Source organism: Pelophylax lessonae (genome assembly GCF_965119305.1).
Source record: "Pelophylax lessonae genome assembly, chromosome: 7".
Lineage (NCBI taxonomy): Eukaryota > Metazoa > Chordata > Amphibia > Anura > Ranidae > Pelophylax > Pelophylax lessonae.
In genome coordinates this window covers 10,744,252-10,816,340 of record NC_138774.1, presented here as the reverse complement: position 1 = coordinate 10,816,340, position 72,089 = coordinate 10,744,252, and the positions used below count along the sequence as shown (strand labels likewise).

Below are 72,089 nucleotides of genomic sequence, written 5' to 3'. Positions count from 1 at the left end.
GCAGTCTAGCAATGGCGTTCTACTTTAATCCCCTTATTTTCTTCTTATCTTACTGCAAACTTTTCCTCCACCGGGAGATCTGAGACACTACTTAGAGCAGAAAGAGGAGCCGCACTCTTCTAATGAAAGTCGCGCTCTCCCGGGAGTTGGAGCCATTTCTGAACGCGCTTTGCTCTTGCTCCGAAAAACACACGGTGTAATTCAAACACTTTATTAAAAAGCAAACCCTGGGTGATATTTAATCACACTGTAAAGATTGTCCTGGCCCCTGTTTCCAGACCTACATATGAAGGAAAAAGTGCTTACCAGACTTTTAGCTTAGCGGAGAGTTGGCATGAAAAATGTCGCAGGGAGATAGTTTATGGTGATCACACTACTTTTATTGGCTTTTTTTTTTTTTTTGTTATTCTATGAAATGGTTTTATTGTATTTTTGTTGGTGTTATTAAAGTTTCCGCTTAGCAGTCTGAATTATTGCAAAAAACAAGCAGATAACACAAGACCGATTTACAAATATAAAAACAAATTGTCGGGAGCATTAAATGGAATTAAGCACTGTAATATGCCACTACTCCAAATATATCCTATAGAACACGATATACAAAGCTGCCAACCAGCTTCTAATGGACTCTACACTCGCCTGTTTAAGATACTATGTAAATTTGTGTAGCACCCTCCTAGGTAGGTGCTAGGTTGGTAAAAGCTTAGCAGCTCTATCTGCTTATCAGGGGAGCCTGATTGTTAGTTCTGCCTATTGCATGTGTCCAGGGTGTGATTCATCTGGGCTGAGGGAGTGTCCCCACTGTATCCAATGGGAGAACATGTTGGACAGTGGAGGAAACCCAGCCAGTGACACACAGGCTTTTGTGGCTGTCCCAGTGAGTTGGCACAACAGTGGTGCATTCTGGGATAGGTCATAAAAGCCGGGTGCACATGTGACAGGGTGTCTTTGGGTGGGAAGCCAGGTCCCAGGAGGAGAGTGACGGCTGTCTCTCCTCCTGTCAGCAAGGAAGGTGGTCACAGGCGGTCGGCCTAGTGGACTAAGTGTGTGATGCTGAGCCAGGATACTGACAAGTGGAGCTGAAGGCAGAGCAAACCAGGGAAAAACAGTGTCCATGAGTACCGGGAAGCTTGCCAGGGGTCTGCCCAGGAAGGTGACCACTCCATTTGAGAGTCAGTGGACAAGGGCTAGCATGCACGGGAAGTGACAAAGGGGGTGCCAGGTTAGAACCCTGAAGAGGAATTCATTCAGAAACATATCTTTTACTTCAGTGGCAAGGAGAAGCAGCGGCCTTGCCGCACACACTACAGTCAGTTGTCCTCAGAAATTGTGCATAGTTCAAGTTGGAGTATCCCACTCATCCCTTTTCCCATCCAAGTTCTAAAATAAAAAACCAAATCCCCTGGACTGTTCATTGTCTGAGCCAAATCTTAATGTTATAAGTTTTACAGACTGTTGCTATGGGTAACCAAGGGGAATCCACACTCAGCAGCTCCCTAGGGGGCAGTGCTACATTTGCATTCTTCATTCTGTCCAGAATACGAGAGATGGTGGTCCTCAGAGTTCCAGAAGACAGAAGGCAATCCAAAGAGGTAGAATGAGGACCCATGGTATGGTTCCAAGACTGAGACTAGGGGTGGCTGCCCTGGGCGCAATGGTTTTTTGCACGGATGGGGGCGCCTTGACCCCAAACCTTAAGGGGGGCGCAATTTGCCATCTTTGCCCTGGGCGCTGGATGACCTTGTCCCAGCACTGTAAGGTTCCAAGGGCCTCTAAGCAGGTTGCCTACAGGTGTATTAGATAGTGACTGGCCCAGGCTGAGAGGGTAAAGAGTTATTGTAAGCACAAATCCCACACCTTCAGACTACCCACCTGTGATATAAAAAAGGAGAAAGCTGAGGTCCAGCGTCTTTTTTCCAGCTCTTGGTCCACGCTTGGGACTAGAAACATAAAAGCACAATACACATTAGGAGGGGAACACTTGGGGGAATCAAAAATGGAGAAAGATCTGAGAGTCTTGGTTGATGATAGACTAGGCAATAGCATGCAATATCAAGTGGCAGCTGCCAAAGCCAGCAGAATATTAGCATGCATAAAGAAAGGGATGTATTCCAGAGATAAGACTATAATCCTTCCACTTTATAAAACTCTGGTCCGACCACATCTGGAGTATTCTGTCCAGTTCTGGTCACCAGTCCTCAGGAGGGATGTGTTGGAGCTGGAGAGAGTCCAGAGAAGGGCAACTAAACTAATTAGGGGATTGGAGGACCTTAATTATGAAGAGCGTCTGCAATCGCTTGATTTATTCTCCCTGGAGAAGAGACATGTGAGAGGGGACATGATAGCAATTTTTAAATGTCTCAATGGGGATCTCAGCTTAGAAAAAAAGCTGTTCAGTCGAAGGGATTGCATGAGGACTCGAGGACATACAATGTGATTAGAGGAGAAGCGTTTTAACCTCAGGCAACGTGGGGGGTTCTTTACTGTTAGGGCTACAAGATTGTGGAATTCTCTACCACAAGAGGTGGTTTCTGCAGGAAGTATGGTGGCTTTCAAAAGACTCTTAGACATACATCTCAAAGATCAGAACATTCAGGGGTATGTGAGATGATTACAGCCACACACACCTACACAGGTTGAACTGGATGGACTATTCTCTTTATTCAACCTCAACTACTATGTAACTATGTAACTATGGCTAGGCATTTATTTCTGGTGAGTTGCCAATTCCCTTGAGTGATCTGCACACTGGTGGAGGATTGTGAGGTGTTTCTTCAACGGTACACTGGGATACCTTTACCTTTGCCTTTGGAGTGTGTTACGACATCTATACTCACTCATCTCATGGACTGTTTTCCCAAAGCATCAATATATGATGGACTTTGTCATTTTTCCCATAATTATGTTTTATATGTACATTTGAACTTTAATATGCCGTTTATGACCAATTTCCGTTTGCGCTACTGATGTCCTATTTTGTTCTATGAGGACAAGTTGGTGATCCCCTTATTACTGCTTCTCTTTTTATAAGTAGCAGCAACTAGTATATATATTTTTTACATTAAATTTGGGTTTATCCTAAATTGAAGGTCATTATACTTCTGAGCGCAGGGGACCATTACAATTTTTAGTAGTTACATTGTGTGGTACGTTATTCTTATAGTTAGGGACATTATGCCTATACTGATCATGTTGGACTGTATTACGAAGTGTTTCAGTAAAGTTCCATCAACTGTTCTGAGCCTGGTCTGAAGTTATTCAAAAGGGTGTGTAGCACCCTCCTAGGTAGATGCTAGGAAAAAGCATCTATTGCTCCTTCTGCTTATCAGGGGAGCCTGATCTATTAGGTTGCCTGTTGCATGTCTCCAGTTGTGATTCACTGGGTCTGAGGGAGTGTCCCCACTGTATCCAATAAGGGAGCTTGTTGGACAGTGGAGGAAACCCAGCCAGTGACACATTAGCTTTTATGGGAGTCCCAGTGGGAGGGCATTCTTGCAATGCATCCTGGGATTGCTCATAAAAGCGGAGGGGACATGTGACAGGGCGTGTTTGGCGGGAAGCAGAGTCCCAGGAGGAGGCAGACGGCTGTCTCTCCTCCTGCTGTGTATGAGGAATGTGGTCTTAGGCAGTCGGCCTAGTGAACCAGGTGTGGAGCTGAGCTGCAGAGGATCCAGTGTAGCTGACGGTGGAGTTGCTGGCAGAGTCTCTCAGGAAAAACAGTGTCCGTGAGTACTCAGGGACTTGCCAAAGGGTCTGGTCCAGGAAGGGGGACCACTCCAGTGAAGTCAGGGGATCAGGGAGCTAGCTCACACGGTAGAGAATTACAGTAAAGGGGGTGCCGTGTAGAACCCTGAGGAATAAGGATAAAGGGGGTGCCTAGTTAGGCCCTGAAGAGCGATACTCCAAACAAACAATTCAACCAAGCGCTCACTCCAAAGGGGAAGACTGGCGTGCTGCTCTCCACAGGCAGGGAACTCCAAAACGGGTACATAAAAGAGAGGAAAAGGAGGCGCAAACACCTAGTGCATTACCCGTGGTAACTGTATAACATTTTTAATAAAATGCCAAATGCATACTCACAGACATGAAGAAATAAAATTGTGTTCAAAATTCCCGTCACACATGTACTGGAATATGTCCTTAAAGATACGACCGCTAATGCGTTTCGGGAGTCAAGCTCCCTTCTTCAGAGCTGCTTTTATTTTTTATATACCTGAAGAGCGATACACAGAGCAATACAAGTTCAGTAAACTTCTTCTTCACTGATAGTGACAAGGTGAAGCAGCGGCCTTGCCGCACTCAGTTGTATCTAAGGGTCCCAGCAAATTGTGCATAGTTGTTCAAGTTGGAGTATCCCACTCACTCCCTTCTCCTATCCAAGTTCTCAATAAAAACACAAAAACCAAAAACCCTAGACTGTTTCTTGACTGAGCCAAGCACTTTAAAGTCACTAAACTATTGTGCTGTTGCTATGGATAACCCACGGTAACCTGTCACCAGCAGCTCCCAAGGGAGTAGTGCTACAGGTGCATGCTGGTTCTGGCATATCAAAAGAAAAAGAACCTGGGTGTGTAAAGCACATGTGGGGTATGAAGCTCGGCTGCTACAACAACAAGTCTACTCAGCAAAGCTAGCAGAGAAGCAATGCAGTTACTATGGTTTACCAAGCTTTGCTCAATATACAAGCAACCAGTCATTAGGTGTGGTACATGGTAAAGGTGACGGGTTCTCCAGTAATGAGGGGGTCCTCCTCCTTAGCGGTTGGTTTCCAGGAGCAACCAGAACCGAACCTTCATTACAGAAGTCTATGACCAGGTCATGAGGTATGGGAAGTGAAGGACTTAACTAGTGCACTCATGAGTTGCACGCTATGACCACAGCGGGACCCCATTATGTTACTTTAAACAAGGTAAAAGAGGTACGCTGGACTGGTGGTGAGGGCACGAGCTCTGTGCTGTCTCTCCTAAAGCAACATACTTAAAGCTACAGTGTGTAGTGACACAGCACAGCACTTTTCAATGGAACTCTGTACTTTAACCACTTCAATTCTGGGCACTTTCACCCCCTTTCTGCCCATGTCAATTTTCAGCTTTCAGCGCTGTCACGCTTCAATTGTGCAGTCATGTAACACTGTACCCATATGACATTCATATCATTTTCTAGACAGATAGAGCTTCCTTTTGGTGGTATTTAATCACCACTGGCATTTTTATGTTGATGGGGACAAGAGCCTCTTCCTGGACAACCCTGGGCTGTGGTTGTCGGGGTCTGTGGTGGGGATCTTATCGGAATCTGGAAGCCCCCTTTAACAAGGGGGCCTCCAGATACCAGCCCCCCCCACCCCCCCTATGTGAATGGATATCCGGTACATCGTACCCCTACCCATTTACCAAAAAATGTACAAAAAATAAATACAAAAGCCAGTTTTTGACGCCTTCCCGTGTAATGAGCTGTTTGAGCTGTGACAGCTCCTTTTTAGGAATCTGATGTCACGAGCGCCCCATAATGCACTGCTCAGGTGCAGTGAATAAATTACTGATGTCACGTCAGAAGGGGCGGTGCCACCGGGTGGTGTCCACGCACCCTTCCTATAAAAGAGCTGTCACAGCTAAAGAAGCTTATTACACGGAAGGCGTGTGAAGAGGCCAATCGGTAATTTATTCACTGCACTAGCATTATGGGGGTGCTCATTGGTGGGCGAACCTTCCGCAGAGCGCCCCATTTGTTCACGTGTTCACCGAACACACAAACGCCCAATGTTCGAAGCTCATCCTTATAGTTATGTAGCATGGGGCTGTGTATTCTGCAATATTTACATTTTTGGTAAACTCATTCAATGAATCCAAGCTCTGCAAGTGGAGATAAAATGCGCTGCATTGATGCATTCACACAATTTCACACTAACTACCAGCAAGAATGAGTGCTTACATTTGAAGAGCACCTGTCATTTCAGATCCGCAGTGCCTGTTAGTGGGCATCCACTCACCAACTTACACAGTGGCGGCTGGTGCATTGGGGGGGGGGGGGGCGCAGGGGTGCCGCCCCCCATCCATGTGTAAGGCCCCCTAATCTACATGCAGGGCGCCGGACCATGGATTTTTTTTAAGCACGTGATTTGAGCCAGAGGCTCTAAAAAAGGGTGGGCTCAGGGCGCAGAGCACTGCTCCCTGAGCCCACCCAGTTGTGTGACAATAGTGAATGAATATTCGCTATTGTCACACGGATCCTCCTCCTGGCCAATCAGGAAGCGGGTCCTGAGAGCCGTTTCCTGATTAGCCAAAAGGCAAAGCCATGCCATTGTCCAAGGAGGAGGAGGGAGGACCCGAGGAGATGCAGGAGACTGAGGAGAAGCTGCTGCTGCCTGCCTGCCCTTCACGGTGGTGTGCCAGCGACGGGGTGGGGGGTATGGTGTGCGGGCTGGTGTGGTCCGGGGGGGGGGGGAGTATGGTGTGGTCCGCCTGACGCCACCCCCGGCACCATGGAGCACCAGCCGCCACTGGACTTACATCTGGTGAGGTTTAAGTCAACCATGGGGTTAAGGCATGCGGCCTTCCGTAATCTCAGGTGGGGAAAGCCCTTGTTTCCATGCAGGGTATAAGTTGGAACTCTCAAGCTGTCATGAGTCCAAATCCTAAATCCTTAGGGAGGCTCTCAGGTGGATGGTGTGCTTTTTGAATAGGGGAAGTTAAAAAAAAATCAAAAACCTTCCACTGTTCGGAAAGGTGTAGGTGCCCATTGGAGTGTGTGATAAGACTGCGGTGTGTCTAAGGATAGACCGGAGTCATGGTGTATGAGGAATGGCATAAATCTTTTCTCTATTCTGCGCCGCACTATTTTAACTGGTAATATTGTGGTCACGCAACACTGTACCAAAATTAAATTTACTGGGGGGGAGATGAATGTGATCAGCACAGGGAAAATCAGCACTGTCCAGACAGAGGGTCAGGGGTCCTGCAGCCTCATTGGACAGTCAGAGGAGAATGAAAACTCCTCCCACAAGCTTTAATCAGACACTGATAGAAGTCACAAGACTGCTATATACTGCTGATGAGAAATGGTATTTATCAGCTCATGTTTACTAGAATAATTGCATTTCCATGTTCTGTGTACTGTGGTAGACCAGATATAGTGACTGCAGGATCCTGGGGAGATCAGATATAGTGACTGCAGGCTCCTGGGGAGACCAGATATAGTGAATACAGAGTCCTGGGGAGATCAGATATAGTGACTGCAGGCTCCTGGGGAGAGCAGATATAGTGACTGCAGGATCCTGGGGAGAGCAGATATAGTGACTGCAGGCTCCTGGGGAGACCAGATATAGTGACTGCAGGCTCCTGGGGAGATCAGATATAGTGACTGCAGAGTCCTGGGGAGACCAGATATAGTGACTGCAGGCTCATGGGGAGATCAGATATAGTGTCTGCAGGCTCCTGGGGAGACCAGATATAGTGACTGCAGAGTCCTGGGGAGACCAGATATAGTGAATGCAGAGTCCTGGGACATCAGATATAGGGAATGCAGAGTCCTGGGTTTAGTAACACTCTATCACCTTCCTGCCCTGCCTATAGAAAAAATGACAGCTGGGTGGGGTTTTCATTGTTCTGACTGGACGTCATATGACATCCTTCAGAACAAGCCTCTCGTGGGTGTCCTGGGGGGGCACACCACATCTCCAATCACAGTAAATAGCCTATGACGTAGGCTCTTTACCATGTGTCCAATCACAGCTGATTACAGTCTAAATAAGAAGTGTCAGTTATTGGAATTCCTCTATTCGCGCTGACAGAGTATAAGTAGAGAAGAGCTGATAAGCTACTCTCCTGACAGGGGGGGGGGGGGGGTCTGTGCTGATAATCAGTGAATTGATTATTAGTGCAGTCCCATCAGTGATGCCCACCAGTGATGCCAATCAGTGCCCGTCAGTGATACCTGTCAGTGCAATCTATCAGTGCCCACAAGTGTGGCCCATCAGCGCTCATCAGTGTCACTTATCAGTGCCGCCTATCAGTGCCCAAAAGTGCCGCCTATCAGTGTCGTCTATCAGTGTCGCCTATCAGTGTCCATCAGTGCTGCATATCCTTATCACCTATTAGTGCCGCCTATCAGTGCCGCATATCAGTGCCAATTAGTGCTGCATATTAGTGCCTCCTTATCAGAGCCCATCAGTGCCACCTCATCAGTGCCGCCTCTTTAGTGCCCACCAGTGAAGCCTATCAGTGCTGCATATCAGTGCCAATTAGTGCCGTATATTAGTGCCTCCTTATCAGTGCCCGCCAGTGCCGCCTATCAGTGCTGCATATCAGTGTCCATCAGTGCCGCATATTAGTGCCTCCTAATCAGTGCCCATTAGTGCCACCTTATCAACACACATCAGTGAAGAAGAAAAATTACTTTACAAAATGTCATAACAGAAACTAAGAAAAACGTTTTCTTTTTCAAAATTTTATGGCTTTTTTCATTTGTTTAGCACAAAAATAAAAAAATCCAGCGGTGATTAAATATCACCAAAAGAAAGCTCTATCTGTTTAAAAGAAAATGATACAAATTTAATTTGGGTACAGTGTTGCACGACCGCGCAATTGTCATTCAAAGTGTGACAGCGCTGAAAGCTGAAAATTGGCCTGGGCAGGAAGGGGGTAAAAGTGCCCGGTAAGAAAGTGGTTAAGTGCGTGCCTAAAAAATGTTAATGTGTGCTGTTTTTTACTAAAACTTTCTTTGTTCCTTTTCCCTGCTTTGCACAGAAGAAGAAGAAACAGAGATCTTTCCCTCTGTACAGAGCTCTGTGTGTTTGTCAACACAGGGCTCTAAGTGTGATTGGACAAGGCCGATCAGCAGGTCTCAGCCATGAATCTTTGGCTCAAACCTGCTGACAAAATCCTGCTGTGTCCAACGGGGGGGGGGGGGGGGGGGTTGCACCCTGAATCTGGAATGTACGATGTCTGTTTATATATGTCGCCCACGGTCCACCGGCAGTGGTTAAAATGCCTGTATGCTATAGCAAGGTTATGGTCTGGAAAATAGGAAGCAAGAGGCCCCCTCTCATATTGTTTTCCCAGGAAGGCTGCAGGAGGCAAAAGAACAAAGGATAATTTGGAATGCATTCTACAGTATGTAGAGCGAGCTCCCAGAGGAACCAGTAATAGCAATATACAATATATTACCAAAAGTATTGATACGCCTGCCTTTACACGCACATACCCTTGAATGGCAACCCAGTCTTAGTCCGTAGGGTTCAATATTGAGTTGGCCCACCCTTTGCAGCTATAACAGCTTCAACTCTTCTGGGAAGGCTGTCCACAAGGTTTAGGAGTGTCTATGGGAATGTTTGACCATTCTTCCAGAAGCGCATTTGTGAGGTCAGGACGAGAAGGCCTGGCTCGCAGTCTCTGCTCTAATTCTTCCCAAAGGTGTTCTATTGGGTTGAGGTCAGGACTATGTGCAGGCCAATCATGTTCCTCCACCCCAAACCACCCCAGCCTGTACCACCATATCCCCCATCGTCCCCGTGCCTGTTTACTTACCTTGCTCGGCGGGACTGACAGGCAGTGGTGGCGGCAGCTTCCCACTCAGTCTCCATGTTCCCTCTCGGCGGCCGTCTCTTCCCTCCTTCTTGGCCTATAGGATGCCTTCTCCTTTCGGCCAATCAGGAAACAGATCTCAGGACCCGCTTCCTGATTGGCCAGGAAGGAGAATCAGTGTGGCAATAGCGAATATCGATTTGCTATTGTCACACAATTGGGTGGGCTCAGGGCGCACCCTTTTTTGAAGCCTATTAGAGCCTCTGGCTCTAATCACGTGCTTAAAAAAAAAAAACCCTCCTTGGAATCCATGCATCTGGCACCCTGCATTAGATTAGGGGGTCGAACGCATGGATGGGGGGACGGCACCCCTGCGCCCCCTATGAACGGGCCGCCACTGGTGTAAAGGCAGGCATCCCAATACTTTTGGTAATATATATATATATATATATATATATATAGTACAGACCAAAAGTTTGGACACACCTTTTCATTCAAAGAGTTTTCTTTAGTTTCATGACTATGAAAATTGTAGAGTCACACTTCAAGAGGTAGTCACCTGAAATGGTTTTCCAACAGTCTTGAAGGAGTTCCCAGAGATGCTTAGCACTTGTTGGCCCTTTTGCCTTCACTCTGCGGTCCAGCTCACCCCAAACCATCTGGATTGGGTTCAGGTCCGGTGACTGTGGAGGTCATCTGGCGCAGCACCCCCATCACTCTCCTTCTTGGTCAAATAGCCCTTACACAGCCTGGAGGTGTGTTTGGGGTCATTGTCCTGTTGAAAAATAAATGATGGCCCAACTAAACGCAAACCGGATGGAATAGCATGCCGCTGCAAGACGCTGTGGTAGCCATGCTGGTTCAGTATGCCTTCAATTTTGAATAAATCCCCAACAGTGTCACCAGCAAAGCACCCCCCCCCCCCACCATCATACCTCCTCCGCCATGCTTCACGATGGGAACCAGGCATGTAGAGTCCATCCGTTCACCTTTTCTGCGTCGCACAAAGACACGGTGGTTGGAACCAAAGATCTCAAATTTGGACTCATCAGACCAAAGCACAGATTTCCATTGGTCTAATGTCCATTCCTTGTGTTCTTTAGCCTAAACAAGTCTCTTCTGCTTGTTGTCTTTCTTTAGCAGTGGTTTCCTAGCAGATATTCTACCATGAAGGCCGGATTCACACAGTCTCCTCTAACAGTTGTTCTAGAGATGTGTCTGCTGCTAGAACTCCGTGTGCCGTTGACCTGGTCTCTAATCTGAGCGATTTCTGAGGCTGGTGACTCGGATGAACTTATCCTCCGCAGCAGAGGTGACTCTTGGTCTTCCTTTCCTGGGGCGGTCCGCATGTCAGCCAGTTTCTTTTATAGCGCTTGATGGTTTTTGTGACTGCACTTGGGGACACTTTCAACGTTTTCCCAATTTTTCGGACTGACTGACCTTCATTTCTTAAAGTATTGATGGCCACTCGTTTTCCTGTACTTAGCTGCTTTTTTCTTGCCATAATACAAATTTTAACAGTCTATTCAGTAGGACTATCAGCTGTGTATCCACCTGACTTCTGCACAACACAACTGATGGTCCCAACCCCATTTATAAGGCAAGAAATCACACTTATTAAACCTGACAGGGCACACCTGTGAAGTGAAAACCATTTCAGGTGACTTCCTCTTGAAGTGTGACACTACAATTTTTATAGTCATGAAAATAAAGAAAACTCTTTGAATGAGAAGGTGTGTCCAAACTTTTGGTCTGTACTGTATATATTTATATACTGTATATATATATATATATATATATATATATATATATATATATATATATATATATATATATATATATATATATATATATATATATATATATATACATATATATACATATATATATAAATAAAAATAAATACTGGTGTAAAGGCAAGCATCCCAATACTTTTGGTAATATATATATATATATATATATATATATATATATATATATATATATATATATACAGTATATATACATGTATATATATATATATATATATATATATATATATATACACATACACATACACATATACATATATATATGTATATATATATATATATATATATATATATATATATATATATATATATATATTTTTTTTTTTTGCATTAAAAGAGTGAAAAATTTTACCTTTGACAGAACTGAACCAGAATACACCCGCTCAGTAAAGCCGAGTAAATTCAATAAGAAGAATGTAACTCATTAGATTTTAATCTTTACAAAGCAAATGCCAATTCCTTTCTCACCGCTACGAGTAAACGTGATTTATTCAGGTGGCATTGCCCCGTCTGTTATTATGAAAATACTTTTTACATATTCTCCTCTGTGTCAGTGCGGTTATTTCAGTATATTCAGCGGCTGCAAAAAAAAAATGGATGTAAATGGAATAATTACATTGAGGGTCACCGGGAAAAAAAGCTGCATTGTGTGCAACTCTGTGCTTACAACAGGTAGAGCTGCGATATCACTTTCTTGGGTCCCGGAGGCGTCGTTGTCCTTGATAGGACTGAAAGAATGGGTACAATAGCAAATTATTCCACCAGCCAATACACCTGCTTCTGTGAGAGCGTTCTGCGTCTACTACTGGGCTCTACTAACGGTTATAAATGGAAAATGTTATATTAGTTGGGCTGGTCACAGCCATAGGATGGCCCAGGCCCACCGACTAATACTAAATAATGGTTTCATATTCTACGTGTATGTTTTTTTGTTTTTTTTAATATATTTTTATTAAAGTAAATCAGTTACAGTAAGGAAAAGATATGCAAAAATAAAGCAACTTTGTGTATCAAACAGAGAGTAAGAGAGAAAGGGAGGGATATGATCTCCATGTATAAATACATAAGGGGGGATATGATCTCCATGTATAAATACATAAGGGGGGATATGATCTCCATGTAAAAATACATAAGGTGGGATATGATCTCCATGTATAAATACATAAGGGGGATATGATCTCCATGTAAAAATACATAAGGGGGGATATGATCTCCATGTATAGATACATAAGGGGGGATATGATCTCCATGTATAAATACATAAGGGGGGGATATGATCTCCATGTATAAATACATAAGGGGGATATGATCTCCATGTAAAAATACATAAGGGGGGATATGATCTCCATGTATAAATACATAAGGGGGGATATGATCTCCATGTATAAATACATAAGGGGGATATGATCACCATGTATAGATACATAAGGGGGGATATGATCTCCATGTATAAATACATAAGGGGGGATATGATCACCATGTATAAATACATAAGGGGGATATGATCACCATGTATAAATACATAAGGGGGATATGATCTCCATGTATAAATACATAAGGGGGAGATATGATCTCCATGTATAAATACATAAGGGGGGATATGATCACCATGTATAAATACATAAGGGGGGGATATGATCTCCATGTATAAATACATAAGGGGGGATATGATCTCCATGTATAAATACATAAGGGGGATATGATCACCATGTATAGATACATAAGGGGGGATATGATCTCCATGTATAAATACATAAGGGGGATATGATCACCATGTATAAATACATAAGGGGGATATGATCTCCATGTATAAATACATAAGGGGGGATATGATCTCCATGTATAAATGCATAAGAGGGGATATGATCTCCATGTATAAATACATAAGGGGGGGGATATGATCTCCATGTATAAAGACATAAGGGGGGATGTGATCACCATGTATAAATACATAAGGGGGGATATGATTTCCATGTATAAACACATAAGGGGGGGGGGGGAGGATATGATCACCATGTATAAATCCATAAGTGGGGAAATGATCACCATGTATAAATGGGGGGGGGGGGGGTATGATCACCATGTATAAATGGGGGGGGGGTATGATCTCCATGTATAAATACATAAGGGGGGGATATGATCACCATGTATAAATACATAAGGGGGTGATATGATCTTTATGTATAAATACATAAGGGGGGATATGATCTCCATGTATAAAGACATAAGGGGGGATATGATCTCCATGTATAAATACCTAAGGGGGGCATATGATCACCATGTATAAATACATAACGGGGGGGTTATGATCTCCATGTATAAATACATAAGGGGGGATATGATCTCTATGTATAAATACATAAGGAGGGATATGATCTCCATGTATAAATATATCAGGGGGATATGATCTCCATGTATAAATACATAAGGGGGGGATATGATCTCCATGTATAAATATATAAGGGGGGATATGATCTCCATGTATAAATACATAAGGGGGGGTATGATCACCATGTATGATCCCCACCTCACTACCAGCTTTACCCCTTGAACCACGCAGTAGCATTGCACACGGTTGTGGGGTGCTTGCAGGGCAACCCCATCCACTTGAATGGATTGCTTTTGCCGAATAATAGCAACAAGGAGTGCAATGTCTGCCGGGGCCATGGCATGTGTACACCTCCAGCTGATGCCTCTGCAGCTAAAGGGGGTAGCGGTTGGGGGGAGGTAAAAGCCCACCTCAAATGCAGGGTTTTAATGTCCCCCAACCCGCATGTGTATGAGCCCTTAAAGAGACGGCGGGGGCCAGTGGGAGGGGTTAAGGACAGACAAGGTTCATACCAACTAAAATGCATTTTACCTTGTGTCTGGATTTAATGTTAGTATCAGACAGGACAGCATCTGCCCGGCCTCCAGTATTTATACCGGGAGGAGAGGCGCCATGTGCATTGGAAATGGTCTTTAAATCAATTGGACAACTCAAAGCAAATATAAAGATTTTACGTTGCAAAGCAAACCAGAAATTAATGTTCCTCCTGCGCTATTGTCACACCGCGATCCGTCCTCTTGCTTAACACGAGCGCGAGGAGCGGAATTGCCAAAGACGGCTTTGCTGAATATTTAACATTGCAGAGTAACAGGCAAAGAATTTCAATCAGACCTTTTTACCGGCAACACTCTGAGTTCTGCTCTGAAATTCTCTGCATCAATCCGTTCCAGGTCCCTGCTAATGCACCGCTGTCACATCATCCACATGCTGAACTAATAGCTGCCATTTCCCCCAAAAAAGATTTCCTCTGTATTGTGTGTGTTCATGTTCCTTCACACTGAGAAGCCTGCTATGGAAGATTCCTCTGAACCGCAATCTATGGGCCCCACCGCTGGCCCCACCAACCAAACCATCACACTCATTCTATTGGCCCCACCACTGGCACCATCAAACCAACCCTTACCTGTAATTAATGGGCCCCACTGCCAGCCCCACCAACTCAATTATCACCTGCAATTTATAGGCCCCACCAACCCAAACATCACCCCTAATCTATGGGCCCCACTCCCAGATCCACCAACCCAACCATTACCATAATCTATGGGGCCCACTCCCAGATACACCAACCCAACCATCACCGTAATCTATGGGCCCCCCCAATCCAACCATCACCATAATCTATGGGCCCCACTCCCAGATACACCAACTCAACCATCACCGTAATCTATGGGCCCCACCAACCCAACCATCACACGTATTTTATTGGTCCCCCCTAGGGCCTTTTTTTCTCACAAAATAGGTACAGGAACTCCTCCCTTCTGAGTCACCCTTTGTCTCTGCCCCCTACCTCTGAAAACCATCCCTTGGTTCCATCCCTTACCCACCTCCCTCTACCGCCCTGTGAGGGGACTAGCTCGGTGGCGGGTGTGGATGACCCCTTGGGGGGGTTAGTTACACAGGGAGATAGCCGAGAAGTGGTTGCAAACAACAGTTTGGTTTATTCATGCAATTTTCTTCACCAGACTGCAAGTGTCAAAAACATCCAAAATAAAATAAAACACAAAATAAATCCTTGCCACTGTGGGCGGCTACCTTCTCACACACAGGAACCTACCTAAGGAAGTCTGTCCCCAACCTACTGTTGGGCAGACTTGGCTGATCATACAGCAGACTATCAATAGTCCATTTATTATCTCTTCACATAGAGAATGTCCCTTTTCTCTTCACCCCGCAAATGTTCATTGGACTTTCCTTTCGCATAGAAAACATCCATTGGTTTTTCTCTTCACATAGAAATAGTTCATTTTCTCACCTTGAGAAGTCTTCACCCTTTTTACCCTCCTCAGCGCACATCGCTCCAGGAGGTCTTCCCCTCCCATGCTCACACAGCTTCAGGGGGCATTCCTTCTCCCATGCTCACACAGCGTCGGGAGGCACACATCTGACTGTCCTCCTCTCCCCAGCTCACACAGCGTCAGGAGGCAGCAATCAATAGACTTCCTTTGGACAAATTATAGAGGCCTTAACTTCCTCATTCCGAACAGCTGAAGGCCTTTCAACTTCCTTAAGCCGTCCTGGCTACCTTTTCAGCCGACACCCTATAGTAATTGGTGAACTGTCTAAACCAAGCAGAGATGTATCTCCTGTCTGTGACAACATCCACAGATTTACCTGACTTCCTGTCACACGCCCCTTTTAGAGAATACAGAACCAAGTATCATTTTGATCTACTAAATAATTTGTATAGAATTTGATAGATCCCCACCCCAGCAACAATAGTCCCCCAACACAACAACAGAACCCCCAAGCAACAATAGCCTCTCAGCAGCAACAACAGTTCTCTCAACAGCCAGTATTAATAAACCCTTCATCAGCCAGACGCAATAGACCTTTCCCTCAATAGTAGATTCCTCCCAGCAACAAATGACCCCCCCAGCAACATCCACCCACCCCAGCAACAATAGATCTCCACACAAAAAAATAGATCTCCACCAGCGAACAAAATATCCCCCATCAGGCAGCATCAATAGACCCTCCAGCACACCCCAGAACTCCTTTCCATAAAATACATTCAGTGCTGGAGAGGCTGGAATTATGTTTGCCCATGTTCCTGCTGAAAAAAAGCCCTGGTCCCACCACTGGCCCCACCAACCCAACCCTTACCTGTAATCAATGGGCCCCACTGCCAGCCCCACAAACCCAATCATCACCCACAATCTATAGGCCCCACCAACCCAAACATCACCCCTAATCTATGGGCTCCCCTCCAAGCTCCACCAAACCAACCATCACCGCAATCTATGGGCCCCACTGCCGGCCCCACCAACCCAGCCATCGCTCGCAATCTATGGGCCCCACTGCCGGCCCCACCAACTCAACCATCACTAACAATATATGGGTCCCACCAACCTAACCATCCCCCGCAATCTATGGGCCCTACCCCCGGTTCCACCAACCCAATCATCGCTTTTTTTTCAGGGGGGGGTGGTGTCAGTTTTTTTTATTTTATTTTATTGTTTAATATTTTTACAATTTGATTTCTAAATATTTATTTATTACAGTTCTTTCTGCTCACTCAGAAAAGGAAGGAGCCAGTAAATTACATATTTACAGGCTCCTTCCTCTGCTCTTTATCCTGACACATTCAGGATGAAGGAGGGGGGGGCAGAGGAGCACAAAGGGGGACAGGAGGAGCACAGAAGGGGACCAGAGGAGCACAGAGGGGGACCAGAGGAGCACCGAGGGGAGCCATGGGAGCACAGAGGGGAGCCATGGGAGCACAGAGGGGAGCCAGAAGAGCACAGAGGGGGACCAGGGGTTCACAGAGGGGGAGCTGGAGGAGCACAGTGGGGGAACCTGAAGTTCACAGAGGGGGAGTCGAAGAAGCACAGAGGGGGAGCTGGAGGAGCACAGAGGGGGACCGGAGGAGCATAGAGGGGGACCAGAGAAGCACAGAGGGGGACCAGAGAAGCACAGAGGAGGACCAAAGAAGCACAGAGGGGGAGCTGGTGGAGCACAGAGGGGGAGCTGGTGGAGCACAGAGGGGGAGCCGGAGGAGCACAAAGGGGGAGCCGGAGAAGCAAAGATGGGGACTAGAGGAGCAAATAGGGGGACCAAGGTAGCACGGAAGGGAGCCAAAGGAGCACAGAGGGGGACCAGAGGAGCACAGAGGGGTACCAGGGCAGCACAGAGGGGAAGCCAGAGGAGCACTGAGGGGGACCGGAGGAGCACTAAGGGGGAGCACAGATAAGCACAGAGAAGGACCAAGGGAACACAGAGGGGGACCGGAGGAGCACAGAGGGGGAGCTGGTGGAGCACAGAGAGGAAGCCGGAGGAGCACAGAGGGGGACCGGAGAAGCACAGATGGGGATTAGAGGAGCAAAGAGGGGGACCAAGGTAGCACGGAAGGGAGCCAAAGGAGCACAGAGGGGGACCAGAGGAGCACAAAGGGGTACCAGGGAGGGGGAGCCTGAGGAGCACAGATGGGGACCAGAGGAGGAAAGAGGGGGACCAAGGTAACCTGGAAGGGAGCCAAAGGAGCACAGAGGGGAGCTGGAGAAACACAGAGGACACAGAGAGCCAGAGGAGAACATGGTGAGCCGGAGGAGGACCTGGGCAGCCAGAGGAGGGCATTGGGTCCAGAGATTAGGGACGTTTGATGGGCATTTGGAGATGATCTGTGCAGCGGTAGGGGGGAGTCACAAGCACCGATCTCCCTGTGTGGCTTTCCATAAAGCAGCTGACAGCCGCGGGAGGGAGAGGAGGAGAAGCGGCTGTCAGCTGCTTCATTGAAAGCAACACAGGGAGATCGGTGTGACTCCCCCCACCGCCACATAGATCAGTGCCGGGGACAAAACTGGAGACAGACTTGGTGCAGGGACAGTGTCCTCAGTCCGGGGACTGTGCCTGGAAACTGGGGACGTCTAGGCTCCCTAATATAGTTGAGAAATCTATAGCAATACATTGGAAATTTCCAGAAGCATTCAGTTGTGTGTATCGAAGGAATGATCTGGTTGTGTTCTGTGGACGGATGATTGGAATGAAGTTCTCTGGATGGAGTATTAGAACGATCTCCCTGGATTTTGTTATTGGTTGTTGGAGAGTCCTGGCTCAGGGCAGACACACTCCGATCATTCCTGTCATATTGCCGGAAATCCCCCCGGAATGTGGAATTCTACCTTCGGATACATTTTCTTATTTCCTGAATGTGTTTAGTGGATCTTTCCTGACATGCGGAGATATCACGTAATATCTTACCTGCTCCAGTCCCGGAGATATTTCCTCTCAATAAATAAACACGAAGGCCGGGGGGGAATGATGTAAGCAGTATGAGATTTCTTTAACATTCCATGCTGGAAAATAATCATCTTCTGTTTACATCTATGCGTATCGGGGATGCACACAAAATTGCGCACTCTCCTGAAACACACAGAAAAGCGATGTTTTTTATCAAATGCGCAGCGGCATTACTACCAACCCCCACTCATTCACAAACGTGTTTTTGCACGCACCGAACCAGATGGTGCAGCAGCTTTATGGAAAAGAGTCAAGGTCATATTTTCAATGTTTCCTGTGCGTACGGCAACCCATTGAAATGAATGGACTGACCAATACATGACGCGTGGGAACGCGCAAAAAAAAGAAAAACATGCAGAAAATCCTCTTTCACATTATGCATTCACATTTTTTGAGCGATTTACATGTGGTTCTGTGTGGTGCAAATAGGGCAACCCTTTAACAAACAAAGAGCTGGGGGGGGGGGGGGGCACACCCTGGACATGCATTTCTAAAGCTGGTGCAGCTATGAACCAAGCAACATGCATATTTACAGAAAATAGCGCACACATGCAAAAGAAATTACTATCAAATATAAAGACAAAAAAATGGGGATTTGGTCCCACCATATGGCCATATAGTGCTCAAACCCACCACTACGTCAAAGTACCCCATTGTCAGTTTCACTTTCACTTAAATGGGCTGCCCCATGCATACTTGCCACGACAAAGAAACTCATGTACTACATTGAGTAGAAATGCGTTTTTTTCATGCGTGTTATGCCACGCGACAATCGTACCAAAATCGAACCCCATTAGGAATGAATGGCACCCAAATACACGTCACTTGTTTGTCCGATGCACGTTTGTCGCGCCAAAGAAGTTTATTTACCAAATTTTGTGCACTGGTCCAAATCATTTGATGGAGGGGGGATTATGGTGTGGGGTTGTTTTTCAGGGGTTGGGCTTGGCCCCTTAGTTCCAGTGAAGGGAACTCTTAAGGCGTCAGCATACCAAGACATTTTGGACAATTTCATGCTCCCAACTTTGTGGGAACAGTTTGGGGATGGCCCCTTCCTGTGCCAACATGACTGCGCAACAGTGCAGGCCAGTCAAGTTCCTCCACCCCAAACTCGCTCATCCATGTTTTTATGGACCTTGCTTTGTGCACTGGTGTGCAGTCATGTTGGAACAGGAAGGGGCCATCCCCAAACTCCTCCCACAAAGTTGGGAACATTAAATTTTCCAAAATGTCTTGGTATGCTGACGCCTTAAGAGTTCCCTTCACTGGAACTAAGGGGCCAAACCCAACCCTTATTTCAACCCAAAGGTGTTCTATCGGGTTGAGGTCAGGGCTCTGTGCAGGCCAGTCAAGTTCCTCCACCCCAAACTCACTCATCCATGTCTTTATGGACATTGCTTTGTGCACTGGTGCGCAGTCATGTTAGAACAGGAAGGGGCCATCCCCAAACTCTTCCCACAAAGTTGGAAGCATCAGATTGTCCAAAATGTCTTGGTATGCTGACGCCTTAAAAGTTCCCTTCACTGGAACTAAGGGGCCAAGCCCAACCCCTGAAAAACAACCCCACACCATAATCCCCCCTCCACCAAATGATTTGGACCAGTGCACAAAGCAAGGTCCATAAAGACATGTATGAACGAGTTTGAGGTCTAGGAATTCAACTTTCTTCCTGTTCCAACATGACTGCGCACCAGTGTACAAAGCAAGGTCCATAAAGACGTGGATGAGCGAGTTTGCGGTGGAGGAACTTGACTGGCCTGCACCGAGTCCTGACCTCAACCCGATAGAACACCTTTGGGATGAATTAGAGCGCAAACTTTAATCCAGGCCTTCTCATCCAACATCGGTGCCTGACCTTCCAAATGCACTTCTGGAAGAATGGTCAAACATTCCCATAGACACTCCTAAACCTTGTGGACGGCCTTCCCAGAAGAGTTGAAGCTGTTATAGCTGCAAAGGGTGGGCCAACTCAATATTGAACCCTACGGACTAAGACTGGGATGCCATTAAAGTTCATGTGTGTGTAAAGGCAGGTGTCCCAATACTTTTGGTAATATAGTGTATGTATAGCGCTGCGTAAATTGTTGGCTCTATATAAGTATACTTGTAAAAAATAAATAAATAAAAAAAAAAAAAAAAGAAATAAAGGGATTTAATAAAAAAAAAAAAAAAAAAAATGATTTCAAAATGTCATTTTCATGCTGATGGATGGAACCATGGAAGGCAACATAGAAGCAGATTAAAATTCAGTTTTAACCACTTCAGCACTGGAAGGTTTATCCCCCTTCATGACCAGACCATTTCTTGCGATTCGGCACTGCATTACTTTACCTGACATTTGCGCATTTGTGCGACGCGGTACACAAAAAAAAATTGATGCCCTTTGTTTCCCACAAATAGAGCTTTCTTTGGTGGCATTTGATCACCTCTGCGATTTTTATTTTTTGCGCTATAAACAAAAAAATATATATATATTTTTTTTACTTTCTGCTATAAAACATAAAAAACAAACAAAAAAATGTAAAAAAAAAAAAAAAAAATCGAATTTCTTCATAAATTTAGGGCAATATATATTCTGTATCTCTCTGAACCATAACGTGCCAGGCCTTTTTGTCCCTTTAGTCGTGTCCTTCAGAAGCTTGCCTAACTTCATGTTCATTGATTCAATGATGCTATCTAGCCATCTTGTTTTCTGTCCTCTTCTCCTTTTTCCTTCCATGTTTACCAGGATCAGGGTCTTCTCCAATGAGTCTTCTCTTCGCATTAGGTGGCCAAAGAATTTGAGCTTCATCTTCAGGATCTGTCCTTCCAGTGAATATTCAGGGTTGATTTCCTTCAGGATTGACTGGTTTGATCGTCTTGCCATCCAAGGGACTTTCAAGAGTTTTCTCCAACACCAGAGTTCAAAAGCATAAACTCTTTGGCGTTCAGCCTTCCTTATGGTCCAACTTTCACAGCCATAGGTTACTACTGGGAATACCATTGCTTTGGCTATACGGCACTTTGTCGGGAGGGTGATGTCTCTGCTTTTTATAGTGATTTTCCTGATGAAGCCAACTGATCGGTGAAATGCATTGAGGTCTGGCAACCATTGACGTCCCTTTCAGTCTCCTAGTGGAACGCACGCCGGCCAGCTGACCGAATGGTCTAGTCATTCTATGTGGTGTAGAACAAAATGCTACTCGAACATGTGCCGGTCAAGGCACTTTTGATGTAAGCTGCCAACTATTGTGTTAGGACTAACATATTTAATAAACAGGGTTTCACTATTATTCAATTTTTTTACCTTTTTGTGCATATGTCACTTGCCACTGGAGAGGTAATTGGGGAGTGGAGTGAATGGTAACATTGTGAGAAGATCCGTTCGGACCAGATACGTAACTAGAACCTTCAGGGCCCCGGTGCAAGAAACCATGAAGGGCCCCCCCCCCCCGACCCCTGGCCGTGGCCCTTCCGTTCAAGCCTGGGGCTCTTCCCACTGATCCTGGGGCCCTTTACTCTCGTTGCGGGGCCCTTTTTTACAGTTCCGCAGCGGGACCCTTTCACAAGTTCTGCAGTCCGCCCCCTTCCTGCAATCTTGGGGCCTCCCCACAGTGGTGGAATGCCAGGGCTTGGTTGCAAGTGTGAGCTTTGCGATCCTGGAAGTTCATCCACTGGTGTCAGTAATTTTTTGGTATTTTAATTGTATTATTTTTTATAATTTTATTTTGTTTTTTTTACAATGTCACTGACTATGACTCTGTCCATTCAGAAAAGGAAGGAGCTGGTAAATTACATATTTACCAACCCCTTCCTTGTTCTCTATTGTGACACATGCAGTGCAGCAGCCGGCAGGAGAGGGGAGGGAGCACAGTGGGGGGGGGGGGGGGGGGGCAGTGCAGTGGAGGGGGAGGGAGCACAGCGGAGAGGGGAGGGAGCACAGTGGGGGGGGACCAGGGGAGCACACAGGGGCCCAGAGACAGCAGAACACAAGTGAACTGGATAGGAGGAGTGGCGAGGGGGGGGGGCAGCATACAGAGGAACCAATCACCTCCATTTTCATCTGCAGCTACAGGAGGAAAAAGGAGGACAGTGATTTCTCTACATACTGCCCCTCCTATTCAGGTGTACAGGGGAGCCGCACAGGCCCCCTGGAGCATGGGGCCCGGTTGCAACCCCTGCAACCCCTGTAGTTACACCCATGGTACGGACAGCTGGAATGACCTCATATTGAATAAGGCCTTATGGTCCTTTTGGACCTGGGAAGTTTGGTGAGCATATTTACTTGACACTTCACGTGGTGGAGCACACATATGTTATTCAACACGCATGTGTGAAGGTGGTGGGGATCACTGAGTGGAAACTACTACTCATTGAATATGTACTGTATTTCATACAACTTGGACTGAATTATTATACATTTGATGTATTCATGGGTTTACCTTCCCCCCCCTCCCCTCCCTCCTCCCCCCTTACCCTTTCCCCTCTCCCCCCCCCTTTCTCCCTCTTTTCCCTTTCCCCCCTTCTTTTTCTCTATCCATGTTTTCTTTTCGTCTCCAATCTTCTCTTTTCCTCAGTGATTATCCAAATTCTGATGGATAATAATTTCAAAAACTTCCTGCTATCATTTAATGCCAATGCACTATGATAAACGTCTCCCATGCTCGCCGGTGAGAGGTTGTCTGGTGGCTCAGCCGGATGGGCTTGATCCATGGTGACTATTGTTTTCAGGTGAGGTCACCCCTCCCAATTAATTATTATGTATGTATATTGATGTGTTTCAAACATTTATTTGATTGATATTAATTATACTCTTTTATCATTACTAGAACATGCGTATTTTCTAAATCCTCCTGAAGAATCGGTCTACACCGTGAAACATGTTGAGGAATATACGCCTGGATTTTTGTACTTTTTGTTGGGATGACTAGTCTTGATGTGTATATGTATTTTTGTATTTTCGCTGTGATTTTAATAGGTTTTGAATTAAATTTGTAAAAATAATTTTTCTACATGTTCTATAAATTCTATTGTACCCTAAAAACCCAACCCAACACTTCCTGTCCCTTTCCCCTACTCCTTTTGGACCTCCCTGGGGAGGATTGGTCTTTGTTCCCTGTTCCCTATATTAGTCTATTCATATTGGATGTTGGTACCTTTTAATATTAGCATATCTCAGGCTGAATTATTTAATATATTCATAAACGATCTAGAGGATGGGATTACCAGCACAATCTCGGTATTTGCAGACGATACTAAGCTAAGCAGGCCAATATCTTCCATACATGACGTTAGTGCAGGGACAAGGTCATCTAGAGCCCAGGGCGAAAATGTCAAATTGCCCCCCCCCCCCCCACAAGATGTATGGCCATTATGTGTCAGAAAATATACCCCACCCCATACAAATCAAACACTAATCTGCATTCTTACCCCTAAGCATAAATTCCTCCCAGAACAAATCTGGGCCCCTACTGAAAATCCCTCCTTCCCAAATCTTTGCCCCCCCCCCCAGCTAAAATCCTCTCTCCCCATATGCTCCTAGCACAAATTCCCCCTCCCCCCAAAAATTGTCCCCCTCTTAGCACAAACCCCTCAAATGTCCTCTCTGAGCACAATTCCTCCCCCCCACTCCAAATCCCCCCTCAGCAAACATTCCCCTCCCCCAATTCCAAACCCTGTTCCCCCCTCTCAACACAAATCCCCCCAAATCACCACTCCTACCCCACACCTCCCCAAATTTCCCCTCTTAGGACCATTATTACCCTCAGTTTCCTCCTCCTAACACAAATCCCCCCCCCAGGGCAACCGCCCCTCCTGTCCACCCCTTGTCCCGGCCCTGCATGACATAGTAACTAGTGATGAGCCGAACACCCCCCTGTTTGGTTCGCACCAGAACATCTCGAACAGGGGAAATGTTCTAGCTAACATGCGAACTCCATTAAAGTCTATGGGACACAAACATGAGAAATCAAAAGTCCTAATTTTAAAGGCTTAAATGCAAGTTATTGGCCCAAAAAAGTGTATGGGAACCTGGGTAATTTTTTTTTAAACAATAGTTTTTACAGGAGCAGTGATTTTAATAATGCTTAAAGTGAAACAATAAAAATGAAAATTTCCTTTAAATATCGTGCCGGGGGGGGGGGGGGGGCCTTAATGTGCCCGTAAAGTAGGACATTTGTACAATGAATGTAGCCTGCTGCAGCAATACTGACATTTCTAAGGGAAAAAAATGTCATTCAAACTTGCTCGTGGCTGTAATGTATTGTCGGCTCCTGGCAATACAGATAAAAAAATGTAAAAAAACAGGGTGGGGTGGGGTCCCCCCCAGTCCATACCTGTCCCCTCGGGATTCTAGAGATAGAAGTTAGTTAGGCAGGGAGAATGTGTTCAGCCTAAGCAGGCTTGACGGTTGCATAGGTGGTAGAATACCAGACTTGCAATTGAGAGGGTTGTGGGTTCGAATCCCTTAGCCAGTGGGTCATTTATAAGTGGAATTCCTTTAGGGAAAGTGTAGTGAGTTTAACAGCTGCCCCTGAATCATGATTGGCTTTGGCCAATCATGGCACAGATGATTTGATTGCCCAAAGCATTGAGGGCAGAGTCCATCCTTTTGGCCAATCACATATTGCACTACCAGTGCGCAGTGCATTATGGATGCGGGAACTCAAAGTTCCCATGAAGAAGCCCGTTTGTTCGCCATTTGGTGAACGGGCTGTGTTCGAGTCAAACTTAGGTTCGACTCGAACACGAAGCCCATTCCTAGTGGTAGCCTTTACAAGCAGACCTGAACAAAATAATGGGGTGGGCAACTACATGGCAGATGAGGTTTAATGTTGACAATGTAAGGTAATGCACTTGGGTGTCAGAAATACGAACGCAAGTTACTCGCTAGGGGGAGAACCTCTGGGTGAATCTAAGATGGAAAAGGACTTGGGGGTCCTAGTCGACAACAGGCTTGGCAGTGGCATGCAATGCCAAGCTTCTGCAAGCAAAGCCAACAGAATACTGGGATGTATAAAAAAGGGGATTCACTCCAGAAATAAAGAGATTATTCTCCCACTCTACAAGACTCTGGTCCAGCCACATCTGGAGTATTCCGTCCAGTTCTGGGCACCAGTCCTTAGGAAGGATGTGCTGGAACTGGAGAGAATCCAGAGCAAGCCAACAAAGATAATTTGGGGAATGGAGGACATCAGCTATGAGGAAAGACTACAAGCATTGAACGTATTCCCTCTCGAGAAGAGACGATTGAGAGGGGATATGATATCAATGTATAAATACCGTACTGGTGACCCTAGCATAAGGAACAAACTTTTCAGAGAAAGGGAATTCAATAAGACTTGGGGCTAATCACTAAAACTAGAAGAAAAGTGGTTTAAAAGAAAAGTCCAAGTGATCAATAGTGGAAAAGACATCCATAAAGGAAAGGGAGCTCCCAATGTGCCCTTATAAAAGAGTGCACTCCTCCTGTCATAGAGAATCAGTGTGTCCCAACCATGGATGGATGCAGGGAACCCGCCGGTATTTCCCAGTACAGTCAATGAGTGCAAAAATTCTCACTCACCAGATGATGTTGATCCTCCTTACTCTGCGATAATAGGATCAAACTGGCTGGTCTGGTCTCTATGACCCAAACGGCATGTCCCCGGTCCTTCCTCCTCTGCCTTTCAGAAGATCCAGGTTCCAGGGGGTGGGCATGCAGGAAAATAAAAAAAAATGGAGAGCGACCGCCAATTCGTGTGATAACATCAGGTAGTTTATTTAACCAGTTCTGGAAGAATTTACCCCCTTAATGACCGGCCTTTTTTGCGATTCGGCACTGCATTACTTTATTGGAAAATTGCGCGGTCGTGCGACGCTGTACCCAAATAAAATTGATGTCCTTTTTTCCCACAAATAGAGCTTTCTTTTGGTGGTATTTAATCACCTCTGCAATTTTATTTTTTGCACTATAAACAAAAAAAGAGTGACAATTCTGAAGGAAAAAAATAATATTTTTCACTTTCTGCTATATAACATTCCCTAAAAAAATGTAAAAACCAACATTTTTCATCCCTTTAGGACAATTTGTAATTTGCTACATATTTTTGGTAAAAAAAAAAAAAAAAATCCCAATAGGCGTATTTTTATTGGTTTGCGCAAAAGTTATTGCGTCTACTAACTAGGGGAAAGAGTTATGTCATTTTTTTTTTTTACTAGTAATGGCAGCGATCTGCGATTTTTAGCGGGACTGTGACATTGTGGCGGACAGATCGGATCCCTAACTGACATTTTTGACACTTTTGGGGGGGACCAGTGACATTACTACAGTAATCAGTGCTAAAAATATGCACTGTTACTGTAATAATGACACTGGGAGTGAAGGGGTTAACCCAGGGGCGAACAAAGGGTTAATTGTGAGCCTAGGGGGTGTTTTCTAACTGTGAGGGGAGGGACTTGTGAAATGACCATAGAGACCTGTGATTCTATATAGAAGGATCACAGGCGCTCTGTAATCATTTCAGAGAGAACAACGGTCTGCTGTGTTTCTGACCATACTTTTCTCTCAGTGGGGAGCGATTATGGATGGCTGGTGGCAATTGGTGCCGCCGGTCCCGTGCATTGGCATCTCCGCTGCCTAGTGGGGGCAAGAGCGCGCCATCTGCGGCGTGCGCTCGCCCCCAGGAGCGTTCCTGCGAACCGGCATACCCCTACGTCATTTCAAACAGCTGAGCCAGCCTGCCGCATTAAAACTACTGCGGGTGGTCGGCAAGTGGTTTGTTAAAAAATCCCATCAGGACCATAAAAACTTGTCCAATAATACATATTGTGGAAAAAAAACCTCTCCCGTGGTGGCTGAACGCACTGCACACAAGCCAGACCCCCTAGACCCGCCAGAGGCCAGCGTGCGTTCCACCTACCTGTTGGTATGTTGCGGCGTGCGTCTCAGCTTAACGCGTTTCGTCATTAAACATGACGTCTTCAGAAACTGTTTACAGTAGTATACCTACAGCACCTTACTTTATTTTTTGCACTCTTTTTATAGTGTTGTCTAGGTTTGCCATTGCTTTCCTCCCAAGAAGCAAGCGTCTCTTAATTTAATGGCTACAGTCACCACCTGCCGTGATCTTGAAGCCTAGGAAGATAAAATCTGTCACTGTTTCCATTTCTTCTCCTTCTATTTGCTAAGGAGTGATGGGATTGGTTGCCATGATTTATATTTATATTTAGTTTTATACTGGGTTTACAACTACTTTAACCACTTAAGGACCGGTCCTTATTCTGACACTTGTTGTTTACAGGTCAAAATCATTTTTTTTTGCTAGAAAATTACTTAGAACCCCCAAACATTATAGATCTATCTATCTATCTATCTATCTATCTATCTATCTATCTATCTATCTATCTATCTATCTATCTATCTATCTATCTATCTATCTATCTATCTATCTATCTATCTATCTATCTATCTATCTATCTATCTATCTATTTTTTTATTAGAGACCCTAGAGAATAAAATGGAGATCATTGCAATATTTTTTTATCATACCACATTTGTGCAGCGATCTTAGAAACACATTTTTTTGGGAAAAAAATACACTTTTTTGAATTGAAAAATAAGAAAAAAATTAAGTTAGCCCATTTTTTTTCTATGATGTGAAAGATAATGTTACGCTAAGTAAACAGATACCCAACATGTCATGCTTCAAAATTGCGCCCCGCTCATGGAATGGCGACAAACATTGGTACCTAAAAATCCCCATAGGCGATATTTTAAAAATTTCTACACGTTATCGGTTTAGAGTTACAGAGGAGGTCTAGGGTTCAAGTTATTGCTCTCGCTGTAACGATCGTGACAATACCTCACATATGTGGTTTGAACACCGTTTACATATGTGGGCGCGATTTGCGCATGCTTTCGCTTCTGAGCGCGAGCTAATGAGGACCAGGCACTTTAATTTTTTTTTTTTCCAATTTATTTTATCTTTTATTTTTGCACTGTCCTTTTAAAAAAAAAATGTTTTTTGATCATTTTTATTCCTATTACAAGGAATGAAAACATCCCTTGTAATAGAAATAAGTAGGACAGGACCTCTTCAATGTGAGATCTGGGGGTCAAAAAGACCTCACATCTCACATCTACACTAAAAAAGCAAAAAAAAATTTCATTTTTTTTCATGTGAAAAAAAAAAAAAAAAATAGGCCCTTTAAGGTCGTTGGGAGGAAGTGACGGTCCTCCAAGGCCATAGAGCGGAATGGAGGCCATCTTGCCCTCACTGGACTTCCTGCCTAAGAGGAGAGCGGACCGAATCATTTTCCCCGTGGTACCGATGGGAAAACGACTGGGAAGCGGTGGGGGCACCTCTCCTGCCGCCCATAAAGGTGATCCCGCAGTGAATCTGCTGCTGGGATCACCTTTATGTTAAAGCAGACCGCCCGCCGTTTAAAAAAATACCGGGGTTATGGCTGCTATATGCTGCCATAACCCTGGTAATTAATGTCAAAGTACCGACGTAAATACACGGTGGGCGATCCAGAAGTGGTTAACCACTTTAACCTCCCTGGCGGTATGATTATGTCTGGAATTACATACCAAAAGCGGTACAATTCTTTTCATGGAAATTTGGCGTTATGTATTATAGGCCTGTAATTCTTAGTAATTACTGACTTAAACCTGACCAAAACAAGACTCTAGTAGACATCCCAGATGTGATAAATTTGAAACACAAACGCATGAATTATAATCTAATCAATAATATTATTTTATTATTTAATATATAATATATATAATAAAATTATATTATTGATTAGATTATAATTCATGCATTATATATTATATATAGATATATGTGTGTGTGTGTGTATATATATATATATATATATATATATAATATATAACGCATGAATTATAATTGAATCAATGATATAATTTTATTATATATATTATATATTAAATAATAAAATAATATTATTGATTAGATTATAATTCATGCGTTTGTGTTTCAAATTTATCACATCTGGGATGTCTACTAGAGTATATATATGTGTGTGTGCATATTATATATATATATATATATATATATATATATATATATATATATATATATATATGCATATATATATATATATATATATGCATATATATAATATAATATAAAGTGTGTTTTGTGTTTTGAGCAACGTTTTTTTTTTTTTGAATTTCCCTCCCTAGTTCCGCTCCCATGCAGCATTGCTGCTGCAGGGAACGGAACTAGGAAGTGATCGTACCGACGGAGGGACGGAGGAGCGGCGGGACTCTCGGCTGGCAGTCGCAGCAATGAGAGATCATCGCTGGATCGCCAGGAGAAGGTAAGAGAACACCGCTGCGCTCTCTGCAATCCACCCCGAGCGTGACTCGGGGTTACCGCTCCTGATATGAAAAATCAACCCCGAGTCACGCTCGGGATTACCGCTAAGGTGGTTAAGACTGGAAGGATTTTCCCCCTTAATGACCCTATTTTGCACTGCACTGCGTTAATTTAACGGACAATTGCGCGGTCATGTGGCGCTGTACCCAAATAAAACTGATGTCCTTTTTTTCCCACAAATAGAGATTTCTTTTGGTGGTATTTCATCACCTCTGCAATTTTTATCAAAAAAAAGAACGACAATTTTGAAAAAAAAACAAACAATATTTTTCACATTCTGCTATATGACATTCTCAAAAATAAAATAAATAAATCAAAAATGTTTAACACTTTAGGCCAATTTGTTTTCTGCTACATATTTTTGGTAAAAAAAAAATTGCAATAAGCGTATTTTGATTGGTTTGCGCAAAAGTTATCGTGTCTACAAACTACGGGAAAGATTTATGTCATTGTTATTGTTTTTTTTACTAGTAATGGCGGTGATCTGCGATATTTAGCAGAACTGTGACATTGCGGCAGACAGATCGGACCCCTAACTGACATTTTCAACACTTTTGGGGGTACCAGTGACATTACTACAGTAATCAGTGCTAAAAATATGCACTGTTACTGTAATAAATGACACTGGCAGGGATTGGGTCTACCTAGGGGTGATCAAAGGGTTAATTGTGAGCCTAGGGGGTGCTATCTAACTGTGGGGGAGAGGAACTTGAGAACTTTTTGGTAAAAAAAATCGCAATAAGCGTATTTTGATTGGTTTGAGCAAATGTCATCGCGTCTTCTAACTACGGGAAAGATTTCTGTCATTTTTGTTGTTATTTTTTTATTTTTTTTACTAGTAATGGCAGTGATCTGCGATTTTATGCGGGACTGTGACATTGCGGCGGACAGATCGGACCCCTAACTGACATTTTTGACACTTTTGGGGGGACCAATGACATTACTACAGTAATCAGTGCTATACATATGCACTGTTACTGTAATAATGACACTGGTAGGGAAGGGGTTAACACTGTGGGTGCTCAAGGGGTTAAATGTGACCCTAGGGGAGTGATTCTAACTGTAAGGGGGCGGGGCTTGTGAAATGATCATAAAGACCTGTGTTCCTATATAGAAGAATCACAGGCTCTCTGTGATCATTCCAGAGAGAAGAACGGTCAGATGTGTTTACAACAACTGACCGTTCTTCTCTCTCAGCGGGGAGCGATCGCGGGTGGCCCGGCGGAAATCAGAGCCACCTGCCCCGTGCATCGGACTCCCCGCTGCCGAGTGAAAGTAAGAGCGGGACTGTGCCGCCAGGCGGTGTGCGCTCGCCCCCTAGCTGCAGGCGCGCGACCGACGTATACCTACGTCGGTACACGCAGGAGGGGCTGCCACGGGCGGTCTTTAACCCGTTAAGGCCGTTGGGAGGAAGTGACGTATGACGTCACTCCGGTCCTCCAAGGCCATAGAGTGGAGTGGGGGCCATCTTGCCCTCACTGGATTTTCTGCCTAAGAGGAGAATCGTTTTCCCTGCTATCGGTGGTACCGATGGGAAAACGACTGGGAGGCAGTGTGGGGGGGGGGGGGCACCTCGCCTGCCACCCATAAAGGTGATCCCGTGGTGAATCCGCTGCTGGGATCACCTTTATGTTAAAGCGGACTGCCCGCCGTTTAAAAAAATACCGAGGTTATGGCTGCTATCTGCTGCCATAACTTCGGTATTTAATGCCAAAGTACCTACGTAAATGCACGGTGGGCGGTCGGGAAGAGGATAAATGATACATTTACTGTAAGGTAAAATCTTTGTAGCGTTTTGTAATGGCAGCCGGGAAGGTCCTGCTTGGCCTTCTTGCATACAAACAAAAAAAAAATGTTCTTTTTCGGGAACTTCACAAAGCCGAACCGCCTTGCGTTGTTCTGGCGCATTGTCTTAATCACAGATCATGCTGTAAACCGGCGTCCTTTATAAATGTTGGCCGATCTTCTTCCACGCCGAAACAGGCTGTAATATGAAAAGCTGCGTCCGTCTTGGCAGAGGAACGCTCCGACAGATGCTGCAAGGGGCTTGCCAGGTAAATTGTGTGAGCTCCATCTGAGCCGGTCACCGGGCGGCTCGGCGGACGGAGGTGTAATATTCTGAGCGTATCGCGTGCTACAAAGAGAGCCCAATCATATGCCAAGATTCATCTCTGTGTGCGCCGGCCGCCTAACAGGAAAGGTTCACCTAACATTAAACAGCACAAAAGGATTAAAACAGAACCTCGGGCAAACAGCTAAACATAAAGCTGAAATATGTTTCTGGACATTGTTTCACCTGCCAAAAGAATCTGTAATTCTCTCCAGATGCTCATATGAACGTGGTACCCCCTGCCACACAATGCAGCCAGGTTCCTGGCCTTCAGGACAGTTAAGGGGGACCCAGCATCAGATATATTTGTTGATATTTACTGCAATATTCTCAAACTTTACCACGCTCGGACCACATCACTCCCCTGACAATGCCTTTATCAAGGGCTATCTTTGTTCAGGCATTACCAAGGGCCAACATCTACTTCCTGGACTGAGAAGCTAGCCCAGAGATGACACAATCATGCGAATCCTGGAAACAAAGTAACATTGATATAAACTTTGTTCAGACAGGAGATAAAGAGATACAAAATATAATCGTTTATAAATATTGATCAGACAGGAGATAGAGAGAGATACAAAGTAACATTGTTAATAAATATTGTTCAGAAAGAAGTTAAATAGATATAAAATAATATTGTTTATAAACATTGTCTAGACAGGAGATAAAGAGAGACAGAGTAACATTGTTTATAAACACTGTTCAGGCAGGAGATAGAGAGACACAAAATAAAATTATATATAAACATTTTTCAGGCAGGAGTTAAAGAGATACAAAATAGAATTGTTTATAAACATTGTTCAGACAGGATATAAAGAGATACAAAGTAACATTGTTTATAAACATTGTCCAGACAGGAGATAGAGAGATACAAAGTAACATTGTTTATAAACATTGTCCAGACAGGAGATAGAGAGATAAAAAGTAACATTGTTTTTAAACATTGTTCAGACAGGAAATAGAAAGATACAAAGTAACATTGTTGATAAACATTGTTCAGAAAGAAGTTAAAGAGATACAAATTAACATTGTTTATAAACATTGTTCAGGCAGGAGATAAAGAGATACACCATAGAATGGTTTATAAACATTGTTCAGACAGGATATAGAGAGATAAAAAGTAACATTGTTTATAAATATTGTTCAGACAGGAAATAGAGAAATATAAAGTAACATTGTTTATAAACATTGTCCAGACAGGAGATAGAGAGATACAAAGTAACATTGTTTATACATATTTATCAGACAGGAGATAGAGAAATACAAAGTAACATTGTTAATAAACATTGTTCAGAAATAAGTTAAAGAGATACAAAATAACATTGGGGCAGGAGATAAAGAGATACAAAATAGAAATGTTTATAAACATTGTTCAGACAGGAAATAAAGAGATACAAATTAACATTGTTTTTAAATATTGCTCAGACAGGAAATAGAGAAATATAAAGTATCATTGTTTATAAACATTGTTCAGACAGGAGATAAAGAGATACAAAGGAAAAAAAAGGGATAGAGAGAAATGCTGACATCCAGCCAGATCCTCCAATGTTTGGAAGGGACTTTTTAGGGGAAATAAAACAGAAAGTATCTATCATTCAAAAGGGCCAATAGACATATGTATAAAATGCTTCTAAACGCAAACACTGCTAAACGCACATGAACGTGGCATGTAAACGTGGCAAAAACTGCTGTTTTTAACTGTCTGTTACTAGTTGTGGTCAATACTAAAAGACGTCACCCCCTGGTAAGGACAGTCGGTGTGGTGTGCCTGAACCGACGTAAGGGGGGTAGCCTGTAAATAAAGAGGGCACCCCCAAGGGAAAGAGGTAGAGAAAAAAGGGTGAAGGAGGGTGGGGTGACGATCCGAGGCAGCAGGCCGGTCAAGGGGAGGGGCGGCGCTATAAAGCCCGCTAGCTCCTCCCACAAATACCGGCCTGCGGCCGCACACTTGTGGTCAATACTAAAAGACGTCACCCCCTGGTAAGGACAGTCGGTGTGGTGTGCCTGAACCGACGTAAGGGGGGTAGCCTGTAAATAAAGAGGGCAAAAGAGTAAGCAAAACAACACACTTTATTCAAAATATCTAGGACACAAGCTTGCGAAAAGCCAATCTCAATTCCTTCTCTGGGTGCGGTATATACACTTGGAAGGCGTCCGACTCCCACCTACCAAGCCTTTTAATGATATGGCCTGGCGTATTATTCCCTGAAGCAGCCGTAGCCGCTCCTATCCGGAAGGAATGGCCAGAGTGCGCTGCCGGGTCCCACCCCAGTCTGATGCAGAGAGAGCGTATGTAAAAAATGAATTTGGACGTAGTGAGGGGAACGTCCAGGAGCGCAAAGAGCGGTGCATGGCTGGGACTGCTCAGGGTCTGAGCCACAAAAACATCCAACACTCTGACCGGGCACCAAAGATTCCCAGACGGGTAAAACGGGATGGTAACGGGGTGGCCCACCTGCCTGGTCTTGGTGCTCTGCAGAGTCAAAACATAATGATCCCCCCATTTGACGAGATCTCGCTTGAGGAGACACAACCGCCCCTCAGCTGCGGAAGCTACCGAAAACTCCCCGGGTCTGAGAAAACCGTAGAAAGCCAGATACATTGCCGCTTTGACCACAGCATTCGTGTATGGCTCAAAAGGCGACGTGTCCAGTAAGTTGGAGAGGGCCCTGAATTTCTCTCCATCTATCGGCAGCCGCCTGATGGGGGAATGGTGATCCAACCTGCCAATGCCCTTCAGGAGGCTCTTCAGAGGATACGCCCGGAGGAAAGGCAAGGAGTTTGGATGGTGCGTCAGAATGTGGTGTTGAACACCCGCCAGATATAGTTTAATAGTACTGACAGATAGCTTGAGTTGGAGGTGGCAAAAAGCAGCGAAGGCGACCATGGTCTGCACTGACTGGTCATCCAACCCAAACTCCACTAAAAACCTTTGGAAGATGGCCAAGGCTCGGTCATAAGCCTTCCTGGTGTTGGATGACAGAGCCATACGGGCCAACTCCCGTCCATGCGCCATGATGCGGGCTAGTCCAGGAGCAGATCCTTGAACTCTGGGGTCCGCGTGGGACATCTGTCGGCCGTCGGGTGGAGAGTGAAGAAAACCTGCAATTTGGAGCGGGAAAGAGCGTCAGCGGCTAAGTTGGTATGACCCGGAATGTGCTCACAGAAAAGAAAAAACTGGTAAGTGGCAGCTACCAAGGTCAGCCTGCGGACCAGCCTCATAATAGTCAGGGACGATGAACGGCCTTTGTTGATGATATCACAAGCAGCCATGTTATCACTGAAACATTTGACTGCCTTCCCTGACCAGTACCTACCCCAGGTGACAGCAGCTGCCACAATAGGGTATAATTCGAACAGCGCTGAGGTCTCCCGGAAAGCAGGTAAGGCTAGAGACTCAGCCGGCCAACTATCCCTGAACCATGAGTCCCCGAAGATGGCTGCGAACCCGGTACTGGCGGCCGCATCCGTCCAAAACACAGGGGACTGGGCAGAGATGGGCGGGATGAACATGGAGATACCGTTCCAGCTTTCCAGGAACTCAACCCACATGCTTAGGTCCGCCCTGGCAGGGGGATCCAGGTGGGAGATGACACCCTCCGGAAGACCTGGCAACAGCCGCAGCAACCGAGAGATAAAGGACCTGCCCTGGGGGATGATACGCATGGCAAAATTTAATGACCCGATCAAGGACTGCAACTCCTTCCTGGAGAAAGTCCCTAGTTCCAGGAACCTGCCTACCACCCCACGAATACGTTCAAGTTTGTCCACAGGGAGGCTGGACTGCATGGAGACAGAATCCAGGGTAATCCCCAAGAAATCCAGCCTGGTGACCGGGCCGACCGTTTTGCCTGGTGACAGGGGAACCCCTAAGGTGGAAAATAAGGCCAAGGTACTATTTAGACTGACCGGCGTGCAGTTGCTATCCTCGACCAACAAAAAATCATCAAGGTAGTGCAACACCGAGGGGCACCTGGAGACATTCAGAAGGAGCCAGCAGAGCGTCTCAGCAAAGGTATCAAAAATCTTGGGGCTGCTTTTAGACCCAAAAGTCAGCCTGGAAGCGAAATAATATTTCTCCCTCCACTTAACACCGTGGATGTGCCATAAGGAGGGGTGAATAGGCAGCAGCTTGAAGGCATTGGCAATATCCGTTTTACTGAGCCAGGCAGCCCTGCCAGCCCCTAAAATGGCCTGGATGGCATTGTCCACGGTAGCATAGTGGAGTGAGAACTCGGCCGAAGGAATAAGGGAATTAAGGCTGGGGTTGGTGGAAGAATGAGGAGCCGACATGTCGATAATCAAGCGTTTTTTATTGGTGAATTTGCTTGTGGCAATACCGATCGGGTTGGTACGCCAAGAGGAGAAGGGGGGGGCCGGGAAGGGGCCTAACATGAACCCCTCCTGCACTTCCTTCTCAAGTAGAAGATCTACCGACTCCGGGTCCTCCGTGGCCGACAGTAAATTGGGACATTCCAGAGTCCCCGTGGGAAGAGACACCAGCCCCGTGTGGAACCCACCCAAGAACCCCTGAATCAGATACTCCACCAGGTGTGGAGACGGATGAGCCTGCAGGTAAAACTCCAGCACCTCGACCTTGACCCCGGTTAGTCATTGCTTAGGGTACATCTTGGATGGACACATGGATTTCGTGTGAGCCCTGAAACAGATGGAGCAGACATGGAGCAGCCTGCAAGCACTGAAGCTGCACGCCCCCCCATTGAAATTATTGCAAACCTGGGCTTTACCTAAGAACACTATGGGACGACCCAGCTTATCCCTAAGGCCACGCTGCTCTGACCTGCCAGCACCCCCCCCTGGGACCCCGGCCGGGGAGGATACAGCCTCCATGGGGCAAAGGCTGGCAGAATGTGAAGTGGAGGAGCATGTGGCACAGGAGGGAGGTGCCAAGCCTGCGAAGTGCCTGCAGAAGAGCTCGGTATCCAGTAGACTCCAATCCACACGAACATTGAATTGAGCCAAGGCTGCCGCCGCCTTGGCCGAGACCGACTTATGAAAGTCGAAGAAGGTAAAACCCCCGTATTTGTGCCCTAAATCCACTATCTTATGCAAGTAAAGATCTAACTCTTCCCGTCGCTGCGGGTAAACGGAACACAAAACGTCCCTGTAGATGCCGAAGGCCAGGACAAACTCGGGGATAGTGAGCTTCTTATTAAGCCTGGGGTCCCTGGCCTTCATGACTACGGACAAATCACCGTAATTGTAGACCTTACTTTCGACCATGTCCTGGGAGGCAATGAGGAGAGCCACTAGGTTGACATCCTTCCCCTCCAAGATATCCTTGCGGAGAGCCGCGGGGACCAAGTGGGCCGGGGTGATAATAGGAGAAACCGTGGAAGAAGGCAAGATGGGAACTGGGGGCCTACCCTGATCACTAGCGGGAACTGGGGTCGGGACCGGCAAGGAAGGAGGGGGACCCCCTTGAGCCGGACTGGCGTCCTCCAGCTTAGTCAGTCTATTGCCGATGGACTGTAGGGAAGATAGGATGGAGTCCAGGGTTCCTTGTATGGCAGACGAACAGCCCTGAGAGCTGGTGCCCAGTCCCGGATCTTCTGGATGTTCCATCATCAATCTGAACAGCTCCGCTTTCCTTGCAGTGGCCGGGAACGAGATACCCTTCTGGCGTAGGACCGCTAAGATCTTCGGAATAGTCCAAGACCCGTAAGAGCCCAGCGGAGAAGGAACCCGACGACCCCTGGGGGTACCGGACCTGACAGGGGTGCCGATCCTGGCTGGCGTGGAGGGGGAGGAAAATCCATCTTCCAGGGTGGCTCCTTGAGGCCCGCTGTAGAAGGAAACAGAAAAAGTAGAACGCCCAAGACCGATTAACGACCGAAACGTATAGGAGAACCACTGGCTGGCTAGCTAGAGCCCAGAGGCGAAAAACTTAACTACCCCGTGACAGGTGAGGCCCTGCTAGATGCCAAGCGGCCGGAGAGAGGCTCTACCTATGATTTGGGCGAGGGGCGTGAGCCACTGACGTGGTGGCGGGAAAGATGGCCTCTCGGTGACAGTAAAAGAATCAAAAACGTGTGGCCGTGACAGGTGAGGCCCTAACTATAAACCCCATGAGAAGGGTGGAGCGAGGCGCTAGCTTTGGTTTGGCCCGTGGGGCGAAATAATCTCCGACGAGATTGGGGGGTTGGCCTCGCGGGACCGGCTATGAAGGGGGGGGGGGGGCTAGGGCCAGCACCTGAAACCCTAACAGCCAGTAGACTAGCCCTACCAGGGAGGAGGGGGCAATACATGACAGAACAACACAGCTGGAGAGCCACAACAGAGTAACGAGAAGGACAGACGACATGAAGAGCGGTAAGTGCACAGAGGTGATGAAGCCGTGACGGAGCACAGGAACCCAAAAACAACCGCAGGTGAATAACATGAGGAGTATACGGGCCTGAAGTGTACAAAAAAGGGGGTGGCCACCGGGCAGCCAGACAAGGTGACTAAGAGTGTGGGGCCAAGTGACAGACCAGGTTTAAGTGTCTACGGGCGATGCCTAGAGAAGCGTCTGTGAAAATTAAATAAGCTGAGCCGTGAGGTACATGAAGGAACCTGAACCTGAAGTAGTACCTGGTGCCGGCAACGAAAGACATGGAGAGAACCTGAAGGGAAAAAGGCAAACGGTCAAAAAAAAGGGGGGGGGGTGCGTGACCCCCCACTAGAGATACATACCTGAACCCGGAATGGAAAAACCACATATACCCACAAAGCAAAGAGACCCCCCCCCACCAACCCTTAGGTACCAAAACCCCCCCCGCCCCCTCCCTCTGAAAAGGCCGGGCGACCCCCCCCCCAACCAAGGCAGCCATGGACAAGCAGGGACAAGCAGGGGAACAAGGGATGATGTACCCAACCTGACAGAGGCCGATAAGAGCAGGAGAACATAAAACAGGTAGCCGTGGCCTAGAAAGGCAGGCAGTGTGTGCAAGAGCCTGTGTACGGGGGTAGCCGTGGCCTTTCTGGAAGGCAGGCAGTGTGTGCAAGAGCCTGTGTACGGGGGTAGCCGTGGCCTTTCTGGAAGGCAGGCAGTGTGTGCATGAGCCTGTGTACAGGGGTAGCCGTGGCCTCCTGGAAGGCAGGCAGTGTGTGCAGGACTGAGTGTGAAAAAATAGCCGTGGCCCACAGAGGCAGGCAGTGTGTGCAGGAAGATGCCTCCTCCCCCCCTCCCCCCCCCATGATGGCAAGTACCTGATCCCCTACTGAACAGCAGGAGAAGCAGCGGCGAAGCTGGTAGACACGGCAGAGAGGCTGGGCTGGATGGCAGCGGAGGGTGAGACACAGCACCGTCAGAGGTTGCTCAGGAACAGCCGAGATCCGCGCCACACGCAGCGCTTCCTGGTACAGCACCCGACCGGACGTCCGGTCCACGAGGAGGCGGTATTCGGCCGACGTCAGGTGATCACCCAGAACACCTGACCAAGCCGAGTGACGATCCGAGGCAGCAGGCCGGTCAAGGGGAGGGGCGGCGCTATAAAGCCCGCTAGCTCCTCCCACAAATACCGGCCTGCGGCCGCACACTTGTCAAGTTCCAGCATTCAGGAGAGGTTTTCAAATGTCCCGTGTACATGAAGCCAAAGAAATAAAAAGTAACGTTGTTTATACACATTGTTCAGAAAGAAGATAGAGAGACACAAAGTAACATTGGTAATAAACATTGATCAGACAGGAGATAGAGAGATACAAAGTAACATTGTTAATAAACATTCATCAGGCAGGAGATAGAGAGATACAAAGTAACATTGTTTATAAACATTGATCAGACAGGAGATAGAGAGATACAAAGTAACATTGTTTATAAACATTCATCAGACAAGAGATAGAGAGATACAAAGTAACATTGTTAATAAACATTGATCAGACAGGAGATAGAGAGATACAAAGTAACATTGTTAATAAACATTCATCAGGCAGGAGATAGAGAGATACAAAGTAACATTGTTTATAAACATTCATCAGGCAGGAGATAGAGAGATACAAAGTAACATTGTTAATAAACATTCATCAGGCAGGAGATAGAGAGATACAAAGTAACATTGTTAATAAACATTGATCAGACAGGAGATAAAGAGAAACAAAGTAACATTGTTTATAAACATTGATCATACAGGATATAGAGAGATACAAAGTAACATTATTTATAAACATTCATCATACACGGAATACAGACATACAAAGTAACATTGTTTATAAACATTGTTCAGACAGGAGATAGAGAGATACAAAGTAACATTGCTTATAAACATTGTTCAGACAGAAGATAGAGAGATACAAAGTAACATTGCTTATAAACATTGTTCAGACAGAAGATAGAGAGATACAAAGTAACATTGTTTATAAACATTGCTCATACACGGAATACAGACATACAAAGGAACCTTGTTTATAAACATTGATCAGGCAGGAGATAGAGAGATACAAAGTAACATTGTTTATAAACATTGATCAGACAGGAGATAGAGAGATACAAAGTAACATTGTTTATAAACATTGATCAGACAGGAGATAGAGAGATACAAAGTAAAAATTTTTATAAACATTGATCAGGCAGGAGATAGAGAGATACAAAGTAACATTGTTAATAAACATTGATCGGACAGGAGATGTTTTATATCCGGAACCCGCTGATTGGCTGAATGGGTGACAGGAGAGAGCCCTGTGTAGGTAAACAACACAGAGCTCTCTACAGAAAACAGTGATGTGTCCTTGTACTTTGACTAGCCTGAGCGGTGTTATCTCTGCTGACATGCTTTCCCTACTGACAGACCGCCGTTCTGCTTGTGTCCCGAACAAACGGTGGGTCCCGGTGGACAACAAGTCTGCCGGACCGGCTGATTGGCCCCTTACTGTGTTCAGTCACTGTGGGAGCGGGTCGCTGGCGGTGCATGTGAAGCGATGTACAGGTAGGTCGTTTCGCAGTAACGGGCTGACCCCCCGCAGTGTATGTATGGCGGCTGGTCGCCAAGTGGTTGTCTGGAGTTACGCTTTAACCAATAAAAGAAGCCGAGGTTGTGAATTGCCTGAGGATAAGCCATGAAAATGTCCAATTTAGTACATTTAGATATATAGATTGGACACTTTTTTTTTTATATCTAGCAGAAGCAAATTCTCCCTGTTCCAATATCCACTTCGCCTCGTTGTATCCACTTCCTAAAATGAGTTCTCTAAACAATTCAAATTTATTGATATATGTGCAAGCTTTGCATATTCTCAGCAATTTGGAGGAATGTGTCAAAGTAAATAGTCTCCGTTTAAGATGAATTAACATCAGTTTGTGGCGGAGAATTGTGTCACTTTGAGACTCGTGTCATCTATCATTCACCCAATGTCACCGGCGTCAGAGCCCCGAAATAACAAAACTCCATATTGCTGATTATTTTTAATTTTTTTTTTCTATATCTTTTTTTCTTTGCTCTTTTTTTTTTCCTTGTAGAAGCAATTTGCATGTTCAGAAATTGGCTTATAAATTACATGCAATTCTTTTTCTTTTACTATATTATGCACACTATAATCAAAATGACAGAAGGAAGACTCCAAAATGCACACGGGGGGGGGGGGGGGGGGGGGGATAACCAACCTTCCCCGAGCTTCTGTGTCTCCTTCCCAGTAATATGTAATTTAATATTGTTCATACTGGATGTCCTAGATACAATTGTCCTAAACAGGGACTATTATTTCAATTTTGTTTTTGGTTGGACTGCAGTTAGCTCAGGCTGATTGTATAGATTTTCACCTGGTTTTTCCCTAAGCTTAACCACTTTACCACCGGAGGATTTTGCTGTCTTACGTCCAGGCCACTTTTTGCGATTCGGCGCTGTGCGACTTTAACTGACAATTGCGCGGTCGTGCGATGTTGTACCCAAACGAAATTGATGTCCTTTTTTCCCCACAAACAGAGCTTTCTTTTGGTGGTATTTGATCACCTGTGCAATTTTTACTTTTTGCACTATAAACAAAAAAAGAGCGTAAATTTTGAAAAAATAACAATATTTTTCACATTTTTTATATGAAATTCCCCCCAAAAAAATGTAAAAATCAAAATTTTTTTACATTTTTTGTCAATTTGTTTACTGCTACATATGTTTGGTAAAAAAAATCACAATAAGCGTATTTTGATTGGTTTGCGCAAAAGTTATTGCGTTTACTAACTAAGGGAACGATTTCTGTCATTTTTGGTGTTTTTTTTTTAACGAGTAATGGCGGCGATCTGCGATTTTTTTTTTTTGCGGGACTGCGCCATTGCGGCGGACAGATCGGACCCCTGACTGACATTTTTGACACTTTTGGGGGTACCAGTGACATTACTGCAGTAATCAGTGCTATAAATATGCACTGTTACTGTAAAAATGACACTGGCAGGGAAGGGGTTAACTTTATTAGAGATCCAGGGGTTAAGTGTGTCCCTAGGGGCGTGCTTCTAACTGTCAAGGGGCGTGGCTAGTGATGTAACCACAGAGACATACGATCCTACATAGCAGGATTGTATGATCTCTGCAGTTACACCAGGGAGAATGACAGACGGCTTTGTTTACATCAGCCGCCTGCCTTTCTCTCTCTCCAGGAGATCGTGAGTGGCCGGCGGACATCGGAGCCGCTGGTCCCTCGCGCGGGGATGTCAGAGAACAAGCGGCTCGTGGGCGAGTGACGTACCCCTACGTCACTTTGCCCAGGAGGGACTGAACGCCGCAGTATATGTACTTGTGGCGGTCGGCAAGTGGTTAAGGGCCCTTTCCCACATACGGTCCGTTTGTCCGTTTTTCATCCATCCGTTGACTATCCGTTGGATAAAAAAACGGACATCAATGCATCTCTATGTAAAAACGGATGACAAGGGATGATCATCCGTTAACATCCGTTTTCATCCGCTTCCGTCAATGTCCGTTTTCTGGAACGGATGAATGCCCTATTTTTTATCCGTCAAAAAAAACGGATCGGATGAAAAACGGATGTAAACGGACACACAGTCCGTTTTTCATCCGTTTTTGCATTGGTAGTGGATGTTAAAAAAAAACTAATGAAAAATGGATGAAAAAATTGATGAAAAACGGATGAAAACGGACGAAAAATTTATGAAAAATGGATGAAAACCGGATGAAAAATGGATGAAAACAAACAAAAAACGGATGAAAAAACGGATGAAAAATGGATGAAAAACTGAGAAAAAATGGATGAAAAACGGATGGAAAACTGATACATTTTGACGTGACTGAACTGATGAACTGAACGGACCGTATGTGTGAAAGGAGCCTAAAGCAGAGTTCCGGCCTGAAAAAAAAAATGTAGATAAAAATACCCCCGGGACAGTCAGGGCTAGTGCATTTCAGCAACGATTGCCTCTGAACTGTCCCTGGGTTCACTTACATTTTAGAAGAAATACTTACCTTGCAAATGTCTTATCTAGCGCTGCCATCTCAGGTGTGGGCAGCTGAAGCCAGAGCGTCCTCTTCGGTGTCCTCTTCGGTGACGTCAGAGTCTCAGAATGCCCTGCACCGGCCCTGCTCGTCACTTCTGGGGAAGGCGTGTCATCCCTGCACAGCTTCTGGGCATGCCCAGAAGCTGTTTAGCAGGGAATGACAACGGATGATCAAACCGGGAAACAGGCCATGGCCAGCAGCCAGCAGGACCCACAGGTCAGTGGCCAGTAGGACCCAAAGGTCCGCAGCCAGCTCCCAGCAGGACCCACAGCCTGTAGGTCCTGCTGGGAGCTTGCCATAGACCTGTGGGTTCTGCTGGTCACTGACCTGTGGGTCCTGCTGGTCACTGACCTGTGGGTCCTGCTGGACGCTGGCCTTGGCCTGTTTCTGCTGGGAGCTGGCAATGGCTTGTGGGCCACAGACCAGCAGGACCCACAGTGTTAAGGACTGGGTGGGCACTGGGGTGGGGTAAATAGGTTGTATAGGGGGAAATAGATGGGGTGATCATGTGGGGGTCAGCTGGGGGTGTCAGGGTCTCTCACCTCAGTAAAGGTAGCTGCTTGCTCAGCTGCAGGTCCTTGCATGGCCTCCTCCAGTCCTGGGGGGGGGGGGGGGTGATGCTCCTTTCCTGGGGTCAAGTAAAGTTGCAACCAGCACCCAGCCCAACAGGCTGAACCAGTCACATACATCCCGACTCTCTGGGGTGGCCCTGTCTCTGCCTTCCTCCAAGATCTGGGAGTTGTAGTTTCCTGGCTGCACTGCTCTCCACCCACCGGGAGCTTGAGTGTGCGTGGAATACAACTCCCAGAATGTGGAATACAACTCCCAGAATGCAACAGTCAGCTTGCCGTGGCAGTCCCCCTGGCCCGACTTCCTCTGAATCCACAGTTTTAAATATAAATTATGGCAGCCTGGGGGGACAATTGCCACCCTAGCCCAGCCTGCCCCTGAGCCCTGGGGAGAAATGCTAGCCCCCCCCCCCCCCCGCCCCTGAAGGTGCTATCCTGCCTTTGGGGTGTCAGAGTTGTGCTACACATTCATAGAATTACACAATTGTGTTTAGTACACTCTGTCCTTCGGCCCCACCCTTACTTACTGGAAATTCCCATCCGTCAAAATGACAGCCGATAGTTTACAGCTGATAGTCAGCAGCTCTCTGCTCAGGGAGCTGTTAGAACTGATGTTCGATGTTCAATCACTCAGTTCTCAGTGCAGAGGCGCTGGGGGAATGATGCAGCATCCACCTAGGTAAGTATGATTGGGGGAAAAAAAAACATACATAATTTTTTAGGTTTGGAGACTGACTAGGCCACTCATGACCTTAATGTGCTTCTTCTTGAGCCACTCCTTTGTTGCCTTGGGGGTATGTTTTGGGTCATTGGCGTGCGGGAAGACCCATCCACGACCCACCTTCAGTGAGGAAAGAAGTTTGAGGAAAGAAGGTTCTCATCCAAGATTTTAAAATCCATGGCCCCGTCCATTGGTTTCTCTATGCAGCAAAGTCAGCTTGTACCTTTAGCAGAGAAAAAATGCCCCAAAGCATAATGTTTCCACCTCTGTGCTTGACTGTAGGGATGGTGTTCTTAGGGGCATAGTCAGCATTTTTTCTTCCTCCAAACACGGCACATTAAGGCACTTGTACAGGCCCATCTGCAGTTTTCCAATGAATATGTCTTGTGTTGGAGCTGGAGAGAGTCCAGAGAAGGGCAACTAAACTAATTGGGGGATTGGACTTGCTCTCCCTAGTATCAGGGACTATTTACGGGCGGTCTCACTAACTCGTGTGGCTGACTGGAAGTACTCCATTGGTTCTAAATTGTGGGTACAGCTGGAATACGATCTATGTGACAGAGACTTGTCTGCAGTACCATGGATTCCAAAATCCGCCAGGGCCCTCTCCCCGAACACCTCTCCCCTGACCCTATCAACCTTGTCTGTCTGGGATTCCATGCATACAAAGTTTTCCTGGAACTACAACTCTCCTTTAATGCCTCTGCTGAATCACAACCACTTCATGCCTGGCAAGCTGGATGCTGGATTTAAAAATTGGTCTCCTAAGACTCCCCTCCTGTTGTCCCACGTAACTCACTCCAATACTGTGAAGCCACTTAGCCACATCTTGGGCTCCAGCCCCGCAACGGATATGGACCATTGGAGACACAGACAGTTATCCAGGTTCATAGCTGCTCTTCCACGTCCGCTGCGTGACTCCAAGGATTTGAACCCAATTGAGGAAATATTGTCCCCTCGGGACCCCCCCCCTTCACTCCACCTCGCAGTTTTACAAGGCACTTATCTCATTGCAAAGCCAACCTTACCCGGATTTCTTACACAAGTGGGAACTTGATATTGGATCTCAAATTTCCGATAGCCGGAAGGACAAAATTCTTGCATTGGCTCACGTTTCCTCTCTCTCCACCAAGGTGGCGGAATCCAACTACAAGTTATTGTCCCGTTGGTACTATACCCCGCGGAAAATGCACATTATTTCTCCGCCCATCTCCCCGTTATGTTGGAGGGGATGCGGAGATATTGCATCGCACGCACACATCTGGTGGCACTGTTCAATAATACAACCATTCTGGATGGAAGTCCTTCGGCTTATACATGTGATCACGGAAGTTACCATCCCATCAGATCCTTGGGTTGTCCTGCTGCATGGAACTAACATACCGCTCTCTAAGTACAAAAGATCAATGATCCCTCATATGCTTAATGCAGCCAAAGCCCTGATCCCCGCCCTCTGGGGCTCACCGACCATCCCCACGATACGTCACTGGCTACGGAAAATTGATATGACATATCAATTAGAGGAACTTACTTTCATAGCCCGTGACAAACTTGACCGCTTTCACTCTACATGGCAACCTTGGTCCTCTTTTAAAAGCACTTCTTCCTATGTGGCCCTACTCACTGAAGACACCCCCCTTGGTTTATTACCTTCTAATGTAATCCTATCTGATTAAAAGTTTTTATTAATTGGTACATAAGTCACCCGTGGCCTATTCTCCCACCCTCTCCTACCCCCTTTTTCCTCCCTGCTGCCCTCTTCTCCTCTTTCTCTTTCTCTTCTACTTTTTACTATCCCTTCACTTTCTTATAGGCTCTCTCTGACATTGGTTTTATGATGCAAGATGTTCTGCTATCAGTATGTTTTCTCAGCCTTTTCATGACTGGGCGTGCTTGACGCGCTCTTAGATGTTTATGTATTCATTGATATTGTTTCATGGCTACTTGCCGTATTTAATGTCGGACTGTGTGGTCTATGTTCTGTTTTTCTTTGTCTTCTTGAAACATTTTTTTCAATAAACAGAAATTAAACAAAAAATTGGGGGATTGGAGGACCTTAATTATGAAGAGCGTCTGCAATCACTTGATTTATTCTCCCTGGAGAAGAGACGCCTGAGAGGGGACATGATAGCAATTTATAAATACCTCAATGGTGATCTCAGCATAGAAAAAAAGCTATTCAGTCAAAGGATTGCATGAGGACACGAGGGCGATTAGAGGAGAAGCTTTTTAACCTCAGGCAACGTGGGGGGTTCTTTACTGTTAGGGCTACAGGATTGTGGAATTCTCTACCACAAGAGGTGGTTTCTGCGGGAAGTATGGTGGCTTTCAAAAGACTCTAAGACGTACATCTCAAGGATCAGAACATTCAGGGGTTTGTGAGATGATTACGGCCACACACACCTACACAGGTTGAACTGGATGGACTATTGTCTTTATTCAACCTCAACTACTATGTAACTATGTAAATATCTAAATAATTCAGAGGGAGAAAGTGCTGTGGTCAGATGAGACCAAAATTGAGCAAATTTGGCATTAACTCGACTCACCGTGGTTGGAGGAAGAAAATGCTGACTTACCTACAAGATGGAGGATTTGCTGACATCCTTTGTTAGGGGTGAGATCAGCACCTTTGGGTCGGGGTAAGGGGCACTGTTGCCAGACTCAGCTTGTGATGCTGGTAAAATACAGGAATGTAATGAGGGCACAGTTTGCTAAAGAGGAACCCCCCCCCCCCACATGGTAACCCTGCACCCAGGGAATGTTCCCCAAAAGTTATAATACATTATATTTCCCTTTAAATGTAATAATAATTATAATAACATAGAGGAATCTGATATTTTTCTACAGTTGACCAAAAATTAGGATGAGATATTTGCTTTCCTCCCTTACCCACAGACCATCATCAGGGACCACTTTGTGGAATTTAATGAAAAGCTTTTTGTTCCGCTGGGATACTATGGAAAGTTTTGAAAATGATGCTATATGCAGGCAAATGGCTGACAGATTCTATGTTCTTTAACCAGCTATATAATTAACCACATTCAGGTCTTGCCAAGCGAAGAGATAAAAATAATAGTAATAAATTAGCTATTTTTGTTCTTCGCTTATTATCCTCTTTTTAGTACAAATGGTTGACCACTGTTTTGAATAGGAATAGCAGTAATGTAATTATTACTGCTACAAGGTCACCAGGGCCAGCTACATTACAACGTATTTTACTGGTGGACATTAGAGTGTGGTTTGTTGAACTAGTATCTTTTCTGTTTTCAAATCTCGTACTTTTTCGGTATCTCAAGTTTACAGTGGGAATCCAGCTTATAGTTGAAGTGCTAACCTTTAGTAGGGCCACTGAATAAAAAGTTCCCCTGTAGTAGTGTGCCCCTTTATCCAGATGCAGGTGCAAGTCCCTTTAACTCGATTCCCCACAATCCTCTGGGCTCCCAGCATCCCCTGAGTTCCAGGACACGCCCAGGGAGTAAAAATGCCAGCTCCGCCCAGATTCCTGTGCTTAGAGAGATCCTGCCTGATGGGACAGCAGTGACTGGGCAAGTGAGCTGTCCCCAGGTGCTGGGTCCTTATCTGCCAAGTCTGGTGTGCGGGCCACCAGCAGCGAGCACAAGAGCACGCAGCATCTATCCAAGCCCCAGTCACTGGAGAGGATTCTGTTACAGTCCATGTGGAGAAGCTGTCCAAGCAGTGGGTTGGTCCTATCTATGGCCCCCAGAGCTTCCTGACCGAAGTCAGCATCAGCAGCTCCTGTGTGAAGTCTGTGCCAGCAGGAAATCCCCTCAGTTCACAGTCTGCTGAATGAACGATCAATCTCTTGGAACACGTGAGAATCTTCAGTTCTTTATCCTATCAGTAAACTGAACTCAGAACACTCTAATGCCATCTAGTGGCCATTACTAGAACTGCAATATAATTGTTTTCATATGTTTTATGAATGTTTCTCCCTTCCTCATATTGCTGTTTTGTACTGCAAACCCCTGTTCACATGTATGGGAGATAGATAGTTGGAAACGGCGCTACCTGATATGTGTACAGCGAGTACCAGAGGCGTAACTAGAACCTTCAGGGCCCCGGTGCAGGAAACCATGAAGGGCCCCCTGGACCCCAGGCCGGGGCCCTTCCCTTCAAGCCTGGGACTCTTCCCACTGATCCTGGGGCCCTTTACTCTCGTTGCGGGGCCCTTTATTAAGGTCCCGCAGCAGGACCCTTTCACAAGTTCTGCAGTGGGCCACCTTCCTGCCATGTTGGAGCCTCCCCACAGTGGTGGAATGCCAGGGCCCAGTTGCAAGTGTGACCTCTGCGATCCTGGAAGGTCACCCACTGGTGTCAGTCATTTCTATTTTTTTGGTATTTTAATTGTATTATTTTTTTATCATTTTATTTTATTTTTTTACAATGTCACTGACTATGACTCTGTCCATTCAGAAAAGGAAGGAGCTGGCTGGTAAATTACATATTTACCAACCCCTTCCTGGTTCTCTATTGTGACACATCCCCTGCAGCAGCCGGCAGGAGAGGGTAGGGAGCACAGTAGGGGGGGGGGGGCAGCACAGTAGAGGGGGGGACCAGGGGAGCACACAGGGGCCCAGAGACAGCAGAACACAAGTGAACTGGATAGGAGGAGTGGCGGGGGCAGCATACAGAGGAACCAATCTCCTCCATTTTCCTCCTGCAGCTACAGGAGAAAAAAGGAGGGCAGTGATTTCTCTACATGCTGCCCCTGCCGCCCCTCCTATTCAGGTGTACAGGGGAGCCGCACAGGGCCCCCTGAAGCATGGGGCCCGGTTGCAACTGCAACCCCTGCAACCCCAGTAGTTACGCCCCTGGCGAGTACAGATGGTAATTAGGAAAGAAAGTGCTTAGTGCAGAAATAAGTTAGTGTGCAAATAAATATGTGCAAAATGGTGCTCCTGTGAAATTAGTGAGCTATAAAAACTGGCCAGAAATAGATGGTGCAATCATATATTTAGGCAGAAGATAAATATGTGCAAACGCTGCTCAAATGGTATAAAGTAAGCTATAAAAACTGGCCAAATATAAATGATAGTATGCAAATATAAAAATGAACAAGGTATGGTGTGAATGGATGGTGCAATAATAAGTCCCAATAAATAAAAATGTAGTGAATAGGGTAACAATAAAGAGATAAAATCACAGTAAAAATTAGTGGTGGGTACCTTTTGTCTGATATTCCGAATATGACCACAAGAGGTCGCACTTACCCCGCAGCAAGATACTGCTCAATAGCTGTAAAGGGTAGGCAAAAAAAGGCTCTCAGACTTGTCCCCAACCTATCTTTACAGACCGATGGATCCTCATCTGAGTGCAAAAAGAAAACCTCTTAGTGTGGCAAATAGTTTGGGAATGCAAAAGGGAAAGTAGTAACTCACACTATAAATGCGGATGTAGCAGATCATATCAGACTGGTGCAGACAGCGCCGGAGAAGCTTCCGCGTTTCACTCACGGCGAGCTGCAGACCGGAAGTGACGTTGACGTTAGGTTCCGCCCTATGTACGTTTCGTCATTGGACGTCTACGGGAGCGGTTCACATGATCTCCTGTGTAATCTGTGTTCCACATTGTTAAGTAAAGTAGACATTGCACATCACCACTGGTCTGATCATTTGGCTGATACCGTTACATAACACCCCTAGTGCAGCAGCCAGGCAAACAGCAATTTTTGAGTCCAGGAAACACAGTGTGGAAGGGTTGTCTTTTTTAATTTTATTGCAGTAATAACTTGGATAAGGTTCAGGGATCTTCACATCTTCCTTGTAGTAGCTCTGCAGAACAGTCCCTTAAAGTAGAACTTCACCCAAAAGTGGAAGTTCTGCCCTCCCTCCTCCCCCCCCCCCTTTAGGATTTGGGACAACATTTTTTGGGCACTCCCCCACTTCCGGTTCTGGTGATCTGAGCGGAAGTTCGCCCCCCCTCAACCCCTTCACCTCTAGCCTTCTGGGACACGTCACAGGTCCCAGAAAGCTGCAGTCCATTCAAGTAGCTCAGCACAGTGAGCAGCTGGCTGTGAAGCTGTAAGCAGTAGGAGCAAGCTGCCCACAGCATGCCGGCGCCAGGGACCGAAGCCCAGGGAAGAAACTAACCGGTTGAGGACATCGCTACATTGTTGGACAGGCGAGTGTCCTATCTTTAAAAGTCAGCGGCTACAGTTTTTGTAGCTGCTGACATTTCGTTTTTGAACTTTAGACTAAAAAAACACTTTAAGCAGTGGGGCAATAAGTGGACAGCACCAGGGCATCAATAGCAATGACCTATGCCAAGCAAGCCTCGTACTTTGTGCAACAGGGGTAACAGATGCAACAGTCAACAGATGCAACAGCTGTGCACTCACTACTTGTACTAGTATGGATGATTGGGAAGTGTTGGTGCTATGAAAAGGGGAAATTTGAGGGGTGCAAGATTTGTGCTAGGATGGGTGATTTTTTTGGGGGGGAGGCATTTGTGTACGGGGGGATTTGGGGGATGGAGGGGCAGAGATTTATGCTGGAAAGAGGGATTTCATTGGGGGTTTAATTGTACTAGGAGGAGGGGTAATTTTACGCTTAGGGGGTAATCATGCAGATTAGTGCCCCATTTTTTTTTTTGGGGGGGGTAGGGGGGGATTTGTGTTAGTATGGATGATTGGGCGTTGTTGGTGCTAGGAAAGGGGAAATTTGAGGGTTGGAAGATTTGTGCTAAGAGGGTTGATTTTTTTCTTTTTTTTGTGGGGAGGGGGGGCATTTGTGTAGGGGGGTTTGGTGGATTGAGGGGGAAGAGATTTGTGCTGGGAGGAGCGATTTCAGCGGTGGTCAGATTTGTATTGGGAGGAGGGGGAATTTATGCTTAGGGGGTAATCATGCAGATTAGTGCCCGATTATTATTATTTTTTTTGGGGAGGGGGTTCCTGACACACAATGTTCATACATCTTAGGGAGGGAGCAGCTCCTCATGTCCGCCTTGGGCCCTAGGTGACCTTGCAGATTGGGCACTAATCATGCAAATTAGTGCCCAATTTTTTTTTTCGGGGGGGGGGGGGGTTTGCAGACACACAATGCTCATACATCTTAGGGGGGGGGAGCAGTTTCTCATGTTCGCCCTGGGCTCTAGGTGGCCTTGCAGATTGGGCACTAATCTTGCAAATTAGTGCCAATTTTTTTTTTGGGGGGGGGGGGGGGTTGTGACACACAATGCTCATACATCTTGGGGGGGGGGGCAGTTTCTCCTGTTCGCCTTGGGCTCTATGTGACCTTGCAGATTGGGCACTAATCATGCAAATTAGTGCCCAATTATTAGTATTTTTTTTTTTTTTGAGGGGGGGGGGGGGTTTGCTGACACACAATGTTCATACATCTTAGGGGGGGGGAGCAGTTTCTCATGTTCGCCCTGGGCTCTAGGTGGCCTTGTCCCCGCACCAGTGACTCCTACAGGGGTAGCAAGCACTGTAAAACAAGACACTAAGAAGAGATTTCTTGTTTCTACAGTATATAACGCGCCTCTTTAGTATGTCTGCAATGAAGAGATTTCTAATTTGCCAATTTTCTCTTTAATTTTCACATTACTTTGTGATTATCTTTGTTGATATGCATTGCAGGTGCCCCAGGCCTCACCACTCCGTGTTCTCTTCACACTTTTCCTACTTCTCATCATCACCTTAGGTTCATTGTTATATTCATAACATCATTAAATGTGTAAGAGTTGCTTAAAACCCAACCGAAGTTTCAGGATTTTATTATTTTATTTTTTGTTTTGCGATTGAGGCTGCATAAAAAGTATCAATTTTATCTATTATCTTCTTACAACAGAGCCCCAGAGCCAAGCCAAAACATCTTGACCCCCAGCAGGCCTCAGTGGAGGACCACAGCTATCTTTGCATAGCACTAACCCCCCTTAGGAGTTGCCGATTTCAGGGTTCCCCCCTCTGCTGGACAGCCAGGCACACATCATTTCCTTCTTGCATCTAGACAAAGAAAACAGAATTTGGCTTGTTTTTGTTATTTTATTAGGGGGTGATGACTTGGATGGGGTAGGAAATTATGGGATGACCAACAGCAACAACAAAACCAGGTGTAACGGAACCGAGACCCACACTGTTTTTGTGCGCTTTCATCAGTATACAGCTTTCTTCAGTCTTGAACATAGATAGATATTCCAGCCACCCTCATACAAAGCTAGCCGACAACTTAGCCTGTTCTGAAACCTTCTGCTTTATTGAACAACGCACACAGTTTATATACAGCATGGACCTTCCCCTCCTGATCAGATTATCATACACAGGTCAGGGGTTGCCTGATTACATTATCATATGCAGATGAAATTGTATACAGAAATAGAATTAACCTGAACTAATTATCTAGCCATCTGGACAGAAACAATATGTGAGTTCATTAACAATTAACAATGGGACAGACAGGCTTAACAGAATACACATCACACCTCAATACACAGACAATAAGGAGAGCCTGTCTCTGACATTGAAGTACAATACACATTAGCATAAGTGTAAACACAGAACCAATTTGAAACAATCTAAACCATATTCTCAGTGTCCATTAATTATCTGTCTTTCACTCCCAGTGACGGTGAGTACTGTCACACCAGGGACAACTTCTTCTTTATTTACAGCTTCCACTTCTTCCTCTTGCACAAATTTTGCTCCTTTGCACAGCCCTGCTGGGTTCACTCCTTAGGAGCTAACAGTCTTTTTGTTAGGGGGTCTCTCTGCTTTCTGCTAAGCTAACAGAATGGGACTTTGTAGGCCGCCACACATCCAATTGTATAAAAATATAGTTTATTCAAATCAGTAAAAAATGATAAATAACTTGACACGTCAAGTGTCGAGATGCATATTACAGTACCTACTGTACACATTCAACAATAAAGAGTGTAGTTGTGTGAAAAACATGAAGAGTTAAAATAATTAACATGGCTTGCAAGAAATATTAATCTAAAATATGAAGATGATAGTAGGGAAATCCTCCAAATCTAACGCGTTTCAAACCACCTTTCCTCAGGGGTATATGATGGAGTTGTATGAGTTCCAATTTAGAAAATCTCGATGATGAAGGAGCCGTGTGAAATAAAATCAATGAGGGACGAACACAGGGAAATGTAGGGGGAGAGAGAGGGAGTCAGCGTGGTTGGAACTGAAGGATGTGGTGATGTTATCCTGGTGGAGACAACAAGGGTGCCACTGCCGCCAAATCTCAAGACGGTATCACAAGGGTCCCAGCTAAAGCAGGCCAGGCGGTCATCCCTCGATATGTACGGTGGATCTAACTGTATCTTAGGGTAAATAGGAAATGTGACAGGAGTCACTTTGGCTGGGTGGCTCGTGGAACCCAGATTACTTTAGAGAGGTCGGGAAACTCCTTGTCCAGCTTCCCCGACCCTCTTATGTGTAAGTCACCCTGTGTCTATTAGGGGCACAGGGTGACCAAGAACCCCAGATGGGTCTGCACTAATCAGACTCCCTATACAACCACACGCATTTGGTGTTACCCCGGTTATCCTGGGTTCTATATGTGTTGAAAGAATGAAGGGCCTCTTTCACTTGGGACAATAATATTCCCTCAAGAAATATATGAAGATAAACAATTTGACTTTTTAGATTGCTTGAATATTGTTGGAGTCTCTCATAGACCCTTGCTAGATAGTGAGGTGGGGTGGGGTTTGTTATTGGTAAGTGCCTGTATTCCATTGTTCTATTGTTTCTGTCTGCCTTAAGATCAACCTATTATGGGATGTATATGCGTATGTGGATTGGCTGCTAAGGGGGGGGGGGTGTCCCACAGTGTATATCTCTTTGTGCCTGTGTTTTAATAACAGTTCTGATTCGGGAAGGTTCCTTAGCCTGCACAAGCTAAGTTGTCGGCTAGCTTTGTATAGGGGCGGCTAGGATTTGATATCTATGTTCACGACTGGGAGGAAGCTGTATACTGACGGAAGTCCACAAGTACAGTGTGGGCTGAGGTTCCATTACAGGTGATTATATGCAAAGGGCCATGTGCAATGTGATGAACTAACGATATATGAAGTCCTCAGAGTAAGTGGATTCCTGGATAGATGTCTCCTTATAGGTCTTCATAGTATGCTGTGGGTCATATGTATTTGGTGTGTCATAAGACTCCAATGGAGTCCGTCCTCTCCTGTGTATGCATCTCCAGCATAGAGCTTTGTTAGCTTAGCAACAGCCCTCTACAGGCTGTAAACCAGTGGCGGAACTACCAGGGTCGCAACAGTCGCACTAGTCACTGGGCCCTGGCATTCCATCGTTGTTGGGGGGCCTTAGCTGGGTTGCTAGTCACAGGGCTCTGAGCTGAGAGCGTCTCTCTCATATAGCTCAGAGCCAGCATTGACAGTTCCCACTCCTCCTTCCCTCCTCCCTCGTACCAATGGGTGAGGAGACAGCCGATCTGCTCCTTCTTCCCCCACCTCTCTCCTCCTGTGTGCACCACGTGCAATGTGAGCTCATTAGCTTCACACTTCATGAAGTGCACACAGGAGATTGGCTATCTCCTCTTCCATCGGTACAGGTAAGGAGGAAGGAGGGGGAACTATCAATGCCGGCTCTGACCTAAATGAGAGAGATGCTCTCAGTTCAGAGTTCTACTGAAGAGGCAGGCGGCACTGATGAGCACTGATAGGCAGGGCTGATAGGAGGCACTGATAGCTGTGATTAATGAGCACAGATAGGCTGCACTGATGGGGAATGATGGGCATTGATGAGCACTGATAGGCGGCATTGATGAGCACTGAAAATTGCCACTGATGGGCATTGATGAGCACTGATAGGGGACAATGATGAGCACTGATAGGTGGCCCTGATGGTCATTAAGCACTGATAGACAGCACTAATGGACACTGATAGGCGGCATTGATGAGCACTGATAGGTGGCACTGATGGACACTAATAGGGGGCATTGATGAGCACTAAAAAGTGGCACTGATGAGCATTGATGAGCACTGGTAGGCAACATTGATGAGCACTGATAGGTGGCACTGATAGGCATTGAGCACTGATAGACAGCACTAATGGACACTGATAGGGGGCACTGATGAGCACTGATAGGTGGCACTGATGGACACTGGTAGGGGGCATTGATGAGCACTGATTGGTGGCACTGATAAGCACTGATAAAGGGCATTAATGAGCACTGAAAAGTGGCACTGGTGGGCATTGAGCACTGATAGACAGCACTAATGGACACTGATAGGCAGCATTGATGAGCACTGATAGGTTGCACTAATGGGCACTCATAGGGGGCATTGATGAGCACTATATAATATGACAGCTTAAATGCCCAACGAAAACCAAATAAAGGTATAAGCTATCCCAAGCGCTTCAAATGAGGACCACTCACCAATAAATAAATTGGCTATGCAGCTACTTAACTAAAACATATGGATAAAGATATACAATAAATAGATACTCAGCAATACCCCTATATATATATAGTAGCGCAAACTTGTCAAGAAGCAAGTGCCAAAAAAATACTGTGCCCACTGCACAAAAGTCCGAAATGCAATAAATGTCACATAGGCAGCAGGAGAAAGTTCAGAAATGACTCAAACAGTCCATAATCCTTCACTCTATCTCCTGGGATGATAATGTACGAAGACGTGTTTCTCAAAAGGATCACCACCACCACCGTGCTCCAAGGGGGGAGGAGAATTGCCCACTCACCAGATGCTGTGGCCCAACCCACTTTCGTGTTTGAGCATTCAGGCTTATAATGATGGTCACTGGTCCAGAGTATCCACAACAGGAATCGCACCAGCGCAGTCAAAAAAAGCTCAGCAGCATATGGGGAGGAGAGAACACAATCCCAATAGCGTGATACCGTTTAAAAGGGTTTTATTAAATAAAAATAAAACATAAGGTAACACACTCACATGTCTTGTATGTCATCAAACGCAAAAAAACAGTCACGAATAGGGGAGGGATGCCCTTCGGGAGATGATGTCCAGGCTCCACGCCGTGGACGCCGCGCCTTCTGGGTAATCCGAACTCCTCTTACACAGCCTGGTTACACCGCCTGGTCACGCCCCGACGCGTTTCGTGATTTCCACTTCTTCCCCGGGAGCGTGACCACGGCGGCTTGGCGGTAACCTTAAATACCCATGCCCATCAACCCACAGGGCGGGGCCAGGGTTGACATCATCGGCCATTGGTGGTTGCTCAGGTGTGTCGACCAATCACAGACTAGATTTACAGGATCACTTCCTCTCAATTCACTAATCTCTATGGTACATTACCCTATAACCCGGAAGTAGGGTGGTGCCGAGGTTCACACCATCGGTTATTGGTGGATGCCTGTAGAATACTGGCCAATAGCAGGCTAAGACAGCACAGTAACCCTCCATCTCGCCACTATTCACTACAATGGGCCGTCCTACGACCCGGAAGTATAGCACACAGGAAGTTAATTGCACCCTTATGCTGAAAGCAAAAAGACACCAACCACTCAACCACCAATAGACCGATAGTATCCATACAAAATCGCTAGTGTATATACAAAAACGCTGTAAATTACATCACTTTCCATTGGTAGTGACGATCGTGTTCTGACCAATCATAGTGATTCAGCTTTACGCCCAATCAGCTAAAACTTCCTCCTTAATTAACATATGACCCGGAACAATAATAGCACGGATTCCCGGCCGGATGTAAGGTCTCCATGACCCGGAAGAATAATAACATAGAGTCCCGGCCGGATGTATGGGCTCCACCCACCAGGAAGACCAAGAAGTTATTTATGTGTACTCAGTACACTATGCACAACAGCGCCATCTACCAATGGAAGTGTAACAATGTAAGGAAAATTTGTATGGAAGTTTAATCCATATACCAAAAATATCATAATAATAAACAAAAACATGTCACACCAGAAAAAAGAACACGAATCTATTGGAAACTAATAGGCAAAACTAAATATATAAATAAGTAAAATCATTAAAATATTTAAAATAACCCTAAGCCCATAACCAACGCTAGACAGCATGAGTCACAAGCCTAGGGACATTTGTGTGTGCGGACACTTTGGGGGATCACGGTCCTCCCAACGCACATCATCCAAAGATGAAAGATCAAATAACAAAAAAGATCAAGTATAAAATAATATAATATAGAGTTGGAAACTAAAATCAATGATCACTAATAAAACAATTTAAATCCAACTCTATATTTAATCCTACAGGGCCCCTCCACGGGGGTGTCACCCGCTCGACACCCCAGAATTGTAAACAACTGGGGTCCCGTTGGTGATGTGAACGGAAATGGGCTGGGACACTGTGCTCTGTTTTGCCCTTAATAATATTGCTGATGTGCTCCCACATCACCAACGGGACCCCAGTTGTTTACAATTCTGGGGTGTCGAGCGGGTGACACCCCCGTGGAGGGGTGCCAATTGGGTTAGGGAATTATCAAAGTGCGAAACAAAATGGATATTCCAGACCCAATCTTTGAGCCCTGTAGGATTAAATATAGAGTTGGATTTAAATGATGCTGCTGAGCTTTTTTTGACTGCGCTGGTGCGATTCCTGTTGTGGATACTCTGGACCAGTGACCATCATTATAAGCCTGAATGCTCAAACACGAAAGTGGGTTGGGCCACAGCATCTGGTGAGTGGGCAATTCTCCTCCCCCCTTGGAGCACGGTGGTGGTGGTGATCCTTTTGAGAAACACGTCTTCGTACATTATCATCCCAGGAGATAGAGTGAAGGATTATGGACTGTTTGAGTCATTTCTGAACTTTCTCCTGCTGCCTATGTGACATTTATTGCATTTCGGACTTTTGTGCAGTGGGCACAGTATTTTTTTGGCACTTGCTTCTTGACAAGTTTGCGCTACTATATATATATAGGGATATTGCTGAGTATCTATCTATTGTATATCTTTATCCATTGATGAGCACTGACAGGCGGAATTGATGAGCACAGATAGGTGGCTGTATCAGTTGTGGATATTTTGTAACGGATTCATAATAAATGTTCCCATACATGTGTAATACTATCTCTCACCCACAGGTGGTTTAGTGAGCTTTGACGTTGTGTATTTAAAGATGGTTGCCGCATATCCAATCGACCATGTGATTATGGGGGTAGTGCAATTACTTGTTGCTGACCTTATTCACAAAATGACCTGTGAGTGGTCAAGAGGAATGATTACATCCTGTGGTTGGTCTCTGTTATACAGGACTATAAAAAGAGTCCATAGCATGAGGGAATGGTCTGTATTGTGGAGCTGTAGAAAGACTGAGCATGTGTAACGTTCATGCGTTTTTGTTAGTGGATGGATTTACAGCTGCAGAATTATTACACTCAGTAGCCTTGTAGAGATACTGTTGAACAAACATATCCAACTCTCAGGACTTCATCACTGTGCACAGCCTGTTATATACTATATATATATACCTTATTAGATGTTTAATGGAGGGATAGAGTATATGAGGATATATAGATGAGAGACAGGCTATTGTATGGTGAGCAATAGAAGTAGTATTAGGAGAGTTGCAGGTGATGTTAAAGCAGATAGGTTCTGATGTCAAGTATAGTGCAGATGGTAAGAGGACACAGATGGAGTATACTTAGACAGAGTAACCTAGTGCAAGGATAGTTGAAGGTAGTCCCAAGAGCTAACAGTCTATGCAGATGATAGTGAATAGATAGATACAGATAGTCTTGGTAATTGCAGTAGATGACAGTAGGAGATTGGTTAGTAAGGAATCCCCTGTGGGGTACTTATCACTTAGATAGGTTAGTAGTAACAGTGTCCATTAGAGAGAGGTGATCCCGTAGCGAGATACGGATCACCAGCGAGGTTCCGGCTTCAGTTCAGCAAAGGGAAAATGTCAGCAGCTCCGACTTCATAGGAGTAGGTGCGGTGAACATGTGGTTTGAACGAGCGATGAGTGAGAGAAAGCCGGCGATTGAAATAGCCGCTCATAGCGGCGCTCGGCAATGATGTCATCCGGTCTTAAAGGTATATGCGTCTCTTTGTTACACAAGATGGGACGCAATTAGCAAAGGAGAAATATGGAACAAGGGTACCAGAGGTACCAGAACATTACAGCATGCAGCCAGGATTTCTTATTGTCCTGTTCCTCCAGCTATCCAGCGTAAGCTGTTGACATTCAACTCCCAGAGCTAAGTATTATTTGATATTTTGGGATATTGGGAATAGGAATGTATGTTTAAGTCTTGGTATTTTGTGTAATGTTTATGGTAAATTTTATGTGTAAGAAGCTTTATGTATTTTGAGGTAAAGTTTTGTTTTATGCTTTTCATCAAAATTGCTGTTGGTGTGTCTGTTCATTTTACATATTCAATAGATAGTTCAGTGGTTGTCCAGTATACCTTCATTATAAATTTTGTTTTTCCCACATTTGTTACAGCGGCACTGATAGGCGGCATTGATGGGCACTAACATGCGGCATTGATGAGCACTGATAGGTGGCACTGATAGGCTGCACTGATGGGCTGCACTGATGGGCACTGATGATCAGTGTAAACAATGCACTGACATTCTTGCCGTTTAATGGCACACCTTGCCTCAGATACACAGCATGGGAGGAAAGAGCTGCCAATAAATGGCAAGTCTGTTTACATGTGATCACATCAAAAATAGCTGCTGTAATTGACCCTTTATGGTGATCTGTCATTATCCAAAGGACACAGCAGTCACCGAATGCGTTGGATGCACGCCCCAGGGGGCACGCGGGAGGCAGGGTTCTGGGAGGATGTCCATAGACGCCCATTCCAAAATTTAAAGTCTGAGGCTCAGATGGAGGTGGGGGGGGGAGGTGTCAGAAGGGGCCATCACGGTTTCCTGCCCTGGGGACCTGAAGGTTCTAGTTACGCCTCTGCTGGGAACTCTCAGTCCCTTTGGAAAAGTAGCACATGTGGAGTGCACAGCAACCTGCAAACTCCTTCTGCTTACCAGTAGACACTGATCCAGGCTGCACTTCTGCAGAAAATGCTAGCCAACCTCTTGACTGACACTCTGCACCAATCCTGCCCAACTGGCACACTGGAGACATCCCAGGGCAAGGTTGGATGAAGACTTGGCACACCGCTATCTTCCAGAGAGACCTGCTACAGCTGGCAGCCTCTCCCCTTGACCGTCCCTGTACCGTGCTGATCTACTCACTCTGTCTCTCTTTGCTTCTGCTGCCTCTCTGGAAAGCGTTCCTGCAACTGTCTCCTGTGTAAGGATCCTTTCAGGCCAGCCACCCAAGCTCTGGCCAAATATAAAACCCCTCCCTGGCAGGGGTCCCTCAACGGGGCCACCAACAGATTTCCTAAGCACTGCTTCTCCATCTTCCACCTGACTCCCCTGCTGGCATGGCTCATCCAATATTTAAAGGCTCCTTGGTTCCCTGCTATGCCCACTTCCTGGGGATTGGCCAAGGACCGCCAAATATGCAGAGCAGCCCCTCCTAGCCTCCACACACTAATTTCCAGAACATTCTCCAATATTCTAGAACTGGGGGGAGGCACCACAGAGCTGCCTGAATGAGTCATCAGCAGTTCAATATGAACTACACCTTTTCCCCTATTCCCGACTAGAATAATTTATTAGCCCAGGCATACCTCCATGGAGGTGAGAGTCGATAACGGCATTGTCCATGGGTTGGATGTCCTCCGAAAACCCCAATATCTTCAGCAGAGGCAACTTGAACTAACTGGACCCAAGACAACCCATCTTTTTGGACCTCTACCATCCCTCTTTTTATAGCACAGGTGGGCTGGCTAGGACTAAAAGCCCAGGAACTAAGCAAGAAACACCTAACCCTTTCCCCAGCCTGGGCCGGTGTTCTGCCAAAAACTCCAACTTGCCGAGAACTCCAACAACGTTATTTCTGGGGAGCGTACACCAGGAATAATTGGAGATTTTGTCCACTTGGGGTTTTCACACAACACTGGCAGCCTACACACTCCGGTAGATGCTATAATTAGTGGAGATTGTTAGTCTGCCCGTTAGTAACCAGAAACATGGCTGCTTCCAAGGCAGCGACAACTTGCGGTAGGACTAACAATCTGCACTAATTAGAGCATCTACCGGAAGTGTATAGGCTGTCGGGGTTCTGTGAAAACCCCAAGTGGTCGAAATCTTCAATTATTCCTGGTGTACACTCACCGGAAATAAAAAAGATGAGCTACCAAGATCGTGCCATAATGCAAAAAACAGTCAAAAAAAGTAGCAGGAACCAACTAGGCACAAAGGTGGACTTTACGGTCACATAATAGGATAGACTTGAACATCAAAAGTTGTATAAAAAAACACATTTATTGGATTCTATTAAAATCATTAATATATGAAAGGAATGAACCTGACCCAAAAGGAGGTTCTAATTCATCCCACATATAGATACATGTTTATGACCAAACAAATGCTCATACATATACTTGAATTGTATATCAAACATTGCATGAATATGATAAAAATACGTCTGCTTGAAAGTCAACACGTTTCACAGTATGCTTCGTCAGGACCAGATGCAGACAAAATTTTTCTTCTCAATACAACGCAAGGCACAGAATTGGCTTTGGGCGGACACAGGGAGTAGGTGAGGCCAAAAATCTCCGTAGGGAATTTTGTACTTGGGTAAATCAGAGATAGATCTATCCCAATGAAGGCTAATACACCAAGGGCCTGGATCTTATTATTTGTAGGTATGCTACTTAGGGTAGTGTGTTAGGGTTTGGAATAAGAAATCCAAATAGCAGATGTAGAATGTATCATGTAGTAGCTTAGTTGAAAAATATTGTCAGGTAGAAGGTATGAATACCAATTAGCATAAGGGAAGGACCCTACCATAACTGGTAACCCCCGGTAGTCAGGCCAATAACTGCTACCCAGATGTGTGGCCCTCGATTTTTCTCATATTCACGCAATGTTTGATATAGAATTCAAGTTCTTGTATGAGCATTTGTTTGGTCATAAACATGTATCTATATGTGGGATGAATTATAACCTCCTTTTGGGTCAGGTTCATTCCTTTTATATATTAACCACTTGCCGACCGCTCACATTGGTGCTACTGTGGCAAAGGGGTTCGATTCCGTCCAGCGACGTACACCTACGTCGCTGGTCTCCTCCCCTTGTGGGCGGTGCGCGCGCCGCCGGAGGCTTGCTCCCGCTGTATTCAGTTACAGCGGTAGTCGGGCCAGGGGAGGAGCGGCGGTAATCACCGCCGCTGTTCCCCGATCGTCGGGGATCGAGTGTGGAGATCCGTCCGCTTGTGTAAACAAAGCGGCCGGATCTCCTAAGTGACAGGCAGTGACAGATTACAGGATTCAGCATAGCTGAACCTGCGATCTGTCCCTGTGTCACACAGTCCCCTCCCCCAACACACGTCAGTAAGCACCAGGCATACATTACCCCTTGATCACCAATAAAAATTAACTCCTTCCCTGTCAGTGTCATTTTTTACAGTAACAGTGCATATTTATAGCACTGATTACTGTAGTAATGTCACTGGTACCCCCAAAAGTGTCAAAAATGTCAGTCAAGGGTCCGATCTGTCCGCCGCAATGTCGCAGTCCCGCAAAAAAATTGCAGATCGCAGTGCGCATGCGCGGCAGCTCCGTGATGGCGCCTTAGCCCGGAGCTCCGCGCCTCCTCGGCCATCGGAGAGCCCCGACGCCGGCATTCCTGTGCACTGTGCCCTACGATCGGCACACTCCGCTGCCCCTTCCTCCCGCGGACCTCCGGTGGGTGTCGGCGGACCGCCGCCCGGAAGTCTCCCGCCGTCTACTCTTTCTCTCCCCAGAGCGGGATACAAATAAAATGGCGACCGCGCCTTCCTTCACCTCAGGGAACCGCGGCCCGCCGGAGGTAGGAGACGCTGAGGCACTCCAAATGGACTCCCAATCTCCCTCTCCAGACCCCTGGCCATCACCTTCTACCCCCGCATACCTCCATCAGCCCCCACTAGCCTCCCCAGCGTCCACGGAATCCCTGCTAAGCAGGACCGTGGAGCAGGCCCCAGGGAATCCAGGGCTGCTATCACCTGAGGCCCCTGCTTTGCCTCTTCAACTAGGCCTCAATTTGCCTGGTCACTGCCCGGACCTGTCAGTACTTATGGCACGTTTCTCGGAAATGCTAGCCACTGGTCTAGCTCACAATGCCGCACAAATCACTGGGTCTATTAAAGCAGAACTCCAGAATCTTGGTACCAGGATAGAAGCGATTGAGAGCACCTTGGACCACACAGTAGCACGGGCCAATCAGAATACAGCTTGCATCCAGACTATGCAGGATCAGTTGGACACTGCGCTCAGTAAACTGGATGATCTGGAAAACCGGAGCAGACGCTTGAATTTCAGAGTCAGGGGGATCCCTGAAACCATCACAGATATCCCCGTCACTATTAAAGCTTTTATTAAGGACCTTATACCGGACATTTCTGAACATCGCCTGGAACTTGACCGAGCTCATAGGGCCCTGCAATTGCCCCGCAAAGATGGCCTGCCCAGAGACGTTATCGTCAAAACGCACTTTTACGGGGTTAAGGAGGAGCTCATGAGAAAGAGCAGGGGTAGGGAGGATTTGAGCATCCAAGGCCACAAGATTCAACTGTTTGCTGACCTCTCCCCCTTTACCATTCAACGCCGTAGATCCTTTAAGCCGCTTACATTGGCGTTATCTGCTAGGGCGCTGAAATATTGGTGGTCCTTCCCCTTCCGCCTGAATTTTCTATTTCAAAACAAGACTTACAGCTTTGCCAACTTCCAGGAAGGCGAACACCTGCTCCTACAGATGGGAATTCTCACCAGGGACCCAGTCCCCACTTCATCTACCAACAGGAGAGAATCTGCCAAGCGGCCTCCACCGATCAGCCCTGTGTCCTCGGTATGGAACGCACAACATACGAAACGCCACCGTGATGTCAAGCCACCCTGATGACCGCGTGGATTCTCCTTCAACACTTCCTCTAGGCTGTTAGAGTTTACTCTACTTAGCCTGATTTGGGGTCCCCGTTGATCCTGGCCTTCGCTTTTTGAACCCCCTTTTTTTGGCCCGTGTTTGGACTGCTCACTGTGATTTTTTTTTTTTTTTTTTTCTCTCCTCAGCGAACTGGCTCTCCCATACTTTAGGCCATTTCTGGTATTGACTTTTTACAACTGAACTGGTTGCTGTTTTTATTTTTTCTATTATTTCCTTTTTCTTTTTTATTTATTATTATTATTATTTATTTATTTATTTATTTTTTCCTTCTCCTTTGAATGTTTTTGGGCTAATTTGTTCCTGGTCCCTTTCCCCTCCCTCATACTTCCTCTTTGTCTTACCCCTCCTCGTCCTCCCTCCCTTCCCACCGTCTATCTATCCCTTCCCCCCCTCCCGATTCCCTTCTCTCCCCAGACCTTTTTTCCCCTCATTTCATCTACTCCCATGCTCCTCACAGTATATGCTGGGTTGTTGATCCCGCTCTGTAACTAGAGGGATCGTGGTGCCTTGAAGTTGTTTTGTATTAATGTTTTATGGGGGTGCTGGGTTGGGGCTCTTTGACCGGGGAGGTTTCATTGCGCCTCCTCCTGTCGGACGTAAGTTGTTTACTTCTTGCTTCCCACAGGAATGTGTCCTGACTGGATCAGGGCACATCCGTACGTTTGATGGGGGGCTGTGGGCTTTGCCTGCGGTCACCTCATCCATGCGCAAGGGCTTGCTCTTGCGCCCTTTTTCTCCTTTTACTGTCCTCTTCTTTTTCTTTTTTCTCCCTTCACGGGGTTCTTGTTCTTTTCAGGGGGTTCCTGCGGTCCGACTGGTCTATTTATGTCCTTTCTTCCCTTGCGTTACAGATCCTGACCTCTCCCATGGGATACATTGGGAATCCACTACTGAGCTCACTCCAGCGCACTCTATGATGGCACACCATGACGTCTAACGTGAGTACGGTATCTTCTTTGCAGGTGGCATCACACAACACCCAGGGCTTAAATTCCCCGGTTAAACGTAGGAAGGCATTCCAACATTACCATTCCCAGGGACTAGGGGTTCTCCTGCTTCAGGAGACTCACTTCCCAGATTCTTACCAACCCTCCTATGTCCACCACAAATACCCCTTGTTTTATCTGGCCAACGCCCCCTCCAAGCAGAGAGGGGTGGCCATATTTTTCGCTAAATCCCTTCCCTTTTCCCATCTACAAACGGTTCGGGACCCCCACGGTCGCTTCATCTTAGTCAAGGGCCACATACAAGGGGAGTTATACACGTTTGTATCCTATTACGCTCCCAATCGGGGTCAGGCAAAATTCTTCTCGGACATGTTCCTCATGCTCTCTCCCCACTTCGAGGGGCGAGTTCTCATAGGGGGGGATTCCAATTTGGCTCTTGATTGCTCCCTAGATAAATCTAACTCCTCTGGTGGTCGGCTTCGACGTCCCTCCAAGCAGAGTCTGCGAGTAGCTCGAACACTTCACTCGCTAGGTCTGATTGATATCTGGCGGGAACTTAACCCCTCTTCCCGTGACTATACACATTTCTCGGCACCCCATCATACGTTTGCGCGTATAGATCACATTTTCATCCCCACAACTGATGTTCCATCTGCGCAGAAGTCTAAAATTAAGGATGTTCCTTGGTCGGACCACTCCATAGTCTCGCTTCAGCTCTCCTGCTCCTTGCCTCCCCGAGGCCCTTCGCCTTGGAGAATTAACGAGTCCATCCTGAGTGACCCCGCTAGATGTTCTCAGGTAGAGGCTGCACTCCGTGACTATTTCAAGCTCAACGATCTTCCTGACGTGTCCCCCTCCACCCTTTGGGGGGCTCATAAGGCGGTTATTCGGGGCTACCTCATTCAACTGGGGGCAAAAATTAAAAAGGAAAGACTGATCGACATTGCCCGTTTGGAGACTGAATACTATCGTCTCCGCAGAGTCCATAGGAGATCCCCAAACCCTACCTCGCTGGCAGAACTGGATGCTGTCAAGCTGTCGTTGAACTTAGCCCTGACTTCCAGGGCGGAGAAGGCCTTGAGGTGGCAATCTGCTCGCTCTTACGCTTCTCGGGACAAATTGAGCACGAAATTAGCGCGGAAACTCTCCCCCAAATTTCGGGCGATCTCCATGCCTAAGATTAAATCTCCCTCTGGCGTTCTCTCGAGCAATCCCGTCTCCATTATGGATTCCTTTCACTCCTTCTATTCACATCTCTATGCGGCCCCTGCCCCCCACAAGGGGGATGATCCTGATTCGTTCTTGAACAAAGTACCTATCCCCCGCCTATCGGCTACACATAGATCCCTTCTTGAAGCCCCTATTGATGAACAGGAAGTGCTTGATGTCATTAAGAATCTCCGATCCAATTCCGCCCCAGGCCCTGATGGTTTTTCAAACTCGTATTACAAGACTTTCATGTCGGTCCTATCTCCTTATTTGGTCAGGTTCTTTAATGCCCTCAGGGGAGGTGCTAGTCTTGAGGAAGCATCTAATACAGCTTACATATCGGTTATCCCCAAGCCTGGGAAGGATCCCTCTGAGGTGGGCAATTACAGACCAATTTCGCTTATTAATAACGATCTCAAGATCCTGACAAAAATCTTCGCTAATCGTTTATCTAGCTTTATTACCAAATACATTCATAAGGATCAGGTGGGGTTCATTCCAGGTAGGCAGGGACCTGACCAGGTAAGGAGGGTGATTGACGTCATCTCTTTGTTGAACTCTGGGTGGGACGGTGGCCCTCCCCAACATGGTTTCCTCCTGTCCCTTGATCTCCACAAGGCCTTTGATTCCCTCTCTTGGCCGTTCCTCTTCCGCACTCTGGAATGTTGGGGCTTTGGCCCCTCTTTCCTCACCACTCTTCGGGCCCTTTACTCGCAACCGGTAGCTCAGGTCCGGATGCAGGGTTACTACTCGGTGCACATACCCATCCGGAGAGGCACGAGACAGGGATGCCCCCTCTCTCCGCTCCTTTTTGCGGTGGCTCTCGAATCTTTAGCAACAGCCATCCGCCTTCATCCTGATATTCATGGTATACAGTGTGGACCCACGACCCACAAAGTTGCGCTGTTCGCAGACGACATTATGCTTTTTGTCACCTCCCCCTTGATCTCTCTACCCAATATCGTCTCCCTCCTTAACGCCTTCGAGGCAGCGTCTGGATTACGAGTCAATATGTCCAAATCTCTGGCCCTTAATGTCAACCTCCCCTCTTCTCTAGTGGATCGGTTAAAGGACCATTTCTCTTTCTCTTGGCACTCGGATTCCATCCCCTACCTAGGGGTGTCGTTAACCCCCTCTATAGATAAGCTCTACCCATCCAATTACCCGCCCATGTTCCGACGACTGAAGCGGGAACTTTCTGATTGGTCGCGCTATCACATCTCCTGGATGGGGAAAGTCAACGCAGTTAAAATGACTCTTTTGCCCCGGATTCTCTATTTATTTCGGTCTCTCCCGATCCCTGTGCGTAAATCCCATGTTCAGAGTTTACAAGGCCACATCTTTAAATTTATCTGGGGACAGAAGGGACATAGAATCAATAAACATACACTTCTACGCTCCCGGAAACAGGGGGGCTTGGGTGTACCTGACCTCTGGAACTACTATCTAGCAGCACAGCTGACTCAGTTTTCTGTTATATATTCCAGGGGGGGGAAACCCGACTGGTGCCATATGGAACGTCAGGCTGTCCCCAGACACACTATTGATTATTTGGTTTGGAGTCCTGCCCCTACCCGTCCTCCAATATTGTCTCCAACCCTTTCACATTCATTCTCCATTTGTGATCGCATTCACAAGACGCGCAAAGTGACCTCACATTGGGCTCCGCTCACTCATCTATTTCACAATCCGGCCTTCCCTCCAGGGGAAAACATAGGGGCTTTTAAGTGGTGGACTGACAAGGGCATGTATAGGATCGGACACTTTGTTGATAGCTCGGGTCCCATAACATTCTCACATTGTACTTCTAAGCTGAAGATGCCATCTGCGGAGAAGTTCCGTCTGACTCAAATTTCGCACTATATTCACTCCCTCAGGCTCCGTTCTTCTGAGCCCCTGCGGGTGTCGCCTTATGAACAATGGTGTGCCCAAATTACTGATGTTAAGGGGGGTATTTCCCTAATTTATGCTTCACTGACTGACGCTCAAACTAAACCGGCCTACATGCTTAAATGGGAACAGGACCTCAATATAGAATGGGACCTCCCTAATTGGTACACATGTGTAGGACGTTCTTTTCGGGGTATTCACAATGTTGGGCTCATGGAGGCTAACCTAAAAGTAATTATGAGATGGTACATGGTGCCGGCTAGGCTGGCTGCCATCTACCCCTCCATGCCACCCACTTGCTTTCGTGACTGTACCCTGACGGGAACGGTTTTCCATATCTTCTGGGAATGCCCAAGGCTGCGGAAGTTCTGGGGACGCATTTATGGTATGGTCAGGCGAATCACTGGTCTTGCGGTACATCCGTCCCCTTCGCATGCTCTTTTGGGTCAGCGCATTCCTACAATTCCCAAACACACCCAGGCCCTCATTTTCTACATCTTCCTCGGTGCCAAAATGGCGATAGCCAGGCAGTGGAAAATGCCTTCGGTTCCGTTGCAGCTGGCTAAGCGTAAGATTTCGTGGATGATGGCACAGGAGAAGATGTATAGCATTCTTGACGACTCCAGAGCGAAATTCGAGCGGATCTGGGAACCCTGGGCAGCTTATGTTAACGTTACTATTTGACCGGCGTCGGGCCGCTGGAACCTTCTACTCCCTTTTGCTCTTCCTCTCTTTCTTTCCTCTCTTCTCTTGATGCCTGTCAGTTTCCTATCCTATCTATTCTGCCTTCTTCTTTTTCCTTTTCTTTTTTCTTTTCTTCCTCTTGATTGCTCACATTTGGTTTATGTTGTACTCAGAGTGTTTGGTTACTAACCCGCTTGGTGGGGTCTCTTGGTTTAAGCCCAGAGCCCCTGCCAAAAGTTTGGAATGGGTCTTTGATAACGATAATTTCTTATTTTTCTGTTCTTCTCTATAATCGGGAATACTGGTCCATCTCTGTTTGAGCTAGGGACTGGGATCTGCTTACCTATACCTGGTTCTCCTTTGGAGTCCTGGTGATTGGGATTCCACTCGTTTCAATAATATTGGTTAGGTGCTCCCACCTCGAGGCACAGTAAGTTCCCTTTTGGGGTGTCTCGGGGGTGGAGCTCTGCCATGGGGGGGTCGCCCCTGTTATCCGCTGGTGTCCCACTTTTTAAGCTTTTCTGAGTCAAGTTTTGGTCCCACTTACACTGACTTATTCCTGGTGTTTATATATATACACGTGTTGCTTGCTGCACATCCTCCCCATATTGCTGTACTTCATGTTTCTACTACCGCATGTTGTGTTACAGTTTTCATTTCTGTACCATTCCAGTTACTGTTTGTACTAGATATTTTTGAATAAAAATTTATTGAAATAAAAAAATTGCAGATCGCCGTCATTACTAGTTAAAAAAAAAAACAATAAAAATGACAGAAATTTCCCGTAGTTAGTAGCTGCGATAACTTTTGCGCAAACCAATCAAAATACGCTTATTGCGATTTTTTTTTTACCAAAAATATGTAGCAGAAAACAAATTGCAAAAAAAAGTAAAAAAATTTAGATTTTTACATTTTTTGGGGGGGATTTCATATAAAAAAATGTGAAAAATATTGTTATTTTTTCAAAATTGTCGCTCTTTTTTTGTATATAGCGCAAAAAGTAAAAATTGCACAGGTGATCAAATACCACCAAAAGAAAGCTCTATTTGTGGGGGGAAAAAGGACATAAATTTAATTTGGGTACATCTTTGCACGACCGCGCAATTGTCCGTTAAATTAACGCCGTGCCGAATCGCAAAATATGGCCTGGTCAGGAAGGGGGTAAAATCTTCCGGTCTTAAAGCGGTTAAAAATACGCTCATTGACAATTTTTTTTGTCAAAGACATGTAGCTAAATACATCTTGGCCTAAATCTATGACAAAAATTGAATATATTGGATATTTTTTAACTGTCAAAGTAGAAAAATATTGTTATTTTTTCAAAATTTTCGCATTTCTTTAATAATATCGCAAAAAATAAAAAGCGCAGAGGTGATCAAATACCACCAAAAGAAAGCTCTGTTTGTGGGAAAAAAAGGACGTAAATTTTGTTTGGGTACGGTGTTGCATGACTGTGCAATTGTCAGTTAAAGTCGCACAGTGCAGAATCGCAAAAAGTGGCCTGGACGTAAGACAGCAAAATCCTCCGGTGGTAAAGTGTTTAATATTTTTAATGGAATCCAATAAATGTGTTTTTTTATACAACTTTTAATGTTCAAGTCTATCCTATTATGTGCCCATAAAAGTCCACCTTTGTGCCTAGTTGGTTCCTACTGCTGGGCTGTTTTCTTTTTTTAACTTACCGGAAATAACATCATTGGAGATTTAGGCAAGTTGAGTTCTCGGCAGAACACCGGCCACTGGCTCACTAAACCATACATGTTTCGACCTGTCTACATACTCCTTGCACCTTTTATATGTGCTATTGTTGCTCAGAGGCTTAGATACAGACACAATGTTTGATATAGAATTCAAGTTTGGTTCCTACTGCTGGGCTGTTTTCTTTTTGTGACTCACCAGAAATAACGTCATTGGAGATCTCGGCAAGTTGAGTTCTCGGCAGAACACCGGCCACTGGCTCACTAAACCATACATGTTTCGACCTGTCTACATACTCCTTATATTTGTGCTATTGTTGCTCAGAGGCTTAGATACAGGTAACTACAGGCAATCCAGCTACACATGACAAATGACTGAAAAATGATTGGTGCCACTGAACGACCAGTCTGTGCCCCATTAAAAAGTTTATTGAAATATTAGCGCTGTACGCCTTTAAACATTTCTAAATTTAATCATTTGCTACCCAGCGCCATTTGTTCCAAACTTAGTAGCACGCACGCTGCCTCCCGCTAGCTGCTTGACACCTGTAAAAACTTAGCTTGGCGTTTTGTGACAAAATCACATTTAGTGACACAGAATAAGCAAGAAATGATTTAAACCTTTCACACCTGTCCATAAAATGACTGAATCGCTTAACACAACTTAAAAAAAAATATAGGAAAGAAAAGAACAGATTATCCAGTCACATTGAGTATTCGGATTGCGAGTAAGAATCACGCTGGGACAAAAGCTATGCACAAGGTACAATTACTCTGTCACCGTCTTCCATGGATACAAAGGAATAGTAAATGCTTTCAGGTGGTGCTCCCAAGCTGGATGAGGTGTCAATTCTCCATTCTCCTGGATTTGCTTTAAATTGCCCTT

At 45.9% G+C, this 72,089-nt stretch overlaps 1 protein-coding gene across 1 annotated transcript; it reads right to left on the bottom strand.

The window, feature by feature from the left end:
• Window positions 1-36,701: 36,701 nt before the first annotated feature.
• LOC309559879 (uncharacterized protein) lies at window positions 36,702-61,452 on the bottom strand (the record flags this gene model as incomplete). The annotated part of the gene is made up of 2 exons (XM_082263306.1): window positions 36,702-37,465; window positions 61,416-61,452. 2 exons carry the CDS (start codon window positions 61,450-61,452, stop codon window positions 36,702-36,704), a joined length of 801 nt encoding a protein of 266 aa, XP_082119432.1.
• Between the last annotated feature and the right edge of the window lie 10,637 nt (window positions 61,453-72,089).